Source organism: Erigeron canadensis, chromosome 2 (assembly GCF_010389155.1).
Source record: "Erigeron canadensis isolate Cc75 chromosome 2, C_canadensis_v1, whole genome shotgun sequence".
NCBI lineage: Eukaryota > Viridiplantae > Streptophyta > Magnoliopsida > Asterales > Asteraceae > Erigeron > Erigeron canadensis.
The window spans coordinates 35,509,984-35,568,368 of record NC_057762.1 but is presented as its reverse complement, the minus strand read 5'-3'; the positions used below and the strand labels follow the sequence as shown (position 1 = coordinate 35,568,368).

The window sequence follows — 58,385 nt, the reverse complement described above, 5'->3', positions numbered from 1 at the left end:
TGAATAGAAATAGATTCAACCAAAAGCTTGACAAAATATGAACTTAAAGAGATAGAAGGACTTAAACTATTAAGCTATACTTTAAATTATCATTAAGAATTTAGTAATATGTTTTTCTTCTAGTAATTCTAGTAATTTGTCTTTTGTTGCCACTAAATGATCTACATCTAGAACATGTATCATATAGTCGTCTTGTTACAACAGAACTCAAAGACATACAATTTGATCCTTAATGTAGAGTGACAATTCCACTACATTTCTCTCCAAAAAAGTTAAAAGTCACATGAAAAATTACAATTGCCTGGATATATAATTCAAAGAGGATAATTTGACTATGCCTTGTGTGTTGAATGTTCTTCTTAACATCCAAAAAGTAAAACAGTTATATTCATTTGAATGTGTTGCTGCGATTTTTAGAAATGGATTATCAACACCATGGTGGTTTTAATTTTTGTTTAATCTAATTGACTCATTCAGAAGAGGTAGAATGTGCCGTTCCAAAAAAGAAAAAAAAAATTAGAATGTAGAATTTGGTTTAAGGGTGGGGTAGGTCTCGGACTCCGGGTGATTTACAATTACTTGAATTTATATGACTCATTTTTTTTTTTTTGCTAAACGAAAGCCTAAGGGTTTTTGTTAAAGTGTATTAATTAGTTTTACGTTTACCATAAAACCCATCTTATTTGTACTTAGCGGCTATTGGCAAAGAAGAAGGTATACACCAAGGTAGTTTTTATACTTAAAAGAGGATATTGTTTATTAAAACAAAAAGTTTAAATTTGAAACATATATTTAAGGTGTAGTTAATATAATGTTAAGATTTATGAGTTTCGATGTTATCTTTTAACTAATTAAATCTATTTTTTACACTTAATTTGTTTTATTTATTTGTTTTATTTTTGTATATTCATATAATTTTGAAAACTTCCATATAATCATCATAAGAAAAAAAGGAAAAGAACTTTATGTAATGTTGAATAAAAAAGATAATGAAATATCATTAGGTATAGACGTGTTTTTTTAGTTAAAGAGAAGATATCATTTTATCTAATGAGAAGATCTTAGATTTCTACAATATATTTATTTATTTATTAATTAATTAATATACATAAGTTTATTTTTTTTCTAAATATATAGTTTATTTTTGAAAAAAATATGGAATTGACACATAGGATAAAATCCTATGTGGCATTTTTTCAATATAGTTTTAGATTGCAAAGGGGCTTTAAAAAGCTTGGTTAACTACTTTTTTTATAAGAGTTGTAGATAGATAGATAGATATATGTATACTTTTCTATATATAAGACCCGGGAAAATTTTATAATATCAATGAATAATCATTAAATTTACAAGAGATACAGAAACTGCATGAACCTTAATCTACGGGTAGCATGCATAAAAGATTAAGGAAATATACGCGACAGGCCATGTATTATATGACAACCAATTAAAGCTGTTAAGAGTGACCAACACACTGATCTCTAAACATCAAGTGATAATCACAAACACATAGTAAGATAGCTGAAATGATCAATTCTCCGTCATATGAATATATAGCTACATATATATATATATATATATATTTTTATTTACACAAGAATTATATATATATTTTTTAGATACTGTCAACCTACCATACATCATGCGTGTGTGATTCTAGTGTATGTTCAACTTCATGGTTGGACTTAACAATGGGTCTATGCGCTTCCCAGATATGTACCTTTATAATTACGGCAAAAAGGCAGATTTTTATGATGCTATGGGAGCTGCATCTTCAAAACTATGGGATTTCTCACATTATATGAAAAGAAGGATACTTGTTTTTGTTGGAAGGTATGCAATTCGATCTATGCTTAATGGTTCATATATATACATACATACATATATATAATATAGTGAATATGTGGAGCTTATATACCTAAGTTTGGGTATAGAACCCTTTACATACTAATTTTTTTAACATTTATTGTATAATGGATAAATGATTGGGCCCCAATGTTTTTTATGGATTAAAATATTAAAATGTGAACTGTTTTTTACCCAAGCTTAGGTATCTAATATATATATGTATGTATGTATGTACATGTGTGTTTGCTAATCAAGTAGTTGTGTTTCTTTGTTGCTACTTGCTAGTCCTATAAATATGCATTGGAGTTATACTAAGCCACTTGGAAAGCGATTCAAAGACGATGAGGTGGCTTTAGATGTTGTCAATTTCTTTATACTGAAGAAAATCAGTCATCGTGTGGAGTATGGCACTGGTGCGTTTGAGTTGTTATATGGTACATACCATTATGGGAGGGAACAGCTTGGTGAACTTGTTGAACTTATTAATACTGATGGCAACTGCCACATCGTGGACATGGAGAACGTAGATGAAACTTCTATTGGCAGAAAACTACAGAGGTCTCGTATATTAAGAAAGAGTGTTCGTTACCTCATAAAGAGAAACACGAAAAAGGCGAAAAAGAATGGTAAATAAAAATTTTTATTCACAAGGTATATATTCTTCTAATTTTTTTGGTGTATAAAGATGGTCTTCAAAGGATGCTGCTTTTTTTTTTTAATATTGGTAAGTCAAAGCTTGATTTCCCAATTATTAGTGTTTTAAACTTTGCCAATTAATCTTGTTTGAGATTATATGAGACTTTTACAAATTGGTTTCAATGTTCTTTATATTATAAAGAATCGGCCAACATATTTTTGAGGTATGGAATGTTCTCCCCCAGGTGATGGAATTGAAGCTGGAGAGAACGAAGAGTTGAAGTTGGAAGCCGTCTGATGCATCCGTGTTGCTTAATGTTACCATATTTCTGCTGCTGGATTGTTTTTCTTAGTCTGCGCGCAAAAGAGACCAATATAATATGAACAAATCTGTAATCATCATACTAGTATTATCCCCCATATCCTTTCCCTCCATTTCTTAACTTGCCACAAGTGTAAGAAATGACTTATTATGCATTAATTACATGTTCCCAGCTTTCTAAACTTTTAATTAGTCTATGCCATTATAAACTTTTGGTCTTTCTCATTTTTGCCAAAAAACTTCTAGTTCTTTAGTTATTGGCACAAACTATATCTTCTTTGCTTTCAATGTTCTTCTCTCTTCATCTCCTACCTTGTTCTTTCTTCATCTCAACCTTCATCTGCCACTTCTTTCTTCTTATTTCTTCATTTCACTGGGTTGAAAACCCCTAATGTTACTCTTGTTCTGACATTAGGCTTTTGGTATATTGGGGGGTTGAAACATCACCGGGCTGGCGGGCTCTAGATGTTTATGTGCCGGGCCATCTGGAACGTAAAATATGCCCATGATGACATCAGGCACTAAAACACTGCTTGACAAGTTGAACAGCATTTTCACAACAGAATTGGAAACGAACTCACCATCGAGTCAACAACAAGCATCCCAGTTTCACTTAGTGGAGATGCACGGTGAACCAACTAATCCAAAAATAATTCAGGTAAGCTAATGGGAGAATTTTAATATTTTATTTCCAGAAAATCAACAAGAAAGTCGAGTAAAAACTACAAACCTGCTCGGTTTCAGTTTTCATAACAAGCCGGCGGGTCAACTGAAATCCTTTGTAGATATATCATAAAAAGGTGAATCTTTAACAGCCCAGGGATGAAGGAACATGATAGTCACAGCAATTTACTAAACTAAAAAACTTGGATTGCAATGCAATCCTTTGCGCTACAAATAATAGATTTCTAAGTCGTCAAAAGGGTAAAACAGCTTGTCTACTTTCCATGTGGGTTCATGCAAGGGATGTAAAACCTTGAAACTCTCCTTCGTTCCTTTCTTAAACTCCTAGATAGTTAACTATTTCCAAGACTTATTTATCTCTCTCTTTGGTGCTTCCCGGCCAGAACACAAAAAGACACTGAAAAACCCCACTCTGATGCGGGCCAGAATGGATGTGAAGATGATTGGACACATGTATCCTACAGAAAAAAGGAGCGAACCCATAGAAGGAAACACTTTTCTGATTCCCCTGAAGTAACAACATTCTTTGTTTCAAACTTACCAGAGTGCTCAAATAACAGGCTATGGAGATTATTCGAAAGCTTTGGTGACATTTGTGACTCTTTTGTAGCCAGGAGAAAAGATAAACAGAAGAATGTTTTTGGCTTTGTAAAGTTTAGGGCTAAAAACGACTTGGAAATAAGATTGACTTCATTAAAGTTATAAGCATATTAAAAACATCCATACCTAAAGCAATTACTTCTTGTTTTTAAGATTGACTTGCATTGAACTATAGATTGTAGAGTATGGAGAATGAGCCAATTTGTAGAGAACCACTTCTCCATTCTCGATTTCTTTTTGTCTGTGCAACCAAAAATAGAAGTCTTTCTCAATCCTTTTCTACATTTCCATTTCATCGTATCAAACACCTAATTCTTGCCAATCCTTAATATTCCTTGGTTACAAACTAATCACCTACAGGCTACAGCAGAACAATATCCTAAATTGCCATATGATTCTGAGCACTTAGAATTTACAGAGTGTAAAGGCATGTAACAAAATATATATTTGTTAACGAGTGTCACATTTATTAAACTGGGCACCTTTACCTTAAAACTAAAACACCAATGTTAACCTTACAACATGTAGACTTCTTACTTTACAAGATATATCCAGCTCTAGACCATTACAGATGTGCATCTAATTAACATCAAAAACATGAACCAAAAATATACTACAATACAAAAGAAAATTAAGTAAAAGGTAGCACAAATGGCAATACGAATGTTACTTCAAATTTTAAACTCATAATATAATTACTACTCCTAACTAACATCAACGGCTAATCAGAAGGGTTCAATAAAAGGCATTATATGTGCACTATTTAACCTTCATGTACCTTCATTACAAGAAAAACAACATATAATTAACAAAGATGCCGTCGCTATATGTGTAGTTTCCTATTAAATGGAACAAATTTTAGCAATCGGTATGTCTTCGAATGGTCAAAATGAGTGCCAAGAAAATGTAACATATTGTGTAATTAATTTAATGTATATTTTCTTACAATGTGATTCATATATAAATTTATTTATTACCCGATTAATGCTAGTTATAAATTATTGGTAGAGAAATGATTCATATATAAATGATTTATATGTGTGCTTTGATAGACTATTAAGAAAAATGATTGGTAGAGAAAAGAAAACAAACTGTTTGATTTCATTCGTGTATGAATTCATAGTCCATTTTTGATCAAATTTCATGTACAGGAAATGAAATATGAAAATCATCTTTAAACAGAAAAAAATGGTCGTAGGTTCTCAAAATGACTTGCGGTCACTTTTGATCCCTTTTATCCTTAAGCCCTCAAAACGTAATTGACAATGGTTCAAACTTGTAGCAAGTAGAAAGAATTTCTATATACATGCAATTATGTAAAAAGTACATCACCAACAGCTTAACTTCAACAGCCATCCCATCCCCTAACTGCATAACATTACACAAACATAACTTATGAAAACAAAGGAAAAGGAACAGTGCCTTAATACAAGAAAAGGTACAACCGACAATCCATATTAAAAATACAACTGCCTGCATTGACCCACTTCAACCTCTGTAGGGCAATATGGACACTTAAAAGGCCTTGTGCTGTTGTTTTTCGACAACTTAGTTATTGACTGTTTGCAAAGCACATGACCGCATGACATCAGCATCGGAGGGTTATCTTCGCTCGCTTGATCACGGCTAACAGGACACACAAATATCGAGTGAAACTGAAATTCTTTATCCAAATCTACAGGTACGGGTAACTGCTTCATAGACTGCCATTCGTGCTTTTTTCCTATCATCACATTCATCAGTTTCAATAGAGTTGGTAACCCTTGAGCTCCAGCTGCTACTGTCACGCTCAATGGGCTTTGATACGACTCGCCCAAGAGATTGCAGAACTGTTGGGCCAACTCGTGGGCCAGCTTGGCCCAATGGGTCGGTGATAGAAGCTCGGGGTATGGAGATGACTCGAGCTTTCCAGCCCATAAAAGACATCCCATTAGTTTCTGGATTTCAGGCAAATGTTGGTTAGCAAAAAGGGAGAAATACTTTCTGGCATATTGGAGAGCTTCGTCTCTGTGTCCATGTTGAAGAATCTCCATGAACTGCAAACGGTGGAGTTTCATTTGAATGTCGGACCCCTTCTGTTGGAGCTTCTCGTGGTTAGTGGTGGCCCAATTCAAAGCGGGACCCAAGTCTCGAGACTTCATGGATTCAAGTATTTGATACATCTCTAAAAAGTGAGTTTTCCTGTCAATGATGGTTTCTTCATGGGATTCATTTGCAAAGCAATCCCCAATATCAAACAGGCCTTCGCGGTAGAAGTGGCTGGCAATAATTTGGTTGACTAAGTGGAAGTCAAAGTCAACGTTCCTATAAGACTTTGATATATCAGAATTGAATTGTTTCTCGAGAAGCTTTGTGTACTTGGTCAAAGCAAGATTTAGTTCCTTTTGGGTGCCTTCCATCTGACCAAGTGGAGCTATCTCCTTCAACTTTGCTTTCAGTTCACTAAGGATCAAGTTGTGATCAGAAGTACCATTCGTTGCTGATTGTAATCCTGATAATGCATGCTTGATTTCTTGGTTGATCTGTTCGATGGCCTCCTGGGATTTAGAGGATGATATCTTTTGCTTCTTTGTAACACGATCAAATGCATCTTTGATGGAATTCAGCTCCATAACCTTAATTCTTGCAAATCCTTAATATGCCTTGGTTACAAAATAATTACCTACAGCAGAACAATATCCTTAGTTGCCATATGATTCTGAGCACTTTAAATTGACATAGAGTGTAAAGGCACATAACAAAAATATGAATTGTTAACAAGTGTATCACATTCATTAAATTGGGCACCTTAGGATCCATTATTTTGACTATTTAAACAACTTATCTTGGTACACCATACTTGTGAGATGTGTGTATTATTGTGGTTCCCCTGTACTATCCAAGAAAAGAAATTTACATGTGACGGACAACAAATGAGATTGAATTGCATACATAAATGGAATATAAGATTTCTAGCATGTTAAGCAACAAATTGCAATCGTAAGCCACTTTGTTCAATTCAAATACATGAAACTTCCCCAGCAATCGATGAAAGCAAGATTGGCACAGACACTATAAAATGATTTGCTATCGGAATCTTTAGAAGTGACAAGATTCGTGAATTGGGAGATGGGGATAAAAACAAGTCAGTATTAGTATGGGGTCGAACTGAGATAGGTCAGATTTGGTTGACTGACAAACACTTGTGCTATCTTTTTAATATAAATTATAAGCAACTAGCGTGTTAACTATAATTACAAGAACATTTTTATCACACTAACACTAATAATCCAAGGCTATGAATTAAACAAGTTATAAAGTTGTATACATTAACAATAGACTTTGGGTGACATTGAACCTATTTGACTGGTTTGTTCTTTTAGCTAATTTTTATATTTAACTTGTTTGATGTCTTCGTTCCCCCTAATCATTTCTAGCCTTTCATGTCTATCACACACAAATCTTAAATAACAATAAATATAGTAATAATCCAGTGAACCAAAGCTACTCATCTTAGTTCCATGACTGGACATAACATGCATGTGTGAGGCTATGGCGGTTGGTTACAAATGTAGCATGTGCATGAACATAAAGAAAATTCAAGTAGCATACTATGTTTTGAACCTGAAGCAAAGATCTTTCTTCGACTCTTCCTATATAAATCTCACTGGTTAACCTATGACAAAAAATATGTAAACACCATTACCCCACATGGCCTCGTGATTCGTGAAAGTGTGAAACAACCCAATAATCCCAGCCAAAATTACGACTGATATTAACCCCGAGAAGTTATCCCAAATGTTTCATGATGGATCAGATAATCAAAATGTTTGGAGGGGTCATATTGTATCAGTATGTATGGTGCAATGTCTACTAATTCCATAGTACGTCTCACTCAAAAGTTCTTTTGGTGTGACCTAATCCTTAATATCATGTTAACAACACTAGCTTCTCTTGGTCGGAAATAACCAACAAATTAAGACTTCCAAAAATGTCCAAGCTATACGAATTCAGTTATGCGGAAAAAAAATGCAAGTAGAATCACGCTTTAATCCAACATATAGAGCTCTGCTACAGAACCATAATATTGTTTAGGGGTGTAAGAAATGAACCGGAAAACCGAAAAACCGGTCCGAACCGCGTGATCCGAAACCGAAAAAACCGAAACCGGAAAAAACCGAAACCGGAAAAAACCGAAACCCGAAAAAACCGAAAACATAAAAACCGAAGTGTAACGGTTCGGTTACGGTTTTCAATATTCATTACCAGCGGTTAACCGAACCGAATTTTGATATATACCTACATATAATCATATATATGTATATTTACACATATATGTATTCCATAAATACATCATTTACATATCTCTTTAGCTAAATTTTTGTATTTGTTGTCTAAGATATTAACAATTTTACTAACTTTCTTTCACAATCTATAATTAATTTTGAATATTATAAGTAATTTTCTTATATATATATATATATATATATATATATACTCTTTGTAAGAAAAGTTGTTAACTTTGTTTAAGATATTTATCAAAAACATTAGTAATATCATATAAAAGACATTTTAAGTAGTAAATCATGATACTCTTAGATAGAAACTTGCATTGTATAAATGAAACGTTAGAAAAAAGTAATTCACAATTAGATAAAATGTATAGTTATTTATAAAACAAAATATTAATTTAGTTAAATAACTATTATATATAAAAAAAAATTAATTAATGCAATGTAAATTGACTATTGTAATTAAAATTTAAACTTTATATTAGCATAATTTTAATAAATGGTTAACCGAAAATAAAACCGAAATTAACCGACTTTTTCGGGTAACCGATTTTCGGGTAACCGAACTTAACGGTTCAAAATTTCTAACTAACCAAACCGAAACCCGAAAAACGGTTCGAAATTTCTATCTAACCGAACCGTTTACAGCCCTAATATTGTTGGCCAAGCTATTCGTAGTTTCATTCGCATTCGCCAAGTTGTACCAAACTAAGTATTGTTTCTCTTATGCTTCAATCTCACTTAACTACTTAGCAAGCAATTTCTTTTTGTTACTATTAGAAAGTATCACATATAATAATGAAATCTTATGTAAGATTCACTCTACTTAAAATAGTAATATAGAATGAAGGGACAGTAAAGAAGATGAGAATGTGTATAATCTCTTTGCACTACATGGGCGTCTTTGCACAACTAATATCTCCTCGCAAGAATCTATAGTTCAATTAAGTATAATAATAGTTTCAAAAAAGAAATTTATACCTAATGAAAGCAAAAATAGAGTGCCTAAATGACCATAATTTCAAGTCTTTAGCTAACTTTCATAAATTCCATCCGATTATCAACTGTCATGCAACATTCTAATGACATTGTATACTTCTTGAATGTTAAATTAGGATGTACAAACACGAACAAATAAAGACCGCAATCAAAGGTTCAGGTAGAGATATACTTGTCTATATTTCAGCTTACCCATAGCCCACCTCTGACGGGATCAGGTATTGTTGTTGTTGTACTAGAAGGAGGTTAGCCCAGTGGTCTCACTCCCTCATGTTGGTTCTTTGAATAGCAATTGGTCTCGGGTTTAAATCCCATATAAGCTTCTCCTTTTTTTTTGGCCTTTCTAAAAAATAAGAACGCCCGGTACTTACTTTGATCAATGTAAGACACAACATCAAGATAATAATCGAATTGATCACTTGCTCAGAATGCTAGTTTCTATAACATGCTCATTATATTGCAAAATCGATATTTGTATATCAAGCGTAACAAGGGTGTATTCAGTTCGATGGGAAATGTAAAAAACAGATTTGCCCTGTGAAGACTCTAAAGACAAAACAGTGGAAAAGTGAAAATAGGTTAAAATAGGCTAATGCCCCACGACTAGCCTTATGTTATGTTATCTCCAAGATTAAAAACGTATGAATCGTGAAAGGAATTATGAACAGCAAACCAGTGTATTCTTGTGCCTTACTGATAAAGAAAACAATGTTGACAAGACTCCAAACATAAGCTTATGCCAAATAATTGCAAGAAAGATTTTAGGGAAATAGCTATATGTTATTGGAAGATAAATAAAAGGAAACACAAAAAAAAAAAAACAGGACAGCCCTGGGGCTTAAGAGTCTGAAAAAACATCAATGCAAAGATGGAAAGAAATTAGTTTTTAGTGTTCCCTGTAGATGCCCAATTCTCGGGAAAAAAAACATACATGGCATGCAATATACATCAAGAGCTCTATAAATCAGCCACTAATCGTCAAGGTTGCTTTGAGAGATTACAAAACCTTAGGGTACATTCATGTGTAGAAAAACTTTCTTACCTTCATTTTTTATTTTCTAGAAAATCTGACCACATGTTCATTAGTTTTCATGACCTAGTTGATAAAGCAAGTGAAGGTTTCTACCCATGAAAACAGTAGAAAGAGAAAAAGACTATAAATAAAAGTTTTCAAAAGTGGAGCTAGAAATTAGAAAGTTGATTTTCCATTTTCAACATTATTTTTTATGGAACATGTTTTCTGTTTCAGGTTTCCCGTGTGAAAAAAATTTTCTAGAGAAGACCTCCGCTCCAAGGCTGCAACTTTTTACAACTACACAACCCCTTAGGTGTAGGAGCTTTTATCCCTTTTTACAAATTTTCATAACCATAATCATTTTAGACCGCCCACGGATCTTTAAATGATTGTTTGTGTAAACCATTCCAGTTTGTTTCGTATGTTAATGCTTCCCTTACGATAAACTATTTTTTAATAATTGCCGCGTTCAATCATGATATCACTTACTTGAGTTCTAGTTAATGTACATTGTACACTATTCAAGCACTCAACTTGTTGACTGCATTAATGCTTTCCATAAGATAATTCATTAATCACTTCCAAGTTCATCCACAAAACAGTATGATACGTCATACATATTGGAAAAATGAGTTAAGTGACAAAGAATTGAATCGAGAGTTGAACTGAATTACTCATTAGTTTAGGTGATTAATGCATGACAAGGTAACAGAAACAGAAGACTGACACTTTCTTTTAAAGGTAACTTGATGGACCACTTTCAGACCCATAGTCATTTCAAGCACTTGGTTTTTATTGGTTTACAAATAGTTGTTAGCTAACTCTAAACACATGATTTACACCACTTGATCTCAGATGCATATCTGGAGTTTGGAGTCATACCTACCCTCACCATGTCAACATGGTTTTTATATTATAATGTTCGACATGGCTCCTAGCATGCATCACTCACTATGCCTTCTACAATTCTCCCGAAGAGAGTAAAATCGACTTAAAGAAAAACCAATAGTTGGATCCAGAAGTACAAAATTTAACCAACTTATTACAATGAATTATTCTCTAAAAACAAATAAAATTATAATCGGCCACATATAATAAATCACTTTTAGAAGAGAAATGTGATTACCTTATGGTCTTGATTTGATTGTTGAAGAAATCCGCTAGCTACAGAGTTGGATAATGTGATCTGCAATCTGTCAAAGCCATTAACACTAAAATAACTTGAAGAAACAAAAAGATACACAATAATACAACATCATCAATAATGTAAACTACAAGCATGAAAATATAAATAATTTACACAAGGAACTTATTTAATTTGACATTAACCATAATTGCAACACAAAAACATAATATCATTTTTATTCATCATGCATCCATATATATTGCTCCGTAGTTATTATACTATGCTAAATCGTATAACAGTTCACGATTATTGCTTCTGAATCAATATCTACAATATTTTGCTAACACGCAAACTATACATAACTTTATGAATAGAAACAAATCTGGGTAACAAAACCGAAAGATAAGTTCCAAATAAACTAACTAGTAACTACCATGCGACGACCCGATAAAATGTTAGTTTCTAACCTAGGCAACATTAACATTACTATTCATTTTGAAAATTAGCAGCATCGAATATCTTCCGTGCGAAATGTTGATGAAATGGATACATTTATACATCAGCATAAAAACTAATATCAGAATTATCACACTATTATTATTAGAAAAAAATAAAATAAAAATAATAAAATCAACTAATATCGCTATGGAAAAATGAGACAAACAAGGATCCAGTCACATCTTATGATTTCTAATCGACTATCAATTCTTCAATAATAATTAAGCAATTACCTAAAAATGAAACTAACATAATTGCGTGAACGTACCAGATCGAGATATACAGACACACAGATATATATATATATATATATATAATCTAACTAAAATAATAATTCTTAAGGAAAAAATAAATAAAATTCAGATGAGTAAAAATATAGAGACAGATTTGCTACCACAAGTACGGGGACACGAGATGTGGTTGTGATTTGCGTGTAAATTGGCCCAAATCTGATAACCGAGGGAGGGGTTGTTACATAGGGAGAGATAAATGAGAAGATGGATAGGGCTTTGCTTTCATTTCTTTCCTTTATTTTCCTTTTTCTTTTTTCATAAGTTATATATCCCCTGATATTTTTTCTATTTATTTAAGGTTTTAATCGCTTTATTTGATACAATGAAATAAGGGATAGTTTGGTTCACGTAATAAAAAGATCTGAAATGTTAAAAAGAAAATTTCAATATAAAGAGATCATTCTTGCAATCAATATTTACTTAAAGGACCACACATACAAAAATTAACGTTAAGTGACATAGGGTGCAAAAATAACCAAACCAAAATGACCATTTACTCCAAACTTAAGTATTAAATGGATGGATTCTTTATCTTTAGAGACATAAGTTAAAAGTTGGATTTTCATACCTGGGAAGGTTAGAGCTCTTTTTATATGTTTGGTAGATAGTAAAAACAGACTTTTTATCTTAAGTAAGATAAAGTAATATCTTGTACAATATAAAAAAAAATATATCGAAGACTCAAAAACCGTAACAACATTGAATGTTACATATTTTTTTAAATATTGCATTAATTATTTAAATATTTGCATTCACCATTGTGTTATTTTTCTATTCAATAATTACAAAATAGTTATATACTTAAAAAAAAATTATAAGATGATCTTTTTTACATTTTCATCCCTTTGACAATATTTATCATACTATTCATATATCTTTTATATACATACTTTTATATTCTCTTTGTTTCACTAAAAATGTCATATTATTGGTTTTCAAGCTTTTTTTAAAAAAATTTGACTGTAAATATTTTTATTGTGTATATAATATTTGATAACAATTATATGAATTGATTGAGATTTAAATGTGTTTTCACCGATATAGTTTTCGTTAAGTATTATATAACACAATATATATAACGTCAAAGTTAAGAATCAAATATTTTGAAAATTTTAAACATGAAACATGTAATGGGACAAAGAAAGTATATATAAAGGTCCAAGGATATAACATACTAAAAAGGTCAGGGCTCGTTTGTTTTTGTAGAAAAACTCTGACTAAGAGGTTTATAGATTTGAAGACGTTTGTTCTATCTTTTGGATCTAAAGGCACTAGTTTCTTAAAAACATTAAACATGCTAAGATAAATACCCATTTTTTTTACATATGATTGTTGGCAACATAATCACCTGAGAAGAAATTGAGACCACTGTTGTAATTCAAAGACATATATGACCACACTACCAATCATCTTCGTCGAAGACAACCACACTATTGGCGCAGGAGACAACCATTGTCTCCGGTGGTAGTTGTTTTCCATTGTTAGTTAAGGTAGAAATTTGTGGTGTTTGAAAATTGGATTGGAAGTAAATTTATTATTATTATTACTATTACTATTAGTTAGAGTGTTGGCATTGGGTGAAAGATGAGTGTGGTAAAAATGAAACACCAAATGGTAACACCACCGCTAACACTTTTTTGTGTGGAGTGGTAAAGGAATGAGCTAAAGTACATAGCAAAACAAAATGTAAAATATCAATGATGTATATTTGTTTTTGTGTATGTTTGGGAATCAACTTTTAAGAGCTTCAAACTTCAAATTTTTATAAAAAAAATTCCTATGTAATAAAAAGTTTCGTTTGGTTCGAATAACTTCAAGCTTTTTAAGGCATCACCCGTGTGGCAAAACTCTTAATAATTTTAACATGTTCATTCTAATACCGACTTTTTAATATAAAAGTCTTCTCTATGTATAAAAAGGCAAACATAATGTACAAAAATAGAAATAAAAATCATTTTTCTTTTCATAAACATCCAAGAAAGCCCTTTTGTTTTTGTTGAAAAGAAAATCCAAATCCTTGAAAATTGATCCAACGGTCACGATCATTCGGTGACACACCATGGTCCAGCTAGCTAAATTAATAACAGAGTCTGAAAAACACACCTCTTCCGGTTTCAATTTTATTTATTACCCGCGTCTAATCAATATAAATAAACTGAAACACACACACACACACAATTACAGCTTCACAATTCAGTATTCACATAACTATTCTCTCTCTCTCTTCATTTCACCCACAATTACACACACTCAAGGTGTAACCGACTTACTTATTCATTTTAATTTCGCAAATAATGTGATTTTCAAACCGTACTTCCGTTATTTTAGGGTTTCAAAATTTACAAATCAGTTACGAATTATTTGAATTTGAGAAATTCTGTTATGGATATTTTTGTTAAATAATAGTATACTGATAATTATTGTGTTAGTTGAGTGAATGATTTTGATTAAATATGCCAAGTATTAGAGCTCCAGTAAGTAAGAAAGCTACAACTCTTACTGTAAGTATTTTACTTAATATTTTAATTATGTTTTTATTTTTGGATTTAAATGTAATTGTAGCTTATGTAGAATTGTTATTGTTTATAGGTTGCTGTAAAATGTAGGCCTTTGACGGAGAAAGAGCGTGGCCGTGATATAGTGCGAGTGAACAACAATAAGGTGTGTGTGTGTGTATTGAACTTGCTATAGGTTTTTGAATGTATCAGTTTATGATGACATTTGTTAGGATCAGAATTATATTATGGTGAATGTATATATATATATATATATAAACTGAATGTGTCGTCGTGTGGTTGAATCAGGAGGTTACCATTTTGGATCCGGATTTGTCCAAGGATTACTTGGATAGGATACAGAATCGAACGAAAGAGAGAAGATATGCTTTTGATTATGCGTTTGCTCCTGACTCTAAGAATGCGGTATGTTGTGATTAGTTTATATGTTTTTGTTTTTATATTTATTTGTATTGTTTAATTGCTATTGGTATGGTTACGGATACGGAACATGGTTGAGTTGTATCTCTGAGCCTTATAAGTAACATGAATGATGCAGTAGCTTTGCATATTGTACCAGGAACTCTTATGTGATTATACTGAAAGCGTGGTCTTATTCGGCAAAATTATTCAATTTAAGATTACGTGTAGAATAGTTCATTTATGTATTAGGCTTATGAAATGGAAGGCATATGCAGGCCATAGTAAGACTAGTTTCGAGCATGTTGTCAATTTCTCTTTCCTCTTGAAATTGGCACTTGATTGCACTAACCTCACACTTACAGTCTTAACATGTACTCCGTATTTAAGTTGTGTCTCATGCTCCTTGAGTTATAATCTTAAGATCATTTGAGAAAATATACCTTCAGTGGTTTGGCGTAACTTAACTGGTGATTAATGTATACTTAAGTGCCTTGATTGGGTTACCAAAGTATCCATTTAATGTATTCACTCACTGTAGCATGATTGGCCGTAGTTACATAAACTGCTGAAGATAGATGGTGGTATGAGTCAATACCGGGTTTCATTTGGCACATAATTTAGTTGCCAAGTCACCTCAAAATGGTCAAAGTTTTACAGCGAATGTGATTTCTTTTGTAGGAGCAGTTGCAACTTGCAACCTATGTGATATCTAGAAGTTTATGTATTACTTAGGAGAGTTTTAACTACTAATCTTAGTTAAGGTGCTCAGTTATACAGGGGTATGTTGGTTTGAAGATATTTTAACATGCAACAATTCGTTACGTGATTTATCTATATTCTTCAATATGTTTGACTTTAGTTTCTAATTATAGTGGTCGATAACTATTATATGCAGGACGTCTACGAGAGAAGCATATTATCTACAATCTCTGGGGTAGTTCATGGTCTAAATGCGACTGTGTTTGCATATGGCTCAACTGGAAGGTAATCAGCAAATACAATCAGTTCCCCCCTTCGACATTTAACCTGCAAATGTGATAAATACCCTCGCCCTTGCCCTCTCCCTCTCTCACACACTTACTCATCAACCAAGACTTCTGATCCCTAATTTGCTTGAGGTAGGCAGATACTTTTGTTTTATAAAGTTATGTCTTATTTTTTGGGTAAAAGGCTTAAAAAGCATTAATGTCAGAATAAAACAGGGGATAATTTTTCTCTCCTGGCAAGGTATATCCCTGATTGTTCTTCAACCACTTTGTTTACAAGGCTGGCTGCATACCCATTTTAACTGTGCTTGATCCATTATTGGACAATTTAGTCATATTTTTCATTACAATATGGTTTAGTCAGACAAGGAGGAACATGGCAAACTTCAAATCTGTCAGAGCATAAGTGACAGTGCAGATAATTTACCTTCTAGAGCATTGTTTTTAGTCTGAATTGACCACTCTGCTACCTGTCAGTATAGATTGATATTATGTGTGGTAATATTATTGATGAGACGATAGAATTAACTCCCCTCAGCTAGTCAGGCGTTATGAACAAGAGTTTCTTAGTCCAGACATGAATTCTCTCCATACCTATATCATTAATTCTTGACTATTCCTTGCGAAGCTCGGGTGGACTTATTAGAGGTTATGAGAATCCACTATTCCGTTGCAAGTGTGGAATGTTTTTAATCCCTGTTAGACTAATAGCAGCTAAGTTAACAGGGTGGGTTACTGAAAACCTCTACCACCTGCCCATCAACACACTTTTCACATTTTAGAGTTTTATCAGGTAAGCCACAAGCCTGTGTAAATTATGACTGCATTAACACTGCCTAATCTACCATTCTACCTCATACATGATGTCGAGATCTGGATAAGAGGGAATTATAAATGAAATGCTATACTGCCCTCTGCCAGGTGTACTAGTCATCTGTACGATGCATAAACTTGAGTATGGCCATATGTGAACTTCTTATGAAATAGTAACAATAAGAAAGCTCTAGATGTTTTGAGACAATTCACCATATAACAAGATTATAATGGTAAGTAACAAAAGAACCAGTCTCGTCTCTGTAATTAGCTAACCTGAGCACCTATTCAAGTTGGGGCTTAGTTGTGATTGTGTTAAGAGTGCGGCGATTGAAGTATCAGGGGGGAATGATGCTTAGTTAATGAGGGTAGAGTCTAGTAGTTATATAGTTGTGGAGAAAGTGTAGCAACATTAGAATTTATGTTTGGGTTATGATTAGACATTTAGATGTGAGTGATTTGGCATAGGAAGGTGAGGGTTGCCAATATGTAACGTAAGTGTGCGTGCGGCGGTGGGTGGATTGGGTTTGTTATGCACAGATTACAGAGGGAGAGAAGGATTAGCTGCTGTGTTTATGCTAACATCTTTCATCTCTCTCCTTATTTTTTATGTAGTGCCTTAAACTTTAAGAACTCACAGCTTTTCCTTGGCCCCTGTAAGCCCAACAAAAGAACTCCTAAAATTGTTTGTTGTTCTAATCCTTGAGGGTCTTCGTTGTCATTTTGTTATTTTTAGCTAGTACATTTGGTTGTTTACTGCATGCTTATCTTCATTTTACGACTGAAATTTTTGTCTGAGTTGAATATGAACAGACCTTATATATCCACTAATGTCACAATAAGATGAGTAGTCAACATAACAACCTTCTCATACCGTTTTTATTATCTGCTATAAGAACTAAAGTAAAATTAGGACGGTATAAAAGAAGGTCAACTATATTGTTTCTGCAATGAGATTGATGAAATGAGTACGTAGATTGTGAGACAAAAGTTATAGACTTCAATCACTTCATGCAAATGTAATTTGGTATTTCACTACGCTGATAGCATCTATCGTAAACTGGAGAGGGATGGATAAATAAAAATCAAGGATGCAAAAATCGCACCTGAGACTGATCGGTCCTGGTCCTTCGTAAGAGTACTTGTTCTACTCGGGGAGTACTGGATTGGGGTTTACTGATCGGTCGGAGTCCCTTGGCCGAGAAAATCAACTTTTCAGCACTGATAATAAGTACTTACATGTACGGTCAAAAAGTATATAGTTTACGTATATTGGCTGTTTTATCTTTATCCGAAAGAGGGAGGTATATACTAATCTTTGCTGGTGGCTTTATATATCTTCTCTATAAATGTACACCATATTCAGTTATTCTATTCCCATTTTGGTGATTTAATTAATTTCAAACATAACATAAGCTTATTTTTTCAGTGGAAAAACCTATACTATGGTAGGAACTGAAGGTGATCCGGGCCTGATGGTTCTCAGTCTACATACAATATTCAATTTTATAAAAAATGATAAGAGCTCTGACGAATTTGAAGTTACATGTTCCTACCTTGAAGTCTACAATGAGGTAATAACATGCTGATTTCTAGAATTATATGTCTATATCATGTTTATTTCTTTTTTAAGATCCCACCAAGATTGACCTTTTTCTTTTTTGTTTGAATATAGGTAATCTATGATCTACTTGAAAAATCATCTGGCCATTTGGAACTCAGAGAGGATCCTGAGCAAGGAATAATTGTAGCTGGTCTAAGATGTATCAAGGTTAAACATCTTTCTTCTATTGTTTGTTCATAATTTTATTATGCTAAGAACAGTTTTGCAAGCTTAATTTTTGAGTTGTTACTAATATCTGATGATTTAAGTTGAATTTAAGAGAACTGGAAGCTATTGAGTGTTGATGTTATTAATATAATTTTTTTCAGGTCAACTCAGCTGATAGAATTCTTGAGCTTTTAAATGTGGGGAACAGTAGGCGCAAGACCGACAGCACAGATGCTAATGAGACATCATCCCGGTGAGTTACAGCAAGAAATGTTCCCATCATTTGCACAGTTGAACACCTGTAGCGAACACCTGTAGCAATACTGAATCATGTTTATGGAATGTCGTTTGTGCTGCTTATTTGCTCTTTGTTTGACTTCTGATATATTGTTTGCTTTCTAAAATAGCTCACATGCAGTTTTGGAAATAAACGTGCTTAGAAAACAGAAAAGAAAATATCGTAGTCAAGTTATCCGTGGTAAACTTGCACTCGTGGATCTTGCGGGAAGGTATTCATGTGATCAGTCTATACCTTTGTTTGGAAGCTATAAACATTAATTGGTTGTATAATATACAAATGCTTCTGCAGCGAACGAGCTTCTGAAACAAACAGCGGTGGGCAGAAACTGAGAGATGGCGCAAATATAAACCGTTCACTTCTTGCTTTGGCAAACTGTATAAATGCTTTGGGGAAACAACATAAAAAGGGTTTAGCATATGTCCCTTATCGCAATAGGTACGAGCCTGACTAGTAGCTTATGATTCTTTACATTGATTGACTTTATCCCTATATTTTCAGCAAGTTGACCCGGATTCTTAAAGTTGGCTTGAGTGGCAATTCTCAAACAGTCATGATTGCAACTATATCACCTGCAGATAACCAATATCACCACACTATCAATACCTTGAAATATGCAGATCGAGCTAAGGAAATCAAAACACACATTCAGGTAAAAGGTGTAACACAACTACATAAGAGGAGGAAATTATGGTTTTTAGACTTGTATAAAGAACTAAAATTTGGTGATACACATGTATCTTCAGAAAAATATTGGCACAGTTGATACACATGTATCGGATTATCAGCGTATGATTGACAGTCTTCAGGTTAGGTCTTTCTTAGATTGTAAATTTGTGGTTGGGAAAGTTCAATTGTTAAGTATGCATGCCCTGTTGATTGCTGTTCATTGATGTATCTTTGTTTTTTTCATTTCACAGACAGAGGTTAGCCAGTTGAAGGCACAACTAGCAGAAAAAGAATCGCAGTTGAACACCAAACCTGCTGAAAGACCCTTGGATGACGAATTATCTTGGTTGAATATATTGAGTCAAGAAACTAGTGAAAATGTCCAGGAGCGGATAAACTTGCAGAAAGCTATATTTGAACTTGAGGAAACTAATCTTAGAAATCGTACCGAGCTACAACATCTTGATGATGGTATTGCAAGGCAGCAGGTAGTAAAGTTTGAATTGAAATCAGTTGGCTGTATTTATTTGTATTGTTCATGAACTTGTATTCACTAAATAACCTTTTTCTTCCCGAACAGACCATTGAAACTGACGGAACAGCCGTGCAGGCTTTGATGTTAAGGAGACAACTTGTTCTGGACAATATCCGTGACAATGACGAGACTGGTGTCTTATACCAAAAGGTGCTTCATGTTCCTTTGACATTGGGCGATTAACTGGTAGTATTGACTAATAGACGTGACTCATGAGCTCCCTTCTTGTTTTTAGGAAATTGAAGCCAATGAGAAGAGCCGATGCCAATTACAGGAGATGATTGACGAGGCCATCAGCAACAATGCAAATAAAACCTACTTGCGTATTCTCAGTCAATATAGACTCCTGGTAAACATAATATTACTTTTGTTAAAAAAAACACTTGTATAAGAGGTATATACTGATCTAATTATAATCGCTTTATGATGGTATATAGGGGATGACTAATACCGAGCTTCAGTTTGAAATGGCAATGAGGGATCAAGTGATTCACAATCAAAGAGAAACACAGAGAAATCTATGGAACCTGCTTATGGGGTTAGGACTAGATGAGAAGCAACTACTAAAGCTTGCTGCGAAACAGGGCATAACCATCGAAGATTGGACAATGACACCCCAGCTGGGACAAGAAAGATCTACTTGTGTACCTCAGTTGTATGCTAATTCTTCCTGTACATTGCCACAAAACCCTGCCGGGTCTAGGCCTTTTACTCAAGGAGATGGAGAGTTGTCCCACACATACTGCAGAGAGGAGCATCATTCTTCATATTACTTCACGTCTCATAATTCTCCATCAACATATATGAGGCTAACAAGGAGTAGCGAGAATTGGCTTGGTCATAGGTACAGCTTTCCATCCACATCTCCTGATATGAGAGGTGCATGGTCCTCATATGGTGACGGCTGTCCATCAACTTCTCAGCAGAAGGTACGCATTCAAGTATTCAACCTTGTAGTGCTTGACTGCTTGGTGCAAATGCACATGCTCATTCAATTCTTATTTCACTATGGTATGCTAATGCAGGATGATTGGAATAAAATCTCAAGAAGACAATCACACGAGGGTTCACCTGGTGGAACTAGTTGTAGTGAAGCTTCCTTCAGAGGGCAGGTGATGAGCCACAACAGTTCTACCCAAGGTCCTTGTATTGCTACACCTGTCAACTGTAACCATATATTACCACAACCCACTGTCTCAAATGTTTCCAATGCTTAGCCGATATGATACACTTTAGAGTAGAGATAATCTGTCACAAGGTAGTTCAGGTGTATAAATAGGCGGTTCAATTCTTTTTGTAATTAGCTTCAATTTAATACAACTGTGCTTCATTTCGATTTCTGGGGTTGATGTTTGTTTTTTCATTTAGCTGTTCAACCATAGCGCACACAACTTGGTGTTTCATTGCATCTGTCTACATGTTGATCTCCAATATCTTCCCAATACAGATCAATTTTCTTTCTCTAAGAGTTTATTTTTAGAGGATAAGAAAAGGAATGATAAGAAAAAATCTTGTTTTTCTATTCTTGAGTTTTTTTAACGGAAGAAAGGGAAAGGAATGATAGGATAATTTAAATGTTTTAAAGCCAAAAGTTTTCTTGCCAAATTGGCCAAATTTGGAAGGAAAGGAAAAAAAAATTGTGTGCAATTATCATTCTAGCCTTCAACATAGTATTATAAAGGATATTTTTTGTAAAAGTATCCTTATTTTTCTTTTTTTTTTCCCATAAACTCAAGAATGTATGTTGTACACTATTATTTTTTTCTTTTCTCACTATCTAATCATTTTCTTTCTTTTCTCTTTGTTTAAAACTTGAGAATGGGTGTCAAGGCTACCAAAGGCATAGCTATTGTTGATTTTGCATAAACCAAGCTGAAGACTGCACGTACTGCACTTAACTGTGTACTCATTCTTATGAAGGGGGATTTTCAAAGTGATCCTTTTTTTTTTAATTCAAACAGCTGAATTTTATTATCTGGCCAGAAACGACCACCCACTGTACATACGTTCCAACACTTTATATGATAACAGTTCCAAATCAAAGATAAGGGAAATATGGGAGCATATTTAACTAGACAGTTAATAAGATATTGTTTGGAAATCCATTCGTTCAACAAAACAAGCACTTGCTTCTGTTCTTGATCCAAAGGTGATGCAAGTAATTAATTTTATTTATTTATTTATTTTTATTTTTTTTACTATATTACCTCCCTTCTTGAACGGTTGAACCTATTGTGTAATCGTCTTATATAGAAGTTGTGATAACTTATTACCTTCTTTCTTGGACCTATTGGTATTTAATAGACATTATTGTTAACAATTATTGTTAACAAACTAAGCTTTTCTTACATGTTGTAAAACGTAAACAACGAATGATCTATCTTAAATAATTTCTATGCAGATGGGAAACAACTAGTGATATATCTTATTTATTTTCATCAAAAAGACAAAAGGTACATCTCTCCTAACTTTGCATATAGGAACTAATCATAGTGGCTTTTAAATTTTTAAAATACAGCTTTACGAATACAACTCTCTTAATACATGACAAAGCTTTAAAATTATTTATTTCACATGTTTATAGATGAATACTTATACAGATGTTTATACGATGGTTGAGTGCTTATTATTTTTTAACGTTACAATACTTACAAAGCGTTTGACTTTAAAAGTTTAAACAATTTCCATATCAATAATATTGTGGAAAGAAATACAGATACACATACACACATTTTGAGGCCCCGATATATTTGAGACATTTGTGCGATTACATGCTTATGATAATTATTTAAGAAAATATGAAGATATGTTATGTGTATTAGGTGGCGTGAAAAATGTTCAGGAAACAATATATACTAAGCCTTATCCCACATCCACTTAAACTACTAAATTTTTCTATATTTCATCTGCACATTCTTATTTTGAATTACATAGACTATAGACTATAAAGTTGAAGATTAAATATGCACATGATTATTCACTCATCACATGGAGGGCATGCTTTTTTAAGGGCGAGGGCATCTATACGGTATATAAAAATGCTTTTGTCAAGTATTAGATAAACTATTTAATTTAAGCCGTACGTTGGTGGCCATATCCCCGTAAAGTGTTAACTATATCCGCCCCTGCAAGTAATCATAAAAGCGTTATCATGTCAACAACATTATAGATGGGCATCTACATCTAACGATGCAACTTGTAAGTTTAATAACGTAAAAACTTTAAAGTATGATACATGATATAATCATATATAATTGTCGACTCGGAATTGCTTAACCGGATGATCCAACCGCCGAGCCCCCAATCGAAGAGGCCATCGTGGTGGGCCTAAGACATGTTATTTTAGTAATCGAAAAATCCAACTTGCATGCACATAAGCACAAATATAGGCCTGGTCGATAGTGGATATATAATTTCGATGAACACCGTCCAAGAACCCCACAATTTAAAATTTCCATTATAGTGGCACCCACACTTTTAAGACACATAAATAAACAAGCTAGTACTCCGTATATACCTTTCACGTACCAAACAACATAAAAAAAACATATGATTCTATACACGAAATTTGTTAAGTATATATATAGATATATTTTGAAAATCTGGATACGAAATTCTTATTAATTTATGCTAGAATCAACTATTCCTTCTTGAGAATCTTCCAAGTTGCCTGTGAGATCTGTTGATGTGGTTTTTGCTATATATATAAAATTCAAGTCAAACTGTGTTCTCATGAGTTTAATTAGCAGATTGTAAATGAAATTGCTTCTAAATTAATATATATCCTCATATCTCAAATGGAATATAATTTTTATTTGGGAGCAACATAACTTGGTCAAGTACTCTAGAAAGGCTAGCTTTCGAGAGTATACATTGCATGCAAATACAAGTTTGAAGTTTGATTCAGGACGTATTACAGACATAAAATGAAATACGTATATACATATAGTTTCTATGTAAAACAAAGCAAGTATTAAAGTAAAACAGATAAAACAACTGGTTTCTCTTGATTGAAAATCACTGTGCATGAAAATTATCATCATGCATCCTGCACGTGCTTTGTGAATTTTCGTGCATCAATTTTATCATGATCTAACGACCAAAATCTTGTCTTATTTGTTTTACCTTAATACTTGTTTTACAATAACCAACCCCCATATATATATATATATATATATATATAGTAACAAATAAGTATTAATCAGTAGTAGTTGAATCTTTACAAAGAAATGATATACTCGTGTCTATACTATTTATATGCTATGTTATAAAGCCAATTTTTCTTTTAAAATTTCAATATTGATTTTAAGTTTCAACAATCATCAAAACTACATTACATCAATAATCTAAACTATTCGCCACCGCCGTCACCACCACCACCCCCGTCCTCACCACTGTTGAGCGCTACCTCCGCGGGCCACCACAACCCGTCACCGCCGCATCGTGCGGGCATAAATTTAGTGTATCTAAATGTTAACAAATAGATCAAGAAAATAACTTTTCAGAAGAAACAACAATCTGTTATTGGCTCATCATCTCGTGACTCGATACCAGCAGTTCCATACATCGATCATGGAACTAGAGTGATCTAGTAGCGTTTCATTTATGATCCCTGATCAAGTAGTCCTTTGATACTGCATAAAAAGACCATATATAGCTAGACGCTTTTTTCTATTTTTTTTTTTATTATAATAGATAGATAGATAGATATGGAGTAAGGAGATTTTCATCTCACAATATATGGTAGTTCTAGATCGAATAGATAGATATGAAATCATATATTTTATTTGATACGTACTTCCATTCCTAGCCCAGGGTCTAGAAAGTGATATTGGCTCTTTAGGTTAAAGTTTGACCATAATGGTAGCTTTGATCAACATCTGTGAACAACCTTAAAAAATATAAATATTAGCACGTTTTTGAATTATTATTCACATAAAGAAAGTAGAAACCGCGCGCAGAAGCAGGAAAAAATTTGGTTTTACACGTGGGTCTCGAGTTAATAAACAACATTAATTAAACAAATTAGTCTGTACAGTACCTTAATTATTGTAGCTATAAACAAACACACAATAATTTTCAATGCTTTCTACTCCATTAGTTTTAAAGGTAAACCCTGACCTCAAGCTTCATCAATTATATATATATGAAAATATTATATAAATCCAAAATTCATATCGGCGTTTAATCACTTGGGTCTGTTCTTGTATCATTCCAAAAGATAGATCTTCATTGTATAAATTTTATGTGTTTGTACATTAGTTATTAATTTAGTCCATATATATATAGTTCAACGTTAAGCATTTGTTTTAGATCTAATAGTAGTTTTGAGTATATTTTTGCAGGCTAGTTGGATTGAGCATATTAATTAAGACGGCTAATAAAAATCTATCTAGGGCCATGGATATTTCGTCGATGTGGTTCCCAGAACTGGTAAGGAACAACATGTTAATTAGATCTAATATATATATATATATATAAAAAGTTAAAGATCATGTATATACAAATGTATAGTTTGTCCTGATTCATAATGTATAAATATTATTGTTGCAATATATATTGTAGATATCACAGGAAATCGAAGACCATGAGTTCATCAGTTATAACGATAAGATGATCGAATCATATGACACGGATATAATCTACACAGAAGATGATGAAGGTAGATTTTTCCAGACTACTCCAATAATTAGTAGCTTTGAAGAACAGGTAGTTGACATAAAATGTCAAAAGGCTAGCAATGAGTATAACATTAACAAAAGGTCTCATCAAACACCGAAGGCTAGTCTTGTCTCATCATCCGCTTTCACTATATCTTTCGGAGAGGTGAAATCTGAAGTCCAGATCAATGATTCCTCCCCCGGGTTTGAAGCTGTTGATCATGAAAAGGTTCAGACCGTGGTGCCTAGGGGTCCGGTTCAGGCTCAAGATCATGTGTTGAGTGAGAGGAAGAGAAGAGAAAAATTGAATCAGCTTTTCATTTCTATGTCTGCCCTCCTTCCTAACCTTAAAAAGGTACGGATCGAGTACTAGTTAATTTATTCAAATATATATATATAATATATTCCCTAGCTAGCTAATTTAATTTTTCCATATTATTGTGTATATATATGAATGTTGTACGTTTTAGTTGGATAAGGCATCTGTGCTGGAAGATGCAGCAAATCACATAAGGGAACTCCAAGATCGCGTCAAGGAACTCGAAGGCTTATCATCTAGCGTTAATGCTTGGGATGCTAAACAATCTGTTGTTCTCATTTCCAAAAATTCTAGGCTAATTACCAATAATAATAATGATGATGACTTGTCTCCAACTACTGATCATGAAGCTAATTCAGAATCTGCGGATTGTAGTGTGGATGATGTCTCTAGTAAATCATCTAGTGGTGATGAGATCGAAGTGCGGATGTCACAAAACCATGTGCTAATAAGAATCCAGTCCCAGAAAAACTCATTGTCGATAACCAAGGTGCTCAGCACGATCCATAAGATTGGACTATCAGTCATCAGTAGCAGCACCATGCCTTTTGCAAACACGGCTACTCTTTTCATGATTGTCGCGCAGGTATATATATCTTGTTTCTTGCATCATTCATATGAAATAGTCTTAATTAGATATCAGCAAAATTTGGAGTATATATATTTATGTGGTTCACTTTTATCCATTTTAATCAATTGTACGTGTGCAGATTGAGGACGATTTCTTTATGACAGCCACAGATCTTGCGAGGAACCTTCAACAAGGTCTATGAACTTCCATGATACATGCGATTACGAGTACACTATTTCTACTTCAAGATTATATTGTGGTTTGGTTATTTGCTTTCGATTTTCATATACAATCCAGCTTAGCTAGGAAAAAATGTTGACAACGTACATTATCTCTCTTCTTTTATTGAAATTACTGGGCATTGCTGTTCCTAATTATCGAAATCATATATATAACAGATCGATTAACGTATACGACAGCCACCTCGATCGATAGCTTTACTTATATTCTCAAGTCAAGATCGAAGGATGAATATCCTTCAATTCTTAGTTTTTATGTGTGAAACGGTCACTTTTTATTACGTACCCTTCGTGATTTGTACATGGAATGGAACTACCATTTTTTATTTTCTTTGAAAATATATCACTCTTATGCCTCTGTCAACCCTGCAGCTCTTCTTGGTTCTTGCTCACTGTTACGTCAGTTTTTTTCTCTCCTTAAATCACTTCTTCCTACTCACTACCAACCCTACCTCTTCTTCACTTCTTCCTCATCTCTTCCTTTACTTTTATTTATCAATATTTTATATTTATGTTAAGATAAAATAAACTTACTTTTATTACATAAAAAAAAAATACATCAACAAAATTAAAACATATTACATCTAACGAACAGAAAAAACAACATGATACATAAATAAAAAAGGAAAGTTTTACACTTTTATTTAAAAAAAAAAACAAACTTCAAAACAGCATGGTTGGATCAGTGGTAAACACCCTGACCTCTACATGGGTTCGATCCTCATCCCATGTAAAGGTTGGAGGGCATTTTTTTACCAATTAGGTAGAAATGGAAGCAGCCTCTCTACATAGGTAGAGGTAAGGTCTCCTTACATCTTAATCCCCTTCATACACCGTCGAGGTATTGAAGCTCAAAACCCGCAGAATGCGGCATTGAGCAAGTTTCTTTCAATCATTTTATTAAAAAAACAAACTTCGACGTTGACGATGGTTTTCCGACAAGTTCCAAATGTGTTCTACTAGAGCTTCTCGAAGACGGTTGTGAGCCGCTCGATCACGTAACTCCCCCATCATACGTAACTGTGTTCCAACTCGTTCGTCTCAAGCACGAACTGGCCTCTAGGGTGGAATTAACTCCAAATCGAGCGAACTAATTGCACGACCAATCAACGACTATGTTGTGCAATATTCAAACAAGCGTACATCGCACGTTTAATTTTGTTGATGCTCAATGGACGCGCTCCCTGAGTTAGGATTTCCCAACGACCTTGAAGAACCCCAGATGCACGCTCTACGTCTTTCCTTGTAGCTTCTTGATAGCGCTTGGACTTTGTGGTCTTGGGTCCATGGGACACTTAAAAGACTTCACAAGTGTCGACCATTAAGGATTAATATCGTCGGCTAGATAATACCATTTTGTAAACTGCTTGCCGTTAGCGGTAAAGTTAACCACATGAGATCTATCTTCAAGGATCTCGTCGAACAAGTCAGATTCATTGAGTACGTTGATTTCGTTGTTCGAACCGGAGGGTCCAAAGTAAGCATGCCAAATCCACAAATCATATGAAGCAACCGCTTCAAGCATAATCGTGGGGTGTCCTTTGTCGCCACGAGTGTATTGGTCTTGCCATGCAGTGGGGCAGTTTCTCCATGGCCAGTGCATACAATCAACGCTTTCGAGCATACCCGGAAAACCATGCACCTCCAAATGACGTTTATCGACCCATTTCCAACTACTCATCTAATTGGTCGACGTTGGCACTGTACGCCAGCTGGCGTGCAACGGATGTACATTTTTGAAAAATGTTTAAAGTGGGAGTACCCACGACATCGAAAGCATGATTGTGAAAGTATCGAAAGTGAGGCGGTAATGGTTGTATGGCGTTAAAGGTTTGTATGTTTTTCACTATACGAATAAACATTTTCTTAGGCATTCGAAAATGCCTGCAAAAATAATCAGGAGGATATACGAGCTCCGGGACGAAGTAATGACTTCTTGGTGCTCTTGGTATGTTCACCCGGGCTGAGCTTTTTCTGTTTCTCTTTCTTCATCTTTTAAAAAAGTAACAAATGTGTTCAAAATTTCTGGATCTATTATGTATCTAAGAATGTATGATGTTGAATCTTCGTCGGAACTTGACATTTTTTTTTTATGAAATGTTGGATTGTTTTTAAATTTGTATGTGTGTGTGTTTTCTTTGTGTGAATGAAATGTGTGGATGATAGAATAGTAGAAGAGCATATGTGTGTGTTGTTTGAAAGAGTAATGTGTGTGTGTGTTTGAAAGAGTGAGTAATGTGTTGTTTAAATAAAAGGTGGAAAAGGGAAAAAAAACAAGTTACGGTTAATTTTGAATAAAAAGTAGTTTTTTTTTTGTTTACGTTACCCGGGACCACCACCACCTATTCCTCACCTGGCGATGGGGAGAAGAGTCCATCTAGGAAGAGCCACGCCGAGGTTGGTGCTAACGCAAGAAGGGAGAACGAGTGGCCACGCCGAGCTTCAAGACTCGCCTTGGCACCAACTTTAGTTGTTCTATCTTTATACTTGTATAAGTCGGTCAATGCACATATAAAGGCTGTGTGAGAACCATCTGAATTGGATGAACCATGGATTGCGAAACCTTTAAATTATAGCTTCATATTCATATGTGAATGTATATGTGAACACATATGAACAGATCAGGTTACACTTAATAATAGTTATGTTCATTGGTGAACATTTCTCACATGAGCCTTATCGTATGAACATAAAGTTATAATTTAAAGGTTCTTATGATTCTTCCAATTCAAATGATTCTCACATGAACCTTTTTCTATATATATGTTTAGGTTTTAGGTAAAATAAAACAAGTATTAAAGTAAAACATGTAAAACAATAAGTTTTTCATCACTAAAAATCATCGTGCATCATGAAAATCATCGTGCATCAACATATATGTGAATCTCCGTGCATCAATTTTATCATGATCCAAATGTCAAAATCTTATCTTATTTGTTTTACCTTAGTAAGTGTTTTACAATAACTAACCCCTATATGTATATACATATATGAAAAGTGAGTATGTGGCTATTAGATATCCAAGTTTAGGTATATGGAAACCCTCATATACAATATAATTAATATTTATCCTATAATTACTAAATAATTAGGGATTCATTTTATTGACTTAAAAGTTAAAAGGTAAAAGGTTTCATACTCAAGCTTAAACATTTAACAATCACATATTTCTATTTCTCGATTTATATATTAGATATATTAGATTAGATTCTTATGAGATTTCATTATATTTCTTTATTTATGGGTTTTGCTAAATACAACCCTTAGGGCTGTGTTTAAGGTGCATAAATTGTTTGTATATTTACCATGAAAATCAGGGGGCGAGCTTTTAATACGGAAGGTACAAGTTTTTTTATGCACGTTAAATACAACCCTTGGGGTTTTATTTAGCATTTCCCTTTCTTTATTGTATACACACGACCAACAGATTTAATTAGTACATATTACCAACTCGAGTTTAGGAATAATTAAACTGTTAATTGCATGGTCCATACTTTAATTATCTTAATATATACTATAAGACAGTTGAACTAATGACTAATTAACCAATCACATCGTTCGATTTCATCAAATTGACTTTTGATGATGTCATCATTTAGATAAACTACAAATTAAAAATCATAATAATCATTATCCAAATATATTATTATATTAATATTTATATTAATTTGTAGAAAAAGTCTCATTAATTTACACTTTTTTTGTTTTCCATCAATAATTTACACTTTTTAGCCTTGAATACTTCATTTATATTTATTTTTAGCCATCAACTTGAGAGAATTTTTTAAAATTTACAATCATTTAATTAAACAAAAAAAAATTTAACATATGAAATATTTTTTACAAAATATAATTTGAAAACCTAATGACTTATTAACAAATATTAGAAGAGTCCTAATCGTTATCAAATAATATAAAAACAATCCTAATTGTTATCATATTATCATAGAACAAGTGATTGAAAATAAACATATGCGTGTTATGAATGTGCATCATGATTAAATACATATACTCGAGTGTCAAGTACAGGATCACAAATATGTTTATATTTTAATTCTTAGTTATTTTTCTTAATAATATCAAATTATGAGTACATCTGTTTCAAAATATTCTATAATGGAGAAATTATTATATATAGCATGTGCCTTGTGGAATGACTACGGCAAACAATTTCACCAATATGTCTAGGCTAATAATAACAGTGAGGAACCTATGATTATTGTACTACAACTTGCAAAATATAACACTTAAAACCGTATTTTTTAAAATTGTAAGCTTTTATGACTTAAATGTATGGAGATCTAATATTGTTAATATCGTAAATCCCGTGTCCAGTGTTGGACACGGGTCTAAAATCCACACGGGTCTAAAATCTAGTTATATACTAAACCTTATTAATTACCTATTAATTACTAATTAGTTATAAAACTTTTTTTACGCATGAATATATGAATTTTAAATTTGAACCTGATACTCTGATTTATAATTTCATTTTATGCTACCAGCTTGGCAATTTGAGAATATATAATTTTTAGAACCATTAACGGTGATTAATATTTTTTCTGTCTAAGGGTGGCCGCTTTTATGCCCCATTTTATGGTGGTATTATCCATGTAATGAAGTGGCTACATTTCTTTTCTTTTTCGGTTCAATCAATTTTTTTCATTTTTTATTTTTAAATATCTTTCAAAATTGTTTTTATGAGGTTGTGTTTATTTCAATGTTAGTTTGTTGTTGGTGCACTTTAAAGTTTATGTTTTTTTGTGACTATTTGATACCAATTACTTTGAATAAATTGTAATTGTATATTGACTATTTCTGTTACAGTATATAAAATTATGTAGCATTTTTATAATTTTTTTAAAGATTCAAAGGGTATTATACCCATGAAATGAACGAAATGCTGGTTGAGTGAATTTTGACCGTTAGCAACGGTGATATGATCGTTTTTCTCCCATATTTTCACAAATATGTAGGGGGCTAGTAGAGGGTTTTGGTGGTTGTGTGTATTTTGACGCTTGGCAGTTGTGGTGTGAGGTCCTTGTGCGGCATTATGTACAAGTTTGTTGCAAGTAATTTTAAAAGCTTAATCTAATATTGTACGCCACTTGGTTTATTGACATAAATGTTTCTAGATGTTAAAACCTACAAACTTATCAACCCCGTGTTGAATTTATAAAGTCTTAAAATAATTTTTAGAAAAAAATTGACGTATAAACTTATTATATAAGACAATATACATTATGTGAATAAAATTTATATAAAAACGTAGATAAAAATAAACACATCATGATTTTACAAATTATTATATTTGAAAAGATATCAAAGTGAAAATAAATGTTGGTGTTATAAATTAACTTTAACAACAAAAATAATAAAAATAATAATAAAGTACAAACATCAATTGTTTATAATTTGATTAAGAAAAAAATATTAATTTTTTATAATTTACCACAAACCATAACATAAAAACAACATTTAATAACGACCTATAAAACTATTATTGAATCAATGATATGGACAATGATAACTAGTCCAACTGGTCAAATGCATCTCAGGTTTGACTCAAGATTTTGAGTTCGGTCTTTAGGGATGACAAGTTTTTGGGTTTTTTTCTCCGAATACTTGTAACGGCTCATGGTCAACATCTCGTTGTCTAGGTACGTGCAAGGCTTCACCATTATACGGTGAGATTTCTTTAACCGCATACCGACTAAATGTTCGAAAAAAGAATCAATAGTATGGTTTTTGAATAATAAAAACATAATTTGAACCGCGTCAACGATTATTAAGGGTGAAGCCCTTGACAACCTCTTCTATTCCACACTTGAGTTTATCTTGTCCTTTAAATTTCATATAAACTATTATAATTATGGGAAAAATATAAAAATGTTGTTAACAGCAAAGCTGCTACTCTTACAAACAGCCCCCTGCATTTCTCACATGATAAATTAATAAACAATTCCCCTTGAATGTGAGAATAACATGAGGAAAATAAATGTTGTTAGCAGCATATTAGCTAACCCTTATAATTATAACTACTTTTTCTCTTTATTCCTAATAATATATGTCATGAAGCCCGTGTTGGGATGTGTTAGTAAAAGCTCTTGACATGTCAAAAATTATAAAATTTATTAATTACTTTTGTATCTAATGACCAACTAAAATCTTAAAAAAATCCATCAGGGTTTGAATCCTACTTCCTATACATTTGTAGGAGTGGATTATTAGGGGGGCTTTTGAAAGTCTAATTCATCTCAGACATGCATGATTCAAACTCCACATATTAGGCAATTAAATGTCACTGTGGTATTTCAAAAGTTAACTACTAATTCGCTTTTTAAAAAACAAATTTAAAAGTATGATGCCAAATGTTTTATAGGTACGATTAATTAATGCCTAAAGGTACACAACAATTCGCTTTTAACACGTTTTTTTCTTAGGAAAAACCACCACACTAATCCGTTCATCCGTAAACATGATAAGTCAGATAACGGACTAATTGAAGTCCTTAATTAGATTCTTAATGTGGGCAATTTTATGATAGATTTGTGGTTAACAGAAAAAATATATATAATAGATTGAATCATACTAAAAGATAAATCTGTAATAGTACGTGACAACGTGGGTAGAGTTAGATGTGTTCCTCTCGATAATATTAATTATGGAAACAAATGTATTTAAAGCCATTTTTGGAAAGGCAAATGTATTGAAAGCTCGACAGCAAATATACTATTTTCTATTTCTAGTAGTTCGTATAAAAGTCCTACAATCAAATCATTTGCTTTCGCCCACCTTCATTAAGAAATACAGTCTTCCTAATCATACGAATAAGGATTTATTTGGTTCGAAGAACTTTTTGCTATTTGATGGGATTCGATACTCAGTTTCATTTCCTATTATTTGTTGTGATAACAAAATTCAACTTTTTATATTTCATGCTATGTGTCGATTCCTAATAAACTAGAATGATTTGTTGATAACAAATATATATGATAAACATTTATAATTGAGTGTAAAAGTCAAAATTGAGTTAAGATTTTGTCAATAAATCATTAGAACAAATATCTATATTCCGTTATAAATTAAAAGGTCATTTCTATTTTAGGTAATTCTACTTTTAAATTACTAAAATTGCTCTTGACTTTTTATGTTTAGTCCTTAATAAATTAATTTACACTTTAAATCTTTATTTTAATAATTAACACTTTAAATTTTTATCTTCTAAAAATTTCCACTATCACAATTATATCAACCTACACCACTTGACACCGCCACCACCACTAATAGTACATCACCGACACCACTAGACCGTCTTCTCCACTACCGCCGTATTGCACGGGTACCATGTTCGTAATGTATTATACAAAAATATTTAGATTTAGATTAAGATTTAAATTTATAATGTCATAGAATTTATTTTAAATATATATTAGATCTATTTAATAATTTTGTAGATCCTGTAATAAACGTTATGTATATTACAATAATTATATATTATAATCTATCCTGTAACAATATAATAATAATCTTAGTTACTATCTCTTTTTTTAAGGTAAATTTTGTTGAAAACTTCGTGTCACGATTCGACAACATGAGGTTTAGCATACGATGTTTTAACCGGGTCCGTGATATAAAGCTCTCTCAAAGTAAAAATGTCTATTTCAAATACCCTGATGGGGGAAAACCCCTACTAATCCGTCCGAAGGCACAACGATTAACAAGGGTAAACCCTGTCCCCTCACACTTGAACCCGAGTATACCCAAGTCAAGCTTTCATAAAGGGACTTAATTAATTTATAGGTTCTCTCCAAGACTTGAACTCAAGACCTAATGCAAGTGAGGATGGTCTTAAAACCATCGAGCTAAAACCATCGAGCTAAAGTTATACTCAAGTAATCTTGAACTTAACATAAGGCGATAACTATACAAGTTTGACACACACACACACACACATATATATATATATAGGGTAAAATTATTTTGAGAACCTTTTTTTTTTGCGAGAACCTTTGAGAACTTTTCAAATCAAGCCCAACCGATGATTGTTCTTTACATGAAAATTATTTTTTGACTGTTTTCTGAATAACTTATGTGTAATTTTGAAGTTTATAATTGTGTGGAGGTATGGATTATCATCCGTTATACAATAATGTGGAGATTTGGATTCTTGATCACATGTGCACGAATATTGCTATGATCACATATATGCAAGTCGATTACATGTAATCATAGCAATATTCGTGCACATGTGATCAAGAATTCAAATCTCCATATAATTGTATAACGGATGATAATCCATGCCTCTACACAATTATAAACTTCAAAATTGTACATAAGTTATTCAGAAAACAATCAAAAAACAATTTTCATGTAAAGAATAATCATGGGTTGGGCTTAATTTGAAAAGTTTTCGAAAAAAAAAGGTTTCAAAATAACTTTTCAATATATATATATATATATATTAAAGAAGGTTTACAAATACAACTTGATGATAAAAAAAATACTGTAAGCTAATGTAAATTAAAAACTTAAGAGTTGTAATTACTCAATTAAAAATATTATTATATGTTAAAATATAAAAAGATAAAATAATAAAAAATATTGTTTTTTGCATTTCATTTTAGGGATTAATCACGGGAAGACCAACGTATTTTCTCATTTGTACACAGTTACCCATTATACTTTTTTGTATTGATGAGGTTTACCCACAAACTTTTTTTTTACACGGTTGACCCATAGTTGACCGGTTGACCGGTTATAGTGGGTTAATGAAGTTGAATGGATTGACAACGACATGTTTAATCTCTGGATGACTAATGTACTTTTCCTTTTGTATATGGCTACCCATTGAACTTTTTGAATTGATTTGTATTACCAACAAACTCTTAAAATATATACATGGTTGACCCAAATCTTCAAAACTAGTTATTTCTCATACTCAAATCTTCAAAATTGTTTCTCTCTCTAAAAAGAGAACCCGGAAATTTTAATAAAATAAACAAAAGATTTTTCTATAAAAAATTCCAACAATTATATACATGTTGTGGTAGAAAACGTTTGATTTGGAAATTTGTCCCATTTGGTTGACAATCTGGTAGATAATCAGAAATTTGTCAAACGAATAGTTGACTAATTCGGCATTTACATTATCAATTTCAAGCTCACATTCCTATGTTAGATAAAAAAAAATATCTTATACACTCACCTTTGTTAGCCTGCAAGAATTCAAATATCTCACCGGAAAACTCAAAATCGACATTGTCTCTCTCGTTTCTTAGAATTGAAACTCGAAATTTGTACCAAAACACTCAAAAACAAAATCCGCATAAACCCTAACCAACAGAAATACGCATTACAAATTTCTGGTAACTGAGGGGTTAGTGATTGGAAATTTTTTTAGAAAAATCTTTGTTTTTTTTTTATTAAAAATTATGGGTTTTCTTTTTAGAGAAAGAAGCAATTTTGAAAATTTGAGTATGACAAAGAACCAGCTTTGAATATTTGGGTTAACCATGTACAAATTTTAAGAGTTTGTTGGTAATACACATCAATAAAAAAAATGTTTAATAGGCAACCATGTACAAATGGACAAGTACATTAGTCATCCAGTGATTAAACCTATCATTGTGAATCCATGTCAGCTTCATTAAACGTCCACGTGGTTGTCACGTCATTAAAAAGGGTGACTACCGGTAATATGGATCAACCGTGTACAAAAAAAAAAGTTTGCGAGTAAACTTCATCAATAAAAAGGTATAACGGGCAACCATGTACAAATGAAAAGGTACATTGGTCTTCCCGTGATTAATCCCTTCATTTTAATGTCTAATTAATTGAGTTTATAAATGTGGACTATTGGTACTTAATGAGATGTAATATTAAGGCAGGTTTACGGAAGATGCGAACGAAGGCAAATGACATCTATCAACTCAACTTATAGGCCAATAGACTTTGCAAGACACAAGAGGGCGAAACGAAAATTAAACGAAGAATATCTGGAAGTTACGGAGCATCCAGCGTCGCTGGTGAACCTGACCAGCACCGTTGGACTTATACAGAAGACACGCAGCGCCGCTCGGAGGTCCTCGATCCTTAGCGCCGCTAGGCGACCCATGACTCTAACCGACTTAAAAACCTATACATAGAAGAATAAACCCTCAGACTCAAAAGAGAGCAGTTTTACAGTACCAGACGCCACACATAAACCCTAGGTCGATTTTAGCAGCCATCGAAGAGGATTTGGAGCTTCTAACACCTCTTGATCTTCATCATCAACCTAGATCTATCATTCTTCTTTACTTTTTATTGTTGGTAAACAATGTCTTTTTTAATTTTTCAGACTTTGTTATTCTTTTAATAATGTCTGGCTACTAGGTTGAATACTTGTTTAAATTGATGTGATCATGTATACTTTTATTTATCTTGTTTAATTGTTAGATATGTTGTATTGTGTTTACTGTTTATCGTAGATCCATGGTTAATGATTTCTTGATATTGTTCTTGGTTCTATATCTTGACATATTAGTATATAATCATTTACTTAGACTAATATTATTAAGATGAAAAACACTAATCGGTCTATAATTAGTTGTAAAAAGTGATTCAATTCAAGCGGATGGATCTAGAACCAAAACAATTAGAACTAGTTGAACATGAAGTTTAATGCACCCAATTAGTTTTTACTGACAACTCTAAGGGCTGTAACTAACAAAACCCTATTAATTTAAGCTGATAAGAATAAACTTTACTTTAGAAAATAAAAGAAAACCCTCATCTGAATAATCTTTCACAGAGGATTTTTTATTATAAGTTGAATGAAAAAGAAAAACACCAAATTGTAGATTTAATTTACCTTTTGTTATAAAATATTTACTCTTTTAATTAACTATATACCTACTCAAGGCCAGTTGACATGTGCGTTGAGGTCATCATCGTTGTCCGAGTGAGTAGTCAGTCGTTACCTTTACTTTGACCACAAACATCTAAGAACATATAATTAAACTAATACTAATAACTAGCACGTTTTTGGAAGCAAGTGAGAAGAAACTTGATCATATGGGCATCAAGACCAGGAATTTGCATTTACACGCGCCTCGGCTGAATATATATATATATAATATCAAAGCAGATTAAGCATGATCCTCATCTCAATCACATACACCGGCCAATTAAGTAATTATTTGTTGTCTTAATTATTAGTTGCCAATCAACATCTTCTACTGGCCTCCTTTCTTGATCAAAGGTAAATCATCCTTCTCACATATCATCAGTAGTCGATCATATATATATCATCGATCAGTAAATCACATAATTTTTATTTTTATTTTTTGTAATTAATTGCAGGTCGGTTACTCTTTATATATAGTTGCACTGATTAAACTTGGAAGAAGCTAAAGTGATTATTAATGGATTATATGTCATCACCAACATGGATTTCAGAAATGGTAATTAGCAAAATATACTACTGAGATCTATATTTTTAATTTGGGGTTCAACTTTTTTTTTTGTTGTTGTTCTAATCTAGCTAGCTAATTAATTGGTTTAAATAATTGGATGTGTATTTCATTATTATTTATAGGAAATCGAAGATCCAGCTGGATTCATAATGAATTACGATCAGATACTTTGTGACACTACTGATAACTACTACAGTAGTAGTAACGATTCCTTCTCCCAGCAGGAGGAAAGTTATACAGAAAACATGGCGTTTATCGATCAATCCTTTCAGCCGCAGCCTCATCATGAAATAATAATCGAACCTCCTCGTGTTATTAATCTAGAGAAGACTAGCAGCAAAAGTTCTCTACCGAAAGATGAGCCCCTTAATATTATTGCGAATGATATTCCCTCATCATCTACTACTGCTTTTACAATCTCTTTTGGAGATCATGTAAGTAGACGACCTCCTAAGAACGAATCCCTAGAGTTTCATGATTATTCGCTTGCTGCTGCTGGTAGCATGAGGGTTCCAATCATGGCCAGGAATTCGGTTCAGGCCCAAGATCATGTTTTGGCAGAGAGGAAGAGAAGAGAAAAGTTAAATAGGCACTTCATTTCTTTGTCTTCTCTTATACCCAACCTTAAGAAGGTACGTACCAATATATATATATATAATCATTTCATTTTTTCGAATACTCATAATTAGTACATCTAATAATATTTTTATTTTAATTTTAATTTTGTAGATGGATAAGGCATCCGTGCTAGAAGATGCATCAAATTACATAAAAGAACTTCAAGGTCGTGTCAAGGAACTTGAAGGAATATCATCATCAACAGACAATAAAAGAAAGAATAATAATGCTCAAGAATCGGTTATTTGCATAATAAAGAGGTCTAGGCTTTCTACTAGTGACGATGAGTACTATTCATCGGACGAAACAAACTCATCAGCAGAGATTACTGACTCCACCAACGCATCTCCTGAGATCGAAGTCCGGATGTCAGGAAATAGTATTCTAGTAAGAATTCAGTGCCAAAAAAACTTCTCTATCTTAGTGAAAGCACTAGATTTCATGCACAAGCTTGGCCTCTCCATCATCACTAGCAATGCCATGCCTTTTGCAAACACCACTCTTCTGATCACCATTATGGCTCAGGTAATATAAAACCCTATATATATATATTATAATTAAGTACGTACGTTGTTTCTTCGATCTAAAAGAATAACTTCTCTTTGTATTTTGATCTCCTCCGATTTCTCAGCTTTGTACCTTGTACTGTACTAGCAACTTGCTAGTGTTTTTGAAGTTAATGAAATTGCAATGTTCGAAAAAAAAAAAATAACTTCTCTTATATCTCTTCATGTATTAATTGTACTAATATATTTCAAAAGTCCGTGGGGTATTTTCTCTGAATTTTCTGGTTGGGTTCTGTATATTCTCCCATATTCGAAATCAAAGGTTAAAAGAAACTAGTATTTAGCTTTTTTGGACTCAAAAAATGTGAATTAAATTAAATTCAACTTCTTCTTTTTTTTCATGCGTGCAGATTGAAGATGATCACTTTCATATGACTTCAACAGAACTTATGAAGAACCTTCAAACAGCTATATTATAAAAAACTTCATCAAGCTGATGTGCAATTAAGTACTGAAAGATCTTCATTGATTTAGTAGGATTTTTTCGATCATTCCATTCTCCGTTTTATACTTAAGAAGGAGGAAATTTGAGAATTTTTCATCCCCATTGGTTGGGTTTTCTTCGCAATCATAAGTACGTACAGCCCTCAAGGTGGACAATAACGCTTCTAGCGTTTTTTTTTGTGGATAATTTTCTTGGTGATATATATAGATGGTTAATTCAATGAGCTTCATCAAAGGGTTTTTTGTATTTTTTTTTTGCGTGGTTGCCCACGTTAATTGATATACCCTTGTGATCATAAGCTATATGAAATTACCAAATACTGTATATTTTTTTTCTCCTTGTATAACTTGTATTTGATGCTATGTGTTTCTTAAAGTGTATAAGAAAGATTTCCAGAAGATTTCATTCTGTTTCTTTATCTTTACTCAACAAATTAAGTACAGATAATAAGCATCTTTAATTACTTTTAGAACCTATCAAATCAATTATTAATTAGTATCATACTAGATTTTAGACCCGTGTCCAACACTGGACACGAGACTTACGACATTATTAAAAATAGATATTAATACATGTAACTCATAAAAGCTTATAAGTTCAAAGTTGAAGATATATGTAGATTTTATGTGTTTAATTCAAATGTCAAGAATGTTAAGCTAATAGAAAGAAAACTAATGTAAAAAATAATATTGGAAGCATATACCCTCATTCGGTAGTTGAAAAACTTTTTTATAGACGAAATTTATTGTAATGTCTTTTCTCTTCTCATCTTTGTCACATATTAACACCTTAGAGCCCCTTCTCGACTTAACTCGAGATACTGCGATGTAGAATTATTCTTGTGTGAAAGCTGGATTTTGTAGATAGAAACCAATTTTAATAACATTGTAAAATAACTATTTTAGTTATTTGTTTTTTATTAATTAAATAAAATTATGTAAAAAACTAAATGGTGACATTATCGAAAGTCAATTTGATAAATCGAGCGATATAATTGACTAATAAGTCATAAGTTCAGTTGTCTCTATTAACATTAAAATATTACAATTAGTCAATTACTATTAAGATCTTGATATATATATATGTATATAATAGAACATATTATTGGATATATATTAGTTATTATTTTATTAGATAATATTAGATATTATTCTATCGGATATATATTAGATATTATTATTTATTTATTATATCAAAATTATTGGGTAGAAAGTGTAAATTTGTGATGGAAAACAAAAAAGTGTAAATTAAAGTCAAAATTGAAAACAAAAGTCAGCATTACGAAATCGAGAGCTATGATTAGTCGATAAGTTATTAGAGCAACTGTGCTTTAGTATAATAAAAGATAATTGCTCTGTCCCTCTATTATTTATATACGTATATCACTTCATTACACCACCATTAAATTTCACGTACAAATTAATTAAATCTCATACAAATCTGTTGGTCCCTCGTCCCTTTCGTCCCTCACTTGAACGAAATAACAATACTAAACTTATCTTCTTATTACACAACACTTGAACGCACGACGCGTTCTTCTTGTTTTTACAAATGGACGGTACACACACATATATAGTTTTCCAATAGACACTACAAACCAACACATCGGTCCACTAATAGGTATGACTTTCTAATAGACACAACTATTCTAACAGTCACGTCCCTTCACAACATAACTACCTATAACCGAAAATAACTTCCATTCGGTTGTAGACTTTATTCTTGACACATTAGACCCCTAAACTTATATACGTAACTATTGACACACATGGATTAATAGATTATTATCCAATACTCCCCCTAATTTATTAATCTATGCCTTCACTTCTTCAAGCGCCTCATTGTCTTTATCCTTGAAATTTGGCTTGTTTCCACTTCTTTTGTCTTGATCTTTAACATGAACTATGTCTTGAACTTCTTCATTGATTTCACTTCTTTCTTCCTTGTTCTCAATCTTATCTTGATTATCTCTGTCACCTTTGTTGGTATCTTCCTTTATTTGTATCATCTCATAGTCTTGAATCTCCAACAATGTGTGTCTTGCATCACGATCTTCGTATTCAACTTTCTCGGTTCTTGACTTGATGTCTTTCTCAATCTTGTTTTCCTTTTGAACTCTTGATGGCGTCTCTTGATGCTTCTTGCATTCGCCATTGTCAACTCTTGGTTCTTCCTTTAGTAGTTTCTTATTTGAAACAACTTCATGGTTTTCTTTCTCAAATTCTTCTCTTTTCGTCTTTAACTCTTTTATCTCTTTGCTTGTGCAATCTCTTAACTTCTTCAGGTTCTCTAACTCTTTTTGCATTTGTTTCTCAAATGCTATCTCTCTATCTTTCATTTTCTTCTCGAACTCTTGTTTCTCCATCTCAAAGTCTTGGAGTAATTCAAACTTCCAAAACTCTAGTTTACTTCTTAAATCACTTTCTATCTCTGACCTCATGTCATCGAACTTTCCTTTTGGAATTTCATCTTCCTTAATGAGAATTCCATTTCTTTGTTTCTCTTGTTTTAAGGATGTTGTCTCCTTTCCATCCTTAGTAGTAACCATCAATAGTGCTGGTTCGCCATCTTCGAACACAAGGTTCGCTTTTTCTTCTCTGTGGTTTGGTTTTGGACAATTTGCAGCAAAGTGTCCAAAATCTTGACAATTATAACATTGTATGTCCTTAAGTTGTCTTCTTGGATAGTTTTGATCTCCAGGGCTTTTCTTCCATCTATCGAAACTATCTTCATTTCTATTATCTCTCATGAATCTTCCTTGGCCTCTTCCTCTTGTCTGATTACCACCTCCTCGTCTATTATTCCCATAGTTGCGTTCATAATTTCTGCCATTCCCTTGGCGTGTGAACAACTTTTCACTATTATTTTCTCCACTTTCTTTTCTAAACTTAAGCCTTTCTTCGTAAGTCTAAAGTTTCCCAATAACCTCCTCCAACTTCGCTTCCTTAAAATCAACAACCATTTCAATGGTTGCTACTATTGGTATAAACTTATCTGGCACTGCGTTGAGTATTTTTCGTACTTTCGTTTGTTCAACAAATGCCAATCCACATGTAGCAGCCTTTTGTAATAATGTTCATCATCTTTCCGACAAATGAATCTATTGATTCATCTTCTTTCATAACAAGTCTCTCAAATTCTGACTTCAATTGTTGCGAGTGCGCTTGTTGAACATCTTCTGTCCCAACAAATCTGGCCTTTAATGAGTCCCAAGTTTGTTTTGTTGTTTCACATCTCGCAACTTGCATTTGCAAATCTTCTGGCAATCCTTGGAATAGATATGCAGATGCAGAACTATCCTTTTTTATATCGATCTCTTTTGATGTGCCCGTTCCTTCTACTATATCCCATGTTCCATTTGCCACGAGTATCTTCTTCATTCGTATTACCCATAACGTATAGTTCGTATTGTTTAGAATTGGACATTGATAGGATGATAACGGTATGGCAACAACTTGATTGTTGTTTCCATCTTTATCTCCCGACATATTATTTCGATTTGATTTTCTTCTAAAACCAAAATAATTCTAACAATCGTTGAACTTAACTTTCGTCTAACCACAATAATCCTTAAGCAATTTCTAACAAATTCTATTTTCCAACTTATACCTATTCTTCTAATAGATAAATAAAAATAACAAGGATTAATAAAACCTGTTATTGGGCTTTTCCTTTTAATTCCTTGTGGGCTTCTTTTTCCTTAAAAAAAACACGCCCCTTTTCCCAAATAAAACAGCCCGTTCCTTTTTTTCTTCCCAAAAAAAATCACGCTGTTGCTTCTGGTTCTTCTTTTTCTTTTGGCGGTTCACACACAAATTAGGGTTAGTATCCAATCCCTCTCTTGATTTCTTCTAATCGAATGGTGGTGGTGGTTAATCAATCGGTTCACTCACACAACGGTGGTGGCTAGTCAGTTTCTATGACGGTTACACTTCTCTTTTCCGGCAAGCACACGGCGGCGGCGGCGACGGCTTCTTCTATGAATAACTTGTACGTCTTTCTTTCTCTCTTTTATTTCTGAATCCTTTTCTGTTAATTGATTCCCTGAATCAATTTGATCTTAGTCTCTGTCTTCTCTTTCGATTGGTTTCTCTCGATCACTTTTCTCTCGATTGATTCCCTGAATCAAATCGGTTCTCTCTCTGTCTCTCTTCTACTAAGCGATCCTTCCTGAATCGCTGGTCTCTCCTTCTCTTTGGTTCGAACGACCTTGGCTCTGATACCACTGTTGGTCCCTCGTCCCTCTCGTCCCTCACTTGAACGAAATAACAATACTAAACTTATCTTCTTATTACACAACACTTGAACGCACGACGCGTTCTTCTTGTTTTTACAAATGGACGGTACACACACATATATAGTTTTCCAGTAGACACTACGAACCAACATATCGGTTCTCTAATAGGTATGACTTTCTAATAGACACAACTATTCTAACAGTCACGTCCCTTCATAACATAACTACCTATAACCGAAAATAACTTCCATTCGGTTGTAGACTTTATTCTTGACACATTAGACCCCTAAACTTATATATGTAACTATTGACACACATGGATTAATAGATTATTATCCAATAAAATCATGACAGGCTTGGCGAAGATTAGGTTTTTCCTGCTTAAAATGTTTGGAAGTCCGGTGTTATGGAGAAACCGGCCTTCATTTTAATTATATGAAAAGTGAAACTGGAGACACAAATATTTGTTTGATACGCAAATCTGATCTGTTGATATTTTCAACAAGGGCATGAAATTTGTAAACGTGTTCTTTATATATTGGAGGTGATAAGTAATTTGCAGATTTGTAGTTTCTTAGTTCGGTACACGTATTGAATATTCTGTTTGTAGACATGTGTTGAAGACTTATGTGTGACCTTGTATTGATTATATGTACACACATTTAGTTCATTTGATTTTTAAAACTGTGGTGAGGCATACAACAAAGAAGGCGCCGGTAGTGTCTCCATGACCGGACTTCCAAACATTTTAAGCAAGGACGGTGTTGAGGATGACGGGCTTTTGTGATTTGGTGAAGTTCGTTGTTGTCAACACCGGACTTTCTAGTTTTAAAAAATTTCTTGAACAAGTTACTCAAAACACCATTAGGATTGAAAATAATCCTATCTGTACAATTTTTTCCTAGCTTCTAGGATTAGAAATTAGATGAAACTCAAGTAGAAATAAAACTTAACAAAAAAGTTACACATATGTATGGAGCTAGGATTTAACATTAAAGGGAATCGATCAGTGACTTGATTGAGTGAGGGGTCCGGATCGGGTGCATTGAATTAAGAAAACCATGTTAAAATAATCTTTAGAATGAAAATTAGTACTCAAAATTGTGTTAATTAGTGGAGTGACTGAAATTTAAAGTGAAAATGCTCTAGCCTCCTGGGTTGATCCACCTCTATTTACAATTGAAGTTTTCACTCCAAGAAAACTTCAGTTCAGTGTGGAAAAAGACTTCACGTACGACGCAGACATGCGTACATAGCAAAAACAGATCGATTAATATTATTGTTGTGTTGGAAAAATAATGATTCGTATTATAAATATAATGAAAACATGATTAAGATTACCAACCTGAAGATCCTGAGGAACCAGTTAGTTGATTCAGCATTCTTGCCATTGAGATTGGTTCCCAAATTAAGGTGATTATAGATTAGATGGGGAAGAAGATTAGAGAGAAAATACACACACAATTAGAGAGGGAGAATCGTGATTAGTGATTCATTAGTCACTAATGATGATTAATGATGTTATATTTATATATATAACATTTACACTTAGCCCCCTTGGTGTTTTATGTCATGTACATTAAAAACCTCTTTAATTCTAATCACCTAATGGGAAACCCTATATTATGTCATTAATAGTAAATACGCTCATCGTATATTTACCGACATAAGGATTTCATTTATTTGTCAATTATCATATCGGACTGATATATGATCGGTGAAGGTCACAACTACGTGAGTCCAACATGTTGTTCTTAACTATCCAAAGCAGATTCTCATATTGCGGCAATGTAAACAAGAAAAGTCGTATGAAGATACCTTGCTTTAACTTGTGAGATATATGGATACCAATGAACCAATATGATGATGAAGGACCTAATCAAGATAATTAAGATATACGTTAGACATTACGGACTCCCGTTTTTATCTAGATAAAATTCATATGTAAGCATAAATTTTTAGCTTAACTTTTAACGAGCAAGAAAAAAATAAACTAGATTTTCAGCTCAACTAGACTTGTCGAAAGGAAAGAGTACGTTGTAGTTTCTCAAAAATAAGATGAACAATAAGAACTTCTGAACTTATATATATCAACAACAATTAATTTTATTCGGTAACCATAATGTTTTCAGATTCTTCTGAAATATTAATATATAAGTATTCGGGGAATAATTAATAAAATGTGATGTGATATTTGACAATAGAGTTTTAATATACGTCACTATTATGGATTTCACTAAGTCTGCAACGATCATCGCATATATTAATTTTTTGTTTCTTGTTTTAAATGACGTTTTGTAAGAGAGTGATGGAAAATTAAAAGAATGAATATTGACATGAAACATGAGTTTGATATTCAGGGATCGACAAAATTTAGAGTTTTTCTTACGGATGGCTAATGGTTAATATTTCATTGTTTAGGTACGTATAAAGCTTTATCGATCGTTATACTATATACGGTGATATTTGATGATGTACCCTCTCACCGGTACGCAGGACCTGCCACACGAAGGAACAGTAACACGTTACGACACGAAGACTGTTCGTAATGAAGGCTTCTGCAGTAAGGTAAAAAGGATAAGAATTATTCCCCTATAATTTCGGGATTTGATCTTATCACTTGCAGCCAATAATTAAGGAAATAATATTCCTGGCCTAAGACTTAGGGAAACCCTAAAAAGTCTTAACTTTCTCTCTAAGATAAATTCTGCCTATAAAAAGAGATTCATAAAGCCTCACTAAGGCATCATTATTCATTCAAAATACATTCTAAACACAATCGACCAGATCTAAAAACATAATGGCACGATCTTAATCGGCTAAAAATCAAATCATAATTGATTGGCGTAAAGAAATTCACTCTATCTTCGGAGAATCGCCAACAAACAACCAAAAACACCCATCATCCCCTCTTCTAAACCTAATCTCGATTTGGTGTACAATCATTTGACGCCATCCGTGGGACGCGAAATCTCGAATCCCGTATCCACTTTCTCAAAATCATTATGATAACGTGCGTCGAACCAGATTTAGGAAAAATGGGAGGTGTAGCGCATGGATTTCCTCACGGAAACACACCCCTGGAAAAGACGAAGTGACCAAGAATAGTCCAACGCAATGCTTATTCAGAAAAAATCATCACCTTGGACTGAAGGGCTTGATGATGTACCCTCTCAGCGGTACGCAGGACCTGCCACACGAAGGAATAGTAACACTTTACGACACGAAGGTTGTTTGTAATGAAGGCTTCCACAGTAAGGTAAAAAGGATAAGAATTATTCCCCTATACTTTCGGGATTTGATCTTATCACTTGCAGCAAATAATTAAGGAAATAATATTCCTGCCTAAGACTTAGGGAAACCCTAAAAAGTCTTAATTTTCTCTTCAAGATAAATTATCCCTATAAAAGGAGATTCATAAGACCTCACGAAGGCATCATACATTCTAAACACAATCGACCAGACCTAAAAACATAATGGCACAATCTTAATCGGCTAACAATCAAATTATAATTGATTAGCGTAAAAAGATTCACTCTATATTCAGGGAATCGCCAACAAACAACCAAAAACACACATCATTCCTTCTTTTAAACCTAATATCGGTTTAGTATACAATTAATATTTTTTATATCATAATTTAATCAAATGTCAAATAAAATTTTTTGACAAGATACTCAAAAGTCAAAACGAAGAATGGCTTCCCTCTATTGGTAATATATTAGTATATACGCATTTATTTATGATAAGACGTGAATCATGTGATCTTTAGGACAAAAAGTTACATGAACAATATGTTAATACTTCTTTCGCATCACCAGATAGTTATGATGGGCCACTATCCACTTTTCAATCAAGAGGAATGCTGCTTTTACAAAGATTAAAAACATATGTGACATGTGATATTAACCACTCAACAACAAGCTGGGAGAAAAAAGAAAGAGTACAAATAATTTCATTTAATTAATAAAAAAAAGTTTGTAACATTTCTCTTCAGTTAAATAGTTTTAATGTATAAGAAATGATTAACTAATCAACCTAATAATTAATCTAATTACATGATTTTTAGTTTATTACATTTGGCATATCAAAGCAAATTAAAATATAGAAAAATAAATAAATTGATTACATTTGTCATGTAACAAAAGTTTTAAGTTAATTTTTTAGATTGATATATTATTGTTCTGTATATTTTATTATTTTATGTTTCTAATTAAGCATAAAGAAAATGACAACAATATTTGTTTGATTTTTTTAAAACAATATCTCTCCATCTACCCTTGAGGTTACCACCGAAGAATAAAAATATGAGTATATTTTTATTTATTAAGTAAAAAATAAACAACTTATTCTCATTGACGGATTTAGTTTTTTTCATTAAATATATCTATTAAATGAAACGTAAAAAAATACTTCGTGTGTGATCGGCATGATCAATTTATATCAATGTAGTTGTTTTTATATATAATTATTAATCTAAATGTTGTTAGATACAATTATATTTAGAAATTTCCATTAAAAAGGTCAAATTATGATTTATATATTCAAAAAGTTTATCTCAATTAACTAGTTGAGTTGGTAGTAAGCTTTTAAACGTAAGTGGTTCCTTATATCGAGGTTTGACGTTCACTTAGGCTATATTCAATGGGTACCCTTGAGTGCCCGTAAGTACTCTTGGATATCCTTTGCCGTTGAAGCTTGTTCAAAATTAAGGATTTTTTGAAGGATGTCCTTACCTAAGGGCATGCCCTTACTTGTCCTTACTTAATATATTTTTGTTTTTAGTAGAGGTAAAAGGATATGTAAGGATGTTTGTATGGTTAGAGATAACATTATAAGATTTGAAGGATTTGTAAGGATATGATGTGGCAGCTCAAGGACGCCTAAGGGCGTTCTTAACATTGGAGATAGCCTTAGTGATATACTGATATGTAACTTACAAACATACAATTAACATTTTTGCTATAAAAAAGAATTCTAGAAATACAAATTTTTTCCTCAATTCCTCAAATTTCAATAGCTTAATTTAAAATAGGGTTTGCTAAATACAGCCCTTAGGGCTGTGTTTAAGGTGCATAAATTGTTTGTACATTTATCATGAAAATCAGGGGGCGAACTTTTAATATGAAAGGTACAAGTTTTTTTATGCACATTAAATACAGCCTTTAGGGCTGTATTTGACATTTCCCTTTAAAATATTATGACAATCCAACGAAATATGGTAACATATTTAATTATAATAAACATTGAATACGGTTATATTGAAATGCATCAAACTTTTGATTAGACGAATTTTGAACAATTTAGGAAAATTGCATCACATACATTATCGGTGTCAATTAGAAAATTTATGGTGTCAGTGGAAAAACAAAATGTTTTGAAAACCGATTTAAACCGGCCGGTTTAGTCGCTACTTGGCCATTTGGCCGGTTTTTAAGTTGAATCTATTGAATTGTTCGGTATTTTTTGTTTTACTGATCAACTGTTTTTTTAATTTTGTTTTCTTTGAAACAATTTTATATTGTTTTTATGAAAAATTGTATATTTAGTGTTATTGTAAATTATTTGTGATGTTTAAAACTAATGAGTATATCTTTTTACATTATAAATACCCACCATTTTTCTCCTCTTTTGTCATGTATTGTCTTCTCTGGTTTTTTTAAAGGTTCCTTTAAGATTTGGATGAGATTTCATTCTATTTTTAAATATGCACTACCAAAGTACAGGTGTGTTGCTGGATTTTAGGAAAGATCATGCATTTCTTCTTTGGCGTTTAACGAATATTTTTAATGCTTTAGCCTTTATGTACCCAAAACCACCTTATACTAGAGTTCTTGTCATAAGTTCTCTATAATCTTTAGCATAATAGATAAATGTTAATATATTTTGGGAAAAGTTAAATATATAACTTTAAAGACTGTATTTAACATTTATTAAAAAAAATTACATTTTATATCATAGGTGTACTCCTGTTAAACTATTTATATATCAAGCCTAGAACCCTTAAAATTGAATTTAACAAGACTCATATATTATGACAAAGATACATCATTATTGAAAAACGGATTACCAAATCCAGTTAAATATTAAGTAAACTCAATTAATTAAAATGTCCCATCATTATTGGAGAGGATGATAAACAGGTCATCAATTTGGTCTTATATTCATGTCAATTTAAGGATATATCCAAACGTGGAAAATTCTATACAGTACTAAATACTAATATCCTAATTTGTAAGATTTGTCTTGAATAAAATAACATATCCCATGAAATACTAATGTAGTAAGCCAATAAGGTGTTTTCGATATGAAACAGTGGAACCAGACATTAGCAACCCGTAGACCCACCCGTCATATGTATCAGTGAAGCATCGATATCGGTAAATGGGATATAAATCATACCGATGGAATGAAACAATGTGTATTTTTGGGGTGTTTATCCCTGAGTAATCGTTTGGTATTTTTCTGCCGGAAGGAAGGATATCCAAACCAATTTTATACCAAAACTTTTTATGCTGTAAAATTTAAAAAATATCCATAAAAAAGTAAATTTTTACACCAAGTTTTTATTAAAGGAACTTTTATGGACTTCCCTTAAAATTTAATTGGATCGTCGGATTTTGGGGGTCAGGTTACCATAACTGCGAACTAAGGATGAACATATGACTCGAAAACCGTGAACCCCCCCCCCCCCCACACACACACAAGCCCGATCCAAACCGATCCGCACAAATAGGTAACAGGTCGGGCAACGGGTTTGACAAGCTGAACCCATTTGAAACCGACCTTCCGAAGGAATAGCGGGTCGGGTCACGGGTTTATGTGGGTCAGCCGGGTTCTGACCCATGCACATCCCTGGTGTGAAACTTTGAACCACCATGGTTGACAACCTAAAGGTACACCCCACCAAAATACGACCCAAATTATCCAATACTCATTTTAGAATCGTTTATCATCATCGTCCATTTGTATTGTAAACCTATACATAATAACGTAAATCAGAGGTAGCTAATCGGATTCCAATAACATATTGCCATAAAATGGAATTCGACGACGCTACAACAGATTAAAGTCTGACAACGCTACCATTATACTTCCAAGATTATTACAATCAATCAATTAACGACAAACGTAAGTAAATTAAAGCAATAAAATAGTTAAATATATAAAAATGATCGTGAACAGGGCAAAAAACCTTTAAAGAAAAGTTCATCAGTGGCAATTCAAGAACTATCATAAAAAATATTTTCCTAATTTTTTAAACTTTTACCGCATGTTTAAAGTCGCAAAAGATAGTCTTCTAAGGTTTTACACTATCCAAAAGGGTCCGTTTCTACCAACAATAATATACTTTACCTTTTTAAACTTTTGGTCTCTTTAAAGACAAGAAAACATGGAGACTAAAGAAAGACAAGAAGCATAAAGAATGAGTTTCATGAAATGATTGACCACGTGAAATACTCGTATAATATATATCTATCTATAGTTTATACATTTTTTTAAAAATTATTTACCCCAACAAATAAAAAGTGTTACTCAAATATTACAAATAAAAATATTAAATTGCCTTTACTAAACTATGAAAAGTGTTTTTATAAATTACCAAATTTGTTTTTAATAAATTAATTTACACCCTAAAACTTTATTTTAATAATTAACACTTTAAGCCCTTATCTTTTTAAATATTTCACTACCACCTTCACATCAACTTACACCACTTGACACCACCACCACCATCAATAATACCGTCACCGACACCACTAGACCGTTCGTCCCCGCCACCGTCGCTGCATTGTGCGAGTACCATGCTCGTACTCCTTTATAAAAATTATTCACCTCTTACAAATGAAAAGTATTACTCAAATGTTACATATGAAAATACTAAATTGCTCTTAATAAACACTCACTATGGAAAGAGTTTTTATAAATTATCAAGTTGCCCTTAACAAATTAATTTATACCATAAACTCTATTTTACTAACTAACACTTTAAGCCCTTATCTTTTTAAAAATTATGCTATCACCTTTACATCAACTTTTATCACTTGACACCGCATTCACTACCAATAATACCATCACCGACACCACTAGACCGCCGTCCCATGCTTATATATATATATATATATATATCATTACTATTTTATTTTTTTTTAATTTTAATTTAAGGAACTTGTTAATAAAACTCTATAAATTATTACTCGTATTAATGGGCATGACATAGTTGTATAATTTTATCATAAATTTCAAGCAATAAGTTTTTATATGAAAAATTTATATTTATAATCCTTTATAAAGAAAATTAGGATTAAGATATTAAACATATTTTTTTTTTCTTAAAATACACTACTTAAACATAAAATCCTTATATACTCTCTTTTACCCCAATTGCTCTAATCATTACACTCTTATCAACTTTCTATCACCCTCCGCCGCCGTCCTCCTTCTCTACCGCCTCCCTCGATCTCCATCGCCGCTTTCATTTTTATTGTCCTCACCTTTAGCCAACGCAACGCGTTAGTATTATGCTCGTGTAAAATAAAAAAATTATTAGTGTTTTCTATTATTTAATATATCTGAAAATGACATTCTTATCTTTTTAGTGTGAAACTCTTCCCAATGAAAGTCAAAAACAGGATACAATTTGCAAAGTGACTCGGCGATGATGTCTCGTCTCGAGAAGTTCAAGGATTTTTTATTATGAAAATGTAGTAATAATCTACTTAAAAATCAAGATTACGCGATCTCTTATAGAAATTTCCAGAATGATAACCATTAAACTATTTAAAATATGGTCCAGATATAATAGGATATAAATAGAAATTAAATGAGATGATGAGTGGAACTGAATTAGTACTACGGAGTATTATTGTTCCAACGTGTTGGAAGTAAAATACTGACTAGTCCTCACATAGTTTAAACTAGGAAATTCGGACCCTACGTTGTGGGGCCTCGGTTGTCTTGTTGAAACGCTTATATTATTATGGTGTATTTGTGTTGAACCTTCAACCATTTATTAATTAGAAATCATTTTGTCATGAATATGTTTGTTTAAAAATGTGCAAGAAATCAAAAAGTAATTCGTAATAGAAACTGAACGGGATATGATATAACAAAAACATCAAGATCTTAGTTGAGCGTTCAAGTGGATGAGATGTAATAAAATGTAAATTGTGATACGACGTGTGACACAAAAAGGTTGGATGACACAAAAAAGTTGGATTACTTAATAATGTCGAAAAAAACTAAAAAGTAACATGTAGTAGAAAATCCGTAAAGGATGCGATTTAGCAAAGTCTGAATAATGGTACGAGGTTTGACATCAACAAATAGCAACTCACACGTAGGCGGTTTACTATGCAAAAAAAATATGTGGAAAAAATCAAGAATAACCGAAAGAGAAAAAACCCAAACGGAATCCAATATGACAAAATCTGAATAGCGATACGGGGTGTAAAATCAACCATTGATCAAGTGACACGTGTTGAAAGTTGATTGTTGACAAGTGGCAAAATATTAATGGCAATGGCACTATTCATAGCCATGCCCTTTAATAAAAGACGTGACAAAATTCGAACAGGATGCAATGTGGCAAAATCCAAACTATAGGAAACATGCGATGTGTCACTTTATAACCGATGCGACGTGTCAAGTTTTAATAAGCATGGTGATTATTGATAACCATGCAAAGAAAAAAAAGAAAGAAAAAACTCAAAATGGGATCCGTAATGTCAGAATTTAAATAGTGATGCGGGGTATATGATGAACCAATAAAAGAGATCATATAAGTAAAAAAAAGGTATCAAAAAACCAAGAGAAACCAAAAGATAAATAACATTAACGAAAATAGAAATAACAAAGGAAAAATTAAATATTGTGTAAAAGTTTTCAATATATTAATTCAGAACACAAAAGCCAAAAAACTATGATGAACACCAAGAAAAAACCCCAAACGGGATCCAAAATGGCAAAATCTAAATAGTGATGGGGGGTATACGATGAACCAATAGAAAGAAAACACAAAAGCAAAAAAACTATGTAATAAACCAACAAAAACCGAAAGAAAAATAACCTTAACGGGATCCGATATAGCAAAATCCGAAAAAATGCGGGGTATAGGTGGACCAATAGAAAGAAAACACAAAAGCAAAAAAAGCTATGTAGGAAACCAAGAAAAACCGAACAAAAAATAACCTTAACGGAATCCGATATGGCAAAATCTGGGAAAAACCGAGACCAATAGAACAGTGCCACATGGCACGTGGCACTGTTCATTGGCCTTGGCATTAATGATATTACAATACGTTATTTCCCAACTATATGTCAATATCGGCCGACCCCCGATATGTGATATATCGGATTTATTATACCCTAATTTATAAAGTAATTTATCTAAAATATAAGTATATACTAACAATATATATAATTTGACATAAGTTTACATATCTTTCAATCTTAATTGCTATGTTACGAAGCAAATTTTATATACGCTTTAATCTTAGAGTCAGAAACCCTATTTTTTATTTTAACTCGTGTTTTTTTTAAGTCAACTTTTTTGACCGATATTGGCTAATATTGACCGACATTTGACCAAAATGATAAGTTCAGCCGATAACTCATATTTCGTATCAGTTAAAGACCGATATTCGATATATCACCGATATATCGGCTGATATGGCCGATATTTACAACCATGGTCATTACCCATATTCACAAAACGTTCTATCTTTAGGTTTGTGGTATTTGGTGCTTTGATAAATTAGTCCAGTGAGTTGTATGTGTATAAATGTTCTACTAATTGGATTGTAGTTTGCTATTGGGGTGATAATCTAGTGGTTAGGTAGTTTTCCACTTTGTGAATTCTTCCTAAAGGTCATGGGTTCAAATCTTGTCATATGCAAATGTGGTGAAGGGGCCTTAGCAATGCTATACTTGTCTATATATGGGAGAGCAACCCTTTCGGACATTGCTAAGATTCGAACCTGGCATGGGCGCATCAAAGTTGGGGTGTTAGTCATTTATCCGTTCTGTCTTTCAAGAAAAAAAAAATTCAATTGAAGTGTATTACTCGTATATATCTAATAACCACTTTAAATTATAATTATAATTATACTTTATAAAAGATCATGTAAACTTTCTTTCTTTTGTAGGTTAAGACACTCAGATTTTTTGGTGTTTCGATTATGTGTAAAAGTCGTAATATCGTATATTACCCAAATTTATAATATTACTCCGTAATTTTCTAAGAAGATACTCTCTGACAGTGTTATACAATTTGTATTCCATGTATGTCTCGACTCTCGACTGAAATTTGAACACATCATATTAATTGATGGTTCACCTAAATATCAAAAGGCCAGATGTTGATGGGTTAACCTAACTAAGGATATCGACTATTCGACATGAAGGCCCAGTTGTATCAATTATCGATTTATCTCAAATGGCATGACTAAAATAATTGTCCAAGAAAAGATCACAATCATATAACCACCTTGCCCAAACACTTTAAGTGGGCTAATCTCTATTTTGAAATTACAATATCCTATCATGTTGAACTTGTTGAACAGAGAACTGTACATCCAAAGTCCAAACACCCTACTTGGTTGGTAACACATAATCTTACACTTGTCGTGCTTACATATTTTTTAAAAAATTATTAAGATATTTATTAAGAAGTTTTATCATTTTTTTTATTGAAAAAATAATAATAAATTAAATTCTCCAAAATAGTTTACCTAAAAGTTCTCCCAACTATATATTAGTAGCTAGGATATATAATTTTCCTTATTAGGATCTTATTTAATCTTATAAGAAATTAGGATTATCTATACCTATAGCTAAAAAAACTCAAATATATATATATATATATATATACTAGGTGTTTTACCCGCACGATGTGCGGTTATTAAATTTATTTTTTGAAAATAATTTTAACACGGATAATAAAAAGAATTGGTTTAATGATAAAAAATTTATTTATAAATTACCGAGTATAATTTATATGCGTGAGTAACAAACAAACTTACATGTTAATAATTTTATTGAACCTGGTTAAGTTGACTATACATGTAAAAATCTAAATAAATTTTTTTTTTTTGTCAAAATCAAACGATGACCATAACAAATTCCATAAACCCCAAAATAGTTTATTATTATTTATATTTGATGAGAATTTATTAAAATATCTTTGCCATATATAGAATTTTTCGAATTCATTAAATATGTTTAAATAAGATAATTATTATAAAAATTTATAAAAATGACACAATGGATAAAAGCTTATGTGTTAATTTTTAAAAATAGCTTTAAATTGAAAGAGGTTTTAAAATATTAGGATAACTACTCTTTTAATAGATATATATATATATATATATATTTGAGTTTTAAAACTATATGTATACATAATCCTAATATATTTACTACATATATATGTGTTTTAGGTAAAATACAATAAATATTAAGGTAAAACAAATAAAACAATTGGTTTCTCTTCACTGTAAATCACCGTGCATCAAGAGAATCATCTTGCATCAATTGCTTCGTGGATCTTCGTGCATCAATTTAACGATGATCTAAGGGTCAAGATCTTATCTTATTTGTTTTACTTTAATACTTGTTTTACAATATCCAAACTCTATATATATATACATACATACATACTAGTTTTTGGGTTCGTCGGATGGACAATGTAAGGACCAAACTTGACTCGACCATTTTAAATGATTTTTTTTAAACAATATCCCACTGCGGCGCAGTGGGGCTGAATCCTCTCACTGCGGCGCAGTGGGAAAATTCGGTCCAGATTTATCAAAACCCGATTTTGACACTTTTCACGACTTGCACCCTTTCAAACTCAATTCCAAACTTTAGACCATAACATTTATGAGTTCAATCAAATATCTATACCCAAAACTCATTATAAAGGACAACGTACAAATATTAGAAATTTCGGCATGACCCATTCGTAAAATCATCGTCAAAACCTGTTACGGATTAAGAGTTTTCCAAAGGTACATTTCAAACACAATCCAACACATTTCTAATACAAAATGACTCGATAGAAGTAACCAATCAATGTATCATGAGCCATAGTTCAAAGGGGTCTCTACGGGTCCTATCAACGTTACCATTATCCGCATTTAGCTAAAGCAACCAATATCCATAAAGCAACTTTAACTTCAATTTTTACATTACTTAACTTTCTTCCGCACTCGGGACAACCAATAAAAAGGGTAAACAACTAAAAAGAATAAGCTAAACGCTTAGTGAATGCATACACATACAATCATAAACAAGTTACCATAAAAAAGTGCATCAATTATAGCATATCAATTGATAGTCATCTCATTCATATCATTCATAATACTAGTAGGACTTTACCCACCTACTAGCTCTCATAAACAATTTAGCTAGTAGGAATTTACCCACCTACTAGCTCACACAATCAATTTGGCTAGTAGGAATTTACCTACCTATTAGCTCTTACAACAACATGACTAGTAGGAATTTACCCACCTACTAGTTCTTACAAACAATCAACTATGGGTCATAGAAATTTACCCACCTATAACCTCAAATAACAAGAATATGATTATAAGCATATACACTCACCTTATTTGCGACCACAATTGCAAGATGACCATAAAACAACGTATTTGCAATCAACCTATCAATTCACATTAAAAACACACATATGGTCATTCATCACGTATAAGGTCACATAGCCATAATCACTAGCATTCCAACACCCAACCCATCATTTACACTCTTACATTAATCTTCGGTTAGTTCACATAACATGTATCTCTTAAATTATTTTCATATGGTCAGCTCACTTTCATACAAAAAGTACCATTTTCATCATTTGACCAAGCTGCCTTCAAACGAGTGTAACTCAAGTTCTACTTACTCTTTTAACATGATTCCAGTGGCCAAATTTACACGACACATATACCTACCTTTTATCTTTAGTGACCAATACGTGAATTGTCC

General features: G+C 32.6%; 5 protein-coding genes across 6 annotated transcripts; 3 read left to right on the top strand and 2 right to left on the bottom strand.

Annotated features, from left to right (window-relative positions):
- Window positions 1–5,366: 5,366 nt before the first annotated feature.
- On the bottom strand, window positions 5,367–12,542 carry LOC122589031 (protein RMD5 homolog). Of its 2 annotated transcripts, none has more exons than XM_043761266.1 (3): window positions 12,394–12,542; window positions 11,502–11,568; window positions 5,367–6,752 (listed from the first exon to the last, which is right to left on the bottom strand). In XM_043761266.1, the coding sequence occupies exon 3, from the start codon at window positions 6,700–6,702 to the stop codon at window positions 5,548–5,550; it is 1,155 nt and encodes a 384-aa protein (XP_043617201.1). In that variant the 5' UTR covers window positions 6,703–6,752; window positions 11,502–11,568; window positions 12,394–12,542; the 3' UTR covers window positions 5,367–5,547. The 2 variants fall into 2 exon arrangements, with proteins under 2 accessions (XP_043617201.1, XP_043617203.1); XM_043761268.1 differs by lacking the exon at window positions 12,394–12,542 and adding an exon at window positions 12,233–12,250.
- Window positions 12,543–14,507: 1,965 nt separating this feature from the next.
- LOC122589786 (kinesin-like protein KIN-8B) lies at window positions 14,508–21,618 on the top strand. The gene is made up of 16 exons (XM_043762110.1): window positions 14,508–14,793; window positions 14,882–14,953; window positions 15,097–15,213; window positions 16,106–16,194; window positions 18,439–18,583; window positions 18,685–18,780; window positions 18,942–19,033; window positions 19,188–19,289; window positions 19,370–19,516; window positions 19,580–19,730; window positions 19,825–19,887; window positions 19,999–20,235; window positions 20,328–20,432; window positions 20,518–20,631; window positions 20,720–21,211; window positions 21,308–21,618. The coding sequence occupies exons 1-16, from the start codon at window positions 14,746–14,748 to the stop codon at window positions 21,497–21,499; spliced, it is 2,262 nt and encodes a 753-aa protein (XP_043618045.1). The 5' UTR covers window positions 14,508–14,745; the 3' UTR covers window positions 21,500–21,618.
- A 4,064-nt stretch (window positions 21,619–25,682) lies between these two features.
- On the top strand, window positions 25,683–27,051 carry LOC122588164 (transcription factor bHLH18-like). The gene is made up of 4 exons (XM_043760294.1): window positions 25,683–25,715; window positions 25,848–26,297; window positions 26,413–26,847; window positions 26,972–27,051. Exons 1-4 carry the CDS (start codon window positions 25,683–25,685, stop codon window positions 27,032–27,034), a joined length of 981 nt encoding a protein of 326 aa, XP_043616229.1. The 3' UTR covers window positions 27,035–27,051.
- Window positions 27,052–38,228: 11,177 nt separating this feature from the next.
- On the top strand, window positions 38,229–40,389 carry LOC122590027 (transcription factor bHLH18-like). Its single transcript, XM_043762364.1, has 5 exons — window positions 38,229–38,316; window positions 38,418–38,518; window positions 38,653–39,162; window positions 39,260–39,673; window positions 40,065–40,389. Exons 2-5 carry the CDS (start codon window positions 38,480–38,482, stop codon window positions 40,131–40,133), a joined length of 1,032 nt encoding a protein of 343 aa, XP_043618299.1. The 5' UTR covers window positions 38,229–38,316; window positions 38,418–38,479; the 3' UTR covers window positions 40,134–40,389.
- Window positions 40,390–41,972: 1,583 nt separating this feature from the next.
- LOC122588163 (nuclear matrix constituent protein 1-like) lies at window positions 41,973–42,908 on the bottom strand. The gene has a single exon (XM_043760293.1). It carries the CDS (start codon window positions 42,906–42,908, stop codon window positions 41,973–41,975), a length of 936 nt encoding a protein of 311 aa, XP_043616228.1.
- Between the last annotated feature and the right edge of the window lie 15,477 nt (window positions 42,909–58,385).

Bases quoted from the DNA above. Each gene is read 5' to 3' on its own strand.
- LOC122590027 (XM_043762364.1), top strand. From the start codon at position 38,480: ATGGATTATATGTCATCACCAACATGGATTTCAGAAATG. The intron at 38,519-38,652 runs GTAATTAGCAAA...TATTATTTATAG, and splicing joins CAACATGGATTTCAGAAATG to GAAATCGAAGATCCAGCTGG. The intron at 39,163-39,259 runs GTACGTACCAAT...TTAATTTTGTAG, and splicing joins TTATACCCAACCTTAAGAAG to ATGGATAAGGCATCCGTGCT.
- LOC122588163 (XM_043760293.1), bottom strand. From the start codon at position 42,908: ATGAGAGATAATAGAAATGAAGATAGTTTCGATAGATGGAAGAAAAGC.
- LOC122589031 (XM_043761266.1), bottom strand. From the start codon at position 6,702: ATGGAGCTGAATTCCATCAAAGATGCATTTGATCGTGTTACAAAGAAG.
- LOC122589786 (XM_043762110.1), top strand. From the start codon at position 14,746: ATGCCAAGTATTAGAGCTCCAGTAAGTAAGAAAGCTACAACTCTTACT. The intron at 18,584-18,684 runs GTAATAACATGC...GTTTGAATATAG, and splicing joins ACCTTGAAGTCTACAATGAG to GTAATCTATGATCTACTTGA. The intron at 19,888-19,998 runs GTTAGGTCTTTC...TTCATTTCACAG, and splicing joins GTATGATTGACAGTCTTCAG to ACAGAGGTTAGCCAGTTGAA.
- LOC122588164 (XM_043760294.1), top strand. From the start codon at position 25,683: ATGGATATTTCGTCGATGTGGTTCCCAGAACTG. The intron at 25,716-25,847 runs GTAAGGAACAAC...TATATATTGTAG, and splicing joins CGATGTGGTTCCCAGAACTG to ATATCACAGGAAATCGAAGA. The intron at 26,298-26,412 runs GTACGGATCGAG...TGTACGTTTTAG, and splicing joins TCCTTCCTAACCTTAAAAAG to TTGGATAAGGCATCTGTGCT.